Below are 72089 nucleotides of genomic sequence, written 5' to 3'. Positions count from 1 at the left end.
ATTCACATGCTAGCCCATTCAACTTCACTCTTATATTTAATACCCATTCGAAGTCATTAGTGATGCTACATCAATTGTTCAATGCCACCAAGTTGCTATTCATCGTCTTCCATAATCAACTACAATTCGGGTGATTACTTAGTTGATCACTTCTAACTTTTGCTAACAAATAATTCCGTAGGTTTATTGTATTCATCAATTTCATCACCAAGATTACTATTCATCTACTCTCTCATTTTCTCAAAAGTATTATTCATGCCATGAACTAGAATTTTATAATACAACCTTTCAACCATTAAAATTTATAATAAATGCTTCAAATATTTCTAACTACTCATAATAAACGAGTTTGAAGCATTAGAATTACCTCTAGTAGATCAATCTTGAAAAATCACAACTTTGGTGATTTTTGTGTTCATGAGGATTTGATGATGAAATCTAGTACTTGAATGCAAGAATGATATTAGAACTCGCGTATATTGAGTAAGAATTAACCCAAAATATTCTTAACAACTTACCTTAGTTGGTTGGACTTGATTTGAGCTTAAAATCGCTTATTGACTTCAAGAATCCTAACCCCAAACAAAGCTCAAAATACCCCCTCTCCCCAACATTTTACTTACAGGCCCAAAATTCTAGGTTTCGAATGCTGCCCCGGATGCTTCGCGTCCCAAGTTCACTCCTCCTCCAAGCTCGGATGCGGACCCAGACTCTATGGTAGTACTTCACTACCAGTCTTTGGTAATTTGATCATAACGTCTTGTAGGAATGTCCAAATGATGAACGGTTTGAAGCATTTGAAACTAGACTCGAAGATCTTTTATATATATATATATATATGAAGTTATGTGGTGGACAACCTATTAAACGAAAATTCTTCGAGTCTAGCTAATATATATATACAACACACGCCAGAGACAACATCCTTTGACCAAATAGATAGCTAATAATTATTGATTTTTAAATAGAGAAATAGAAAGAAAACAAGAACCGATAATATCACTTTCTCTTGTTCTAAGGACTCATTCTTTTGGTTGAGTCTTTTGAAAGCTTCAGTCATTAATGAACAATGGTCACATAAAATTATTTTGTCTGTGTCTTTTTGGATATTGTATTGAGGAGTTTTTTCTAGGTTTTGTCTTAGTGACGGAGAAATATAGTAATTTGGACCTAGTATGCCTCTTGCATAGTCTAATGCTTCAGTGAAATCATTAAAACCTTTAAACATATTTTTTTTAAATATTTTATATATATATATATATATATATATATATATATATATATATATATGTGTGTGTGTGTGTGTGTGTGATTACCCAAAAGGTCATCTTATATTTTAGAACTCGAATGCACTCTTAAGCCTTAAAAATCTTATTTTTTACCCTTCTCGATTTACGTGTGCAGTCCGGGCAGGTTTTCGGAAAGCTTTTATGTTGAAAACTAATGAAAATAAGAATTTTTACCTTAAAAGTTGATTTCTGTCAATATTTTTTATAAATGGGCATGAATCCATGCTTTGACAGTCCCGGTAGGTCCGTATCGAATTATGGGACCTAGGCGTATGCCCGAAATCAAATTTGGAGGTCCCTAGCCTGAGTTATAAATTTTTGATGAAAATTAAAAGTTTGGAAACTATTTGTTTTTAAGAATTGATTGATATTTGGCATTGTTAGTATCGGGTCCGTATTTTGGTTCCGGAGCCCGGTACAGGTTCATTATGATATTTAAGACATGTCTGTGAATTTTGGTGAGAAATGGATTTGATTTGACGTGATTCAGACGTCCAGTTGAGAAATTAGAAGTTTTAAAGTGTTCTTGAGAATTTTATTTGAATTGGTGCTAAATTTAGAGTTTTAGGTGTTATTTTGGCGATTTGATCGCGCGAGCAAGTTCGTATGATATTTTTAGACTTGTGTGCATGTTTGGTTTGGAGCCCCGAGGGCTCAGGTGAGTTTCGGATAGGCCAAGGGATATTTTGTACTTTGGAAATCTGGTTTTTCTTCAGAATCATTGTTCTGGCATGACCTTCTTTGCGTTCGCGAAGGTACTCTCGCGAACGCGAAGAGTAAACTAGGCAGCTGAGGATTTCTTCTTCGCGAATGCGAAGGCTTGGTCGCGAACGCGAAGCGATAGAGGACGTTACCCTTCGCGAACGCGACAAGCCCATCGCGAACGCGTAGCGTTAGGCACTGGGGAGGGGAGTCAGCCTTTTCTTCATCGCGAACGCGAGCAATATCTCATGAACGTGAAGACCAGGGAAGGGTAGCCTATACAAATGTGAGCACTGCCTGGCGAATGCGAAGGCTTGGCAGCCCATACACTTCGCGAACGTGACAGTGCTCTCGCGAACGCGATGAACATTGTCGCCCAGCACTTAACAGAACACAAAAATGGGATTTTAGCCAAAAACTCATTTTTCTCAAAAACCAAATGGTGAAAGGCGATTTTTCAAGAGCTATTTCTTCCCCAAATTGTTGGTAAGTGATTGTAAACAATTTTCTTTCAATTACCCATTACATTTCTTGAATTTTCAACCAAAACTCTAGAGTTTTCATGGTAGAATTAGGGGTTAGGGTAGAAACTAGGGATTTCAAAAATTTGGGGATTTAGACCTCAATTTGAAGTCGAATTCCAAAACTAATTACATATTCGGGCTCGGGGGTGAATAGGTAAAAGGATTTTGGTCCGAACCTCGGGTTTTGACCAAGCGGGCCCGGGGTCGAGTTTTCGACTTTTTGGAGGAAAATTAGGGAAATTTAATTTATGCAATATAATTGATTCCTTTAGCAATATTTGATATTATTGAGTCATTTTTTAATGGATACGAGTGATTTGGAGGTGAATTCCAAAGGAAAAGCTGTGATTGAGAATTAAATGGCCTTCGAAGCGAGGTAAGTGTTATGTCTAACCTTGACATGAGGGAATTAGGAACCTTAGATTATTTGCTAAGTGAAATTCATGTGAGCGGTGTATATGTTAGGTGACGAGTACCTATGCACCGCCAATTTACCTGTTTTTCCATGTTTCTCTGTTTTTCTGATATTGTCTCATTCCTATCCCAATTTGCTACGTGTTATACTAGTGTTGTTCAAATTATCGTTCTTATCATGTTTATGGATTTTTCTGGTGATAACTGAGTTTTTATTTCAAAGTTGAGGTTGATATTATGGAACCAAATGTTGAAGTAAGGTTTGTACTTGTTATTCTATCTCCCTGTTGTTATTTATGCATTGCATTATGGTAAGGGAGAGTGTTAATGCACGAAGGCTGATGCCGTGCCATATTGTGACTTGTGAGTGTTAATGCACGAAGGCTGATGCCGTGCCATATTGTGAGTATTAATGCACGAAGGGTGATGTTGTGCCATATTGTGAGTGTTAATGCACGAAGGGTGATGTCGTGCCATATTGTGAGTGTTAATGCACGAAGGGTGATGCCGTGCCATATTGTAAGTGTTAATGCACGAAGAGTGATGTCGTGTCGTTTCTATTAATTTTATGGTGAGATTAAGAGTAAAAGCACGAAGGGTAATGTCGTGCATTTTTTCTTACTGTATTCACTATTCCTGTTGATGCATGGTATATTGACTGCTCCGGTGATCATTCTGTTGTAGTTCTTTATCTTGTATTCCCCTCAGTATGTTTCCCCTCCCGACATTTCCTGTTTAGTTCTTCATTCATGTTATTTGCGTATACACTGTTAAATTGTACAGGTTGATTTGTAGGTGCCTTGCCTTAGTCCCGTCACTACTTCGTCGATGTTAGACTCGACACTTACCAATACATGGGGTCGGTTGTACTGATGCCGCACTCTGCACTTTCTATGCAGATTTTGATACCGGCTCAGGTTGATCGAGATTTGCTATTGGTCCGCTGTCCGGAGACTCAAGGTAGATTTGTCGGCATTCATAGACCTTGAAGTCCTCGTCTATCTTTTTATGTCATACTGTTTTTCTTTCATTCAAACAGTTGTATTTCTTTCATACTATTACTTGTAGTAAATTCTAGAATGCTCGTGAATTGTGACTCCAAATCCGAGTGGTAGTAAATAATACAGTGTTACGATATTCCGCACTTATTATATTTTATCTTAGTTAGTTATTGTTATTTAGTGAATGGAAATAAGTAATTGGTTTAATAATTTTCTAACGTTGGCTTGCCTAGCAAGTGAAATGTTAGGCGCCATCACGGTCCCGTCGATGGGAAATTTTGGGTCGTGACATTTGGTATCAGAGAACTAGGTTACATAGGTCTCACGATTCACGAGCAAGCTTAGTAGAGTCTGGAGGATCGGTATGGTGACGTCTGTGCTTATCTTCCAGAGGCTATGAAGTTTAGGAACAAGTTTCACTTCTACTCTTCTTTGTCGTGCGATTTTGCTTTGTCAATACTGATTGAACTCTTCTACTCTTATTCTCTCGCAGATGGCAAGAACATGTACCGCTTCCTCAGCTGAGCAGCAGCCAGAGGCTCCAGTGATAGCTCCTACGCGGGGCAGAGGTCGAGGCCGAGGCCATGCTAGAGGTCGAGGCCGAGGCCATGCTAGAGGTCGAGGCCGAGGCCATGCTAGAGGCCGAGGCAGGGGCAGGGCTCAGCCTAGGGCCCGAGCAGCAGCCCCAACAGTGGAGCCTCAGATAGAGATTGACGAGGAGGTTCCAGCCTAGACTGTTCTTGTCGGACCAGCTCAGGTACCAGAGGGGTTCATTGCTACCCCAGTACTTTAGGACGCTTTGGTCTGTTTGGTGGGCCTTATGGAGAGTGTGGCCCAGACTGGCGCATTTACCATGGCACCAACAGTCTCTCAGGCTGGAGGAGGAGCCCAGACTCCTACCACTCCCACTCCGAAGCAGATAGCTCCCTAGTATCAGGCTCCAGCAACTCAGCCAATCGGATTAGTTCAGCCGGTTATTGCGGTACAGGTCAGAGATAGGCCAACTATGTCTTCTGAGGCTTTATGGTGATTGGACAGGTTTACCAAGCTCTTCCATGTTCACTTCAGTGGTGCTCCTTCAGAGGACCCCCATGAGTATCTTGACAGCTGTCGCGAGGTTATATGGAACATGGGTATAGTGGAGACCAATGGGGTCTATTTTACTGCATTTCAGATGACTGGTTCCGCCAAGAAATGGTGGAGAGATTACTTGTTGACCAGACCAGCTGGGTCTCCTGCTCTTACTTGGGACCAGTTCTCTCAGCTCTTCATAGAGAAGTTTCTGCCTATCACATTGAGAGAGGAGCGTCGTCGTCAGTTTAAGCGTCTCCAGCAGGACAGTATGACTGTTACTCAGTATGAGACCCGTTTTGTGGATTTGGCCCGTCATGCCATTCTTCTGCTTCCCAACGAGAGAGAGAGGGTGAGGAGGTTTATTGATGGACTTGCTCAGCCTATCAGATTGCAGATGGCTAAGGAGACTGGGAGTGAGATTTCTTTTTAGGCGGCTGCTAATGTCGCCAGACGAGTCGAGACTGTTCTTACTCAGGGAGGTCAGGGGTCTGACAAGAGGCCTCGTCATTCCGGTGAGTTCAACGGTGCCTCATCTAGAGGCATGAGTACTTTTGGTAGAGGCCATCCTCTCAGGTCGTTTCATTCAGCGCTACAAGTATCCCATGGTGCCTCAGGTGGTCGTGGCCCTTAGATGCATTATTCCGACCAGCTAGCCTATAGTGCACCACCAGCTCCTATTAGTGCACCTCCACTCTAGAGTTATCAGGGTGGTTATTCAGGTCGACAGGGTAAGTTTCAGGGTCATCAATCACAATAGCCGAGGTTATGTTATACTTGTGGTGATCCGAGGCACATTACCAATTTTTGCCCTCGGGCAACGGGCAGCTCACAACATCAAAGTTCTCGTGCCATGGTTCCGGCACCAGTTGCTGCACCACCTGCTCAGCCAACCAGAGGCAGGGGTCAGGAAGCCATAGGTAGGGGCCAGACAGTTAGAAGTGGAGGTCTTGCCGTTAGAGGTGGAGACCAGCCAGCTAGAGGCCGTCCCAAGGACGTAGTTCAGGATAGTGGGGCCCAGCCCTAATGTTATGCTTTCCCAGCCAGGCCTAAGGCTAAGTTATCTGACACTGTTATCACAGGTACTGTTTCAGTTTGCAGTAGAGATGCTTCAGTTCTATTTGATCCGGGATCTACTTACTCATATGTGTCATCCTATTTTGCTTCCCATTTGGTTGTGCCATATGATTCTTTGAGTGCTCCTATGTATGTGTCCACACCAGTGGTTGATGCTATTGTTGTAAATCGTGTTTATCATTCGTGTGTGGTCACCATTGGGAGTCTTGAGACTCGTGTAGATCTTCTACTTCTCGACATGGTTGATTTTGATGTCATACTGGGTATAGATTGGTTGTCACCTTATCATGCTATATTAGATTGTCACGCCAAGACGGTGACCTTAGCCTTGCAGGGGTTGCCTTGATTAGAGTGGAGAGGGAATCTTGGCCATTCTGCCAGTAGGGTTATCTCTTATGTGAAGGCTCGGCATATGGTCGAGAAGGGGTGTCTAGCTTATTTGGCTTATGTCCGCGATTCTAGTGCGGGGGTTCCTTCCATAGATTCAGTGTCGGTTGTTCGTATGTTTCCACAGGTATTTCCTGCAGACCTGCCGGGGATGCCACCCGATAGGGATATTAATTTCTGCATTGATTTGGCTCCGGGCACTCAGCCTATTTCTATTCCACCATATCGTATGGCCCCACCAGAGTTGAAAGAATTGAAGGAGCAGTTTCAAGATTTGCTGGATAAGGGCTTTATTAGACCTAGTGTCTCACCCTGGGGTGCACCTGTGTTGTTTGTGAAGAAGAAAGATGGATCGATGAGGATGTGTATAGATTATCGGCAGTTGAACAAAGTCACCATCAAGAACAAGTATCCATTGCCGATGATTGATGATTTATTTGATCAGCTTCAGGGTGCCAAGGTGTTTTCAAAGATTGATTTGAGATCTGGCTACCATCAGTTGAGGATTAGGGCATCTGATGTTCCTAAGACAGCTTTTCAGACTCGGTATAGCCATTATGAGTTTCTAGTGATGTGATTTGGGCTAACAAATGCCTCAGCAACATTCATGGATTTTATGAACTGGGTGTTCAAACCCTACCTGGATTCCTTTGTGGTTGTGTTTATTGATGATATCTTAATCTACTCCCACAGTCGAGAGGAGCATGAGCGGCACCTTCGGATCGTTCTTCAGACTCTGAAAGACAACAATTATATGCTAAGTTCTCAAAATGCGAGTTTTGGTTGAGTTCAGTTGCTTTCTTGGGTCACGTTGTATCAACAAAGGGTATTTAGGTAGATCCTAAGAAGATTGAGGTAGTCCAGAACTGGCCTAGACCCACATCAGCTACATAGATCCGTAGTTTCCTGGGTTTTGCGGGCTATTACCGTCGATTTGTGGAGGGGTTTTCATCCATAGAAGCCCCGTTAACCAGATTGACCCAGAAGGGTGTCCCGTTCAGGTGGTCAGACGAGTGTGAAGCGAGCTTTCAGAAGCTCAAGATAACTTTGACTACGACACTGGTATTGGTGTTACCCACAGGTTTAGGATCTTATACAGTATATTGTGACGCATCTCGTATTGGTCTGGGTGCGGTATTGATGTAGGGTGGCAAGGTTATTGCATATGCTTTATGGTAGCTGAAGGTTCACGAGAAGAATTACCATGTTCATGATCTAGAGCTGGCAGCCATTGTTCACACGCTAAAGATTTGGAGGCACTATCTTTACGGCGTGCCATGTGAAGTATTCATTGATCATCAGAGCTTGCAGTATTTGTTCAAGCAGAAGGAACTCAATTTGAGGCAGAGGAGGTGGCTGGAGCTTTTGAAAGACTATGATATCACCATATTGTATCATCCCGGGAAGGCCAATGTGGTGGCCGATGCTTTGAATAGAAAGTTAGTTAGTATGGGTAGCCTTGCATATATTCTAGTTGGTGAGAGACCGCTTGCATTGGATGTCCAGGCCTTGGCCAACCAGTTCGTGAGGTTAGATATTTCTGAGCCCAGCCGTGTTCTAGATTGTACAATTGCTCGGTCTTCTTTATTTGAGCGCATCAGAGATCGACAGGATGACGATCCTCATTTACTTGTCCTTAGAGACACAGTGCGACACGGTGGTGCCAAGCAGGTTACTGTTGGAGATGATGGAGTTTTGAGGATGTAGGGTCGTATTTGTGTGCCTAATGTGGATGGACTTCGTGAATTGATCCTTATTGAGTCCCACAGTTCCCGGTATTCTATTCATCTGGGCGTTGCCAAGATGTATCAGGACTTGAGGCAGCATTATTGGTAGAGGCGAATGAAGAAGGACATAGTTGCTTATGTAGCTTAGTGCCTAAATTGCTAGCAGGTAAAGTGTGAGCATCAGAGACCTGGTGGTTTATTTCAGAGGTTAGATATTCCTGAGTGGAAGTGGGAGCGTATCACTATAGACTTTGTTTATGGACTCCCACGGACTCAGAGGAAGTTCGATGTAGTTTGGGTCATTGTGGACAGACTGACTAAGTCAGCCCATTTAATTCCTGTGACAGTTACCTATTCCTAGGAGCGGTTGGCAGAAATTTATATTCGTGAAATCGTCCGTCTTCACGGTGTGCCCGTGTCTATCATTTCTGATCGAGGTACGCAATTTACCTCGCACTTTTGGAGGGCAATTCAACGTGAGTTGGGTACGCGGGTTGAGTTAAGCACAACATTTCATCCTCAGATGGCCGGGTAGCTCGAGCGTACTATTCAGATCTTGGAGGATATACTTTGCGCCTGTGTTATTGACTTTGGAGGTTCTTGGGATCAGTTTTTGCTGTTAGCGGAGTTTGCCTACAATAACAGCTACCAGTCGAGCATTCAGATGGCTTCCTATGAGGCATTATATGGTAGATGGTGTAGGTCGCCAGTTGGGTGGTTTGAGCCAGGGGAGGCTCGGTTATTGGGTACAGATTTAGTTCAGGAGGCCTTGGACAAGGTCAAGATTATACAGGATTGACTTCGTACAGCTCAGTCTAGGCAAAAGAGTTATGCCGACCGTAGAGTTCGTGATGTTGCATTCATGGTCGGAGAGAGAGTGTTACTTTGGGTATCACCCACGAAGGGTGTAATGAGGTTCGGAAAGAAGGGCAAGTTGAGCCCTAGGTATATCGGGCCATTTGAGATCCTCGAGAGAGTGGGGGAGGTAACTTATAGACTTGGGTTGCCTCTAGGATTATCCTCAGTTCATCCGGTATTCCATGTGTCTATGCTCCGGAAATATCATAGTGACCCGTCCCACATGTTAGATTTTAGCTTTGTCCAGTTGGACAAGGATTTGACTTACGAGGAGGAGCCGGTGGCAAATCTAGCCCGACAAGTTCGCCAGTTGAGATCCAAGAGTTACCCTTCAGTTCGAGTGCAGTGGAGAGGTCAGCCTATTGAGGAAGCTACTTGGGAGTCTGAGTCCGATATGCGGAGTAGATATCCCCACCTTTTCACCAGCCCAAGTATTTTTTTTATGTCCGTTCGAGGACAAACTGTTGTTTTAGAGGTGGAGAATGTGATGACCCAAAAGGTCATCTTATGTTTTAGAACTCGAATCTCCACTCATAAGCCTTAAAAATCTCATTTTTACCCTCATCGATTTGCGTGCGTAGTCCGGGTAGGTTTCCAGAAAGCTTTTTTGTTGAAAAGTAATGAAAATAAGAATTTTGCCTTAAAAGTTAATTTTAGTTGACTTCGGTCAATATTTTTGGTAAACGGGTCTGGATCCGTGCTTTGACGGTCTAGGTTCGTATCGAATTATGGGACCTGGGCGTATGCCCGGAATCGAATTTGAGGTCCCTAGCTTGAGTTATGAATTTTTGATAAAAATTAAAAGTTTGGAAATTATTTGTTTTTAAGAATTGATTGATATTTGGCATTGTTAGTATCGGGTCCGTATTTTGGTTCCGGAGCCCGGTACAGGTTCATTATGATATTTAAGACATGTCTGTGAAATTTGGTAAGAAATGGAGTTGATTTGACATGATTCGGACGTCTAGTTGAGAAATAAGAAGTTTTAAAGTGTTCTTGAGAATTTCATTTGAATTGGTGCTAAATTTAGAGTTCTAGGTGTTATTTTGGCGATTTGATCGCGCGATCAAGTTCGTATGATATTTTTAGACTTGTGTGCATGTTTGGTTTGGAGCCCCGAGGGTTCGGGTGAGTTTCGGATAGGCCACGGGATGTTTTGGACTTTGGAAATCTGGTTTGTCTGCAGAATCTGTATTCTGGCATGTCCTTCTTTGCGTTCGCGAAGGTACTCTCGCGAACGCGAAGAGTAAATTGGTCAGCTGAGGATTTCTTCTTTGCGAACGCGACAAGCCCATCGCGAACGCGTTAGGCACTGGGGAAGGGGGGCAGCCTTTTTCTTCATCGCGAACGCGAGCAATGTCTTGCGAACGCGAAGACCAGGGAATGGTAGCCTACACGAACGCGAGCACTGCCTCGCGAACGTGAAGGCTTGGATGCCCATACACTTCGCGAACGCGACAGTGCTCTCGCGAACGCGATGAACACTATCGCCCAACACTTAACAGAACCCAAAAATGGGATTTTAGCCAAAAACTTATTTTTCTCAAAAACCAAACGGTGAGAGGCGGCTTTCAAGAGTTATTTCTTCCCCAAATTGTTGGTAAGTGATTATAAATCATTTTCTTTCAATTACCCATTACATTTCTTGAATTTTCAACCTAAAATCTAGAGTTTCCATGGTAGAATTAGGGGTTAGGGTAGAACTACTAGGGATTTCAAAAATTTGGGGATTTAGACCTCATTTTGAGGTCGGATTCCAAAACTAATTACATATTCGGGCTCAGGGGTGAATGGGTAAAATGATTTTGGTCCGAACCTCGGGTTTTGACCAAGCGGGGTCGGGGTCAATTTTTGACTTTTTGGAGGAAAATTTGAGAAATTTAATTTATGCAATATAATTGATTCTTTTAGCAATATTTGATATTATTGAGTCATTTTTGAATAGATACGAGTGGTTTGGAGGTGAATTTCAAAGGAAAAGCTGTGATTGAGAATTAAGTGGCCTTCGGAGCGAGGTAAGTGTTGTGTCTAACCCTGACTTGAGGGAATTAGGAACCTTAGATTATTTGCTAAGTGAAATTCATGTGAGCGGCATATATGTAAGCTGGCGAGTACCTATGCACCGCCAATTTACCTGTTTTTTCATGTTTCTCTATTTTTCTGATATTGTCTCATTCCTATGCCAAATTGCTACGTGTTATACTAGTGTTGTTCAAATTATCGTTCTTATCATATTTACGGATTTTTCTGGTGATAACTGAGTTTTTATTTCAAAGTTGAGGTTGATATTATGGAACCAAATATTGAAGTGAGGTTTGTACTTGTTATTCTATCTCTATGTTATTATTTATGCATTGCATTATGGTAAGGGTGAGTGTTAATGTACGAAGGGTGATGCCATGCCATATTGTGAGTGTTAATACACGAAGGGTGATGCTGTGCCATATTGTGAGTATTAATGCACGAAGGGTGATGCCGTTCCATATTGTGAGTGTTAATGCACGAAGGGTGATGTCGTGCCATATTGTTAGTGTTAATACACGAAAGGTTTCCATGATATGAGAGTAAAGCACGAAGGGTGATGTCGTATCATTTCTATTAATTTTATGGTGAGATTGAGAGTAAAAGCACGAAGGGTGATGCCGTACATTTTTCCTTAATGTATTCACTATTCCTCTTGATTCATGGTATATCTGCTCCGGTGATCATTCTATTGTAGTTCTTTATCTTGTATTCCCCTCAGTATGTTTCCCCTTCCGACATTTCCTGTTTAGTTCTTCATTCCTGTTATTTACGTATACACTGTTAAATTGTACATGTTGATTTGTAGGTGCCTTGCCTTAGCCTCGTCACTACTTCGTCAAGGTTAGGCTCGACACTTATCAGTACATGGGGTCGATTGTATTGATGCTGCACTCTGCACTTTTTGTGCAGATTTTGATACCGGCTCAGGTTGATCAAGATTTGCTATTGGTCCGATGTCCGAAAACTCAAGGTAGATCTGTCGGCTTTCACATACCTTGAAGTCCCCGTCTATCTTTTTATGTCCTACTATTTTTCTTTCATTAAGACAGTTGCATTTCTTTCAAACTATGACTTGTAGTAAATTCTAGAATGCTTGTGAATTGTGACTCCAGATCCAGGTGGTAGTAATTAATACAGTGTTACGATATTCCGCACTTATTATATTTCATCTTAGTTAGTTATTGTTTTTTACTGAATGAAAATAAGAAATTGGTTTAATGATTTTCTAACGTTGGCTTGCCTAGCAAGTGAAATGTTAGGCGCCATCACGGTCCCGTCGGTGGGAAATTTCGGGCGCTTGTTATTATATCCAATTAATATCCATCATATTAATAGTCCTCGACGACACAAAAAATAATATAATTAGCATACATCAACTTTCTTAATAGTGCTTAGACATTTAGAACATTTTTCGGGTGCTACAATTACCATCCAATAGAATACCATTAATGAAATAATGTTTACCTAGGATGAAGGACTAAAATTAAAACCTAATCTTTTTCTTTTCATTTCAAACTTGATCTTTATCATAAAAAAAATTATATTCCGAAGTCCCCCAAATTTTATGTTAAATATTATAAGAAACACTTCATTTAATAATATTTAATTATTTTTTAATATAGGAGATTAAAATTAATTAAAGATTTACTTATTAATTTATTTTCTTATTAAATTTTACTTTATTTAAGTCTTACACTTAAATTATAAAAAGATAGATGAAGGAAAAATAAAAAGATTTAAGAAAGAAGAGGTACGGGTTCTTGAACAATAACAGAGATAGTTCACTTTTTAAAAATATACAAGACTACTGCACCAATAAAATTATTCAATATTATACTTTTAACTTTCAAAAGTTTTAAATGCGCAATTACAATTATGCGGAATGTTGAGCAGAAATCAATAATATGCACAAAAATAACAAGATAATTTATGAGATCTTTAAATTTTTATACATTAAGCAAAATATGAGTGTGTTCATTAGCTAGCTTTCAATTGTAGATTCTCTTACTAGCTTGCTTATTTTCTTTTTAGGTAAAACGGCTTCATAACCATTTAAACTTGCACCTGATTTTCATCCCGATAAATAAATTTTCAGCTTTCCCATTTAAGCACCTCTACTTGTATATTTGAGAATTAAAAAATCTGTTTGACCGTTGACCATACACATGTGGCATATGTTAGTCAGTAAGCTGCTTTGCGTGTATTTCACGTTAGCCTGAAGCGTGAAACTCCTTTTTTCAATGCCCAATGGTAATAAGGGCATTTATTTAAAGACTATCTTCTTCATTATTTGCAAAAAATCCTAGACCTCCATTGTTGAAGCACTCTATTGGCAACCGTTAACAATTGTTTTCTTTTTCTTTTTGTTTTGATGGATATATCATTCTTTGGATTTTCATATTGTTGCAGACAACTTGTTTAGTCTCACGTCAAAAAGAGGGGGGAAATAGTTGGCGGGAAATGTGTTTTCGTGCTTTCCACGTGTATGATTTTAATTGGTCTTTTGCTGACTGGATTGCCACATTTTTGTGAATTTGTAGCACGCCCTATGTTCTGACTTGCAGAGGGGTTTATTAATTCTCAAATATACAAGTAAAGGTGTTTAAATAGGAAAGATGAAAGTTTAATTATCGGGGTGAAAATCAGGTGCAAGTTTAAGTGGCTACAAGGCCTTTTTGCCTTTTTTTTAATGTCTTTTTTGTTTTGTTTATTATTGTACTTTGATTTGTATTTATTTAAAGTTTGTAGATTAATAGTTGTCAGCTTATATGTTGTAAATTATATCCTTCAAGATTATTTAGATTTTCAAGGCTTGCGGTGAAACTGAAATTATGAAATTACAAACCTGGAACAAATATTAGGTTGAGTTATTGATAATCGAGGACTTCTGATATAATTTCTTCAATTATTAAATTAGTTATACACAACCAATATTCACGACCATCTTTAGGAACTTACACTTTTATTGTATAACTCAATACTAATTTTAAATAAATTTATACTCATTGAGACAGGATTCACGCGCATCGCGCTTACCCTAAGACCAGTAAGATAGAATAACTAAAAGACAACTAGATTACAAATAAAAGGATTTTATGAAATTTGATCAAGAGAATAATATTTTGCTGAAATTTTTTATACACATCTTTGATTAAAAAAGAAATAAACTCAGTTCACTCTAAGGGGTCGTTTGGTATGACGGATAAGCAAAAATAATCTGGAATAAAATAACCAAGGATAACTTATTACTGCAGAGTGTGCCGTATTAATCCCAGAATAAAACAGTAAAAGTAACAATCGCAATATTACTACAACATACCAAGTAGTCAATAAAAAAAATACAATAAGAATAAATAATCTTTGCATAACCAATTCCAATATAACTAATCATAACATAACTTTTTTTCAAACTAAACGACACTTAAAGTTTGTTCTCTCAATCAATAATACTAGTGCAAATATTCTTTTATTCCTTTTCTGTACGGTCATAATTTTTCCCCTTTTTTGCTTAATAAATTTGCTAAAAGCTTATTCCCTATATACATCTTATAATTATAACGTCACTTTAAAACGCCGTCGTTTGTTTACCAATCATCTTCAAGTTTCAAAATCTTCCTCTCAGAAATTTGAGTTCTGTAATGGCGGAGAAGCCACAACCAGTAGAAGTTTTATATTGTGCAGTTTGCGGGTTACCCGCTGAGTACTGTGAATTCGGATCCGAATTTGAGAAATGCAAACCCTGGTTGATCCAAAATGCACCCGATCTCTATCCGGATCTCCTTAAAGGTTAAAACAAAACCCTAACCGTAGCATTCTTGTAAATATAGGAAAATGAGCATTTTCTTTTTGCGATCATATATACATGATAATCGTGTTTACGTTAATTTTGTGCTGCTTTATTTATTTATTTATATGTTTGTTTGTTTGCTTGCTTGTTTTTATGATTTGTTTATTTTTTGCAGACTCAAATGGAAAAGAAGCTGATAAAGTCTCTGATCAGCTCCAGTCGACTTCAATCTCAGAAGGTGAAGTTCTTTTTGCTATATCACTCTCGTGTTAGTTTGGAGTACGCGTGTCAAAAATATTTATTTTCATGTAAATTCAATCACGGGTTTCTTTACTTTAGTGAAATAAAAGCACCATAATTTTCTCTAATCAGGTAGATGTTTGTTTTTATAACCTTAAGTAATGTTGAAAACAACATCTGTATACTGAAAGTAGAGAACCTACAAAACTATATGATTCTCTGTGAAAAATGCCCGATGTTGTATACAAATTGGGACCTCATTGGGGGGACCAAAAGGAAACTAAAATTAAGAGGTTACTTCCAATGTATAATGTCATTCCCTATCCCATCAAAAGCTCTTACATTTTCTCTTTCTATATAATCAGGGCACAAATGGGCAACATCTCATGTCGTGAGTCTTCCCTTCTATCTTCTGTAAGCACAACTGAATAGAGCCTCCTTTACCTGCTTGGTGTTGTCCATTTCGTGCTGAACCATCTCAAAACCTCCACAGATGTATAACTAGTTGGAAGTACAAAAGGAGATGATCCACACCATCGGTTGAGTTTTTGCACATTTAGCATTAGCTAACAAATGCGATCCTTCTATTCCTCAAGCTTTTAGCTATCAGAATCACTCCCCTTGTTGCCTACCAAGTGAAAAAGCACACACTTCTTGGTGCCCTCAGTATCCATACCGATAGGTGAGGGCTTAGCTCAATCCCAAAAGGCAGCTCATGAGGTGAGGATTGCCCAAGACCATATAAAGAGGTCTTTCCATACCTTCATGGTCTTTGTGAGACTCGACAACCCCCGTGTGCCCAAGACTGGACTATTAGAGTGTGAACAATATAAGATAGAGGGTCAGCATCATTAAATGAATTGACATGGGCCTGACTTTATCTCTAATACCATGATAAATGGTCTTGGCCCTAACTCAACACCAAAAGCTAGCTCATGAGTTAAAGATTGTCTAAGATCATATAAAGAAGTCTTCCCCTCCCTTAGTGGCTGATGTGGGACTCAACAAACCAGAGTCCTCCTTGGTTAAAAGCTTATTGGAATTGTAATAAGATTACTGCCAACATGCCACTGCTTCCATCCCTACCTCCATAAATCTTGGTTCTCAAGCTATGTTTATAATGCATTTCAATCAGGCTTTGGAGGTGTGGCACCTCCCTGTCTTGAAGGTTCCCCCTAAACCTTAGGTCCCAAAGAGCACTACCCTTTGTATTATTCGTGCCTGTTGGACTATCATCTCCTTTTGGCACGAGAATTTGTAGATATTTGGAAATGTGAGCCTCAAACTGTTATCTCTATACCATGTGCCTCCAAAAGCCGCTACAGTCGAAGCAAGATTCCTGTACTCTGCCTCAGCAGAACTTATGGAAACTGTTGATTGTTTCTTAGATTTCCATGAAATGAAGGAGTCACCAAATTTCACTAAATATCCTGTTATAGATCTTCTGTTGTTGGGACATACTGCCCAATCAGCATCACAGAAGGATGATAGAGATCCAGAACATTCAGCCTTCATTAACACCCCTAGACCTGGACAGTGTTTAACATACCTCACAACTCTGAGGGCAGCTTCCATGTGAGATGACTTAGGACTGCGTATGAACTGACTTAAGGTTTGGATTGCAAATGAGATGTCAGGTCTGGTGATTGTCAAATACAGTAACCTATCTGATAGCCCTTGCGATTTCTAAAATGTGTCAGTGTCTTCTCTCTACTACCCCATTCTGTTGGGGTGTGTAAGGACATGAACTTTGATGTAGGATCCCATGTAACTGAAACAGTTCTCTACAATGATTATTGAAAAATTCACTTCCATTATCTGATCAAAACATCTTGACAGACTTTCCAAATTGAGTTTTAATCATAGCAAGGAAGTTTTTAAGTCTGAAAACTACATAAGATTTCAATCTCAATAGAAAAGTCCAAGTCCATCTAGTGTAATCATCCACTAATGTAAGAAAGAGCTTTATTCGATTATAGGTAGCAACCTTGTAGAGTCCCCAAACATCCATGTGAATTAGTTGAAAAGCTTCAACACTTCTTGTAGTACTTAGTGGAAATGACATTCTAGTTTGTCTTGCCAAGGTGCAGATCTCACACCTATGAGCATTATTAAAGTCTACTATTTCTGAAACATTATAATTTTCTAAGAACTGGCAGAGGTACATGTCCCATTCTCTTGTGCCATATATCTGGATCCCCTTGTTTGATAATTGCAAAATCTTTGCAAGAATGCAATCTGTTGTGTGACTCCACTGAGGTCATGGTGTACAACCCATCTTCCTCCCTACCAATCTTCTTCCCCCCGCCAGACAAGAGGTCCTGAAATACACAAAATGTAGGGAAAAAGGAAGCAAAACAGTTCAGGTCTTTTGTTACCTTGGAGACAGACAAAAGATTGAACTTGAAGGTAGGAACACATAGAACATTCTTAATAGTGTCACCTCCTGACAATTGACAGTCCCCTATGTGAGTAATTTTGGCAGAATCTCCTGTTGGTAGTTGAACTTGTCCTGCATTTTCTGTTTGTGTTCCATGGTGCAACAATTCTTTATTTCCTATCATATGGTTTGTAGCTCCTGTGACTACAATCCACTTAGGAATGCTAATATTGTTATAAAGAGAAGTACCTGCTATTGCTGCCACAGTGCCACTTGATTCACTAATTGAGCTTTTGTTCAACAGTTGTAGGATCTGAGAATATTGTTCATTTGTGAACATGTGTGTTGGAACTCCTTTGTTTGCTTCCAGTGAGACGTTGCTTTCTATCTGCGTTGCATTAGCTTTTCTCTTAGGATTAAAATCAGATGGATAGCCCACTATTTTATAGCAATTATCCTTCGAATGACCTGGTTTGTTACAGAATTCACACTTCATCAACTTGTAGCAGCCTGCCTTTGTATGCCCCTTCTGGTGACAATACTCACATTCTATGCTGAAATTCTTCCTTGGCTTGTTCCCTGACTGTGTGGTAAACATAGCAGTAGGTTCAACCTGTCCTGTATGTGTGTTGAAATGGTTGCCTGAGATTATTCTTCTGCTTTCATCTTGAACTATCATAGCATAAGCTTGGTTAATGGAAGGGATATTAGGCATCATCAAAATTTGACTTCTAGCTTGCTCAAAACTATCGTTCAACCCCATTAAGAACTGTAATAATCTCTGAAATTTCAGCTGTTCAACATAATCCTTAACAGTAGGTGGTGGTAATATAGCATCATATTCAGCCCAAAGGCAGTTAATTTTGTAAAATAGACAGAAACAGACGATATCCCATGTAGAAGTAAAAATTTCTCTGTGCAAGTAATAAAGCCTCGAAGCATTTACTTTGTCAAACCGTTCCTTAAGTTGTGCCCAAACAGTTTGAGCATTCTCTGAGAATAGAACACCAGTAAGGAGGTGTGAATTAACATTGCTCATCAACCACGAAGTAGCAATAGCATTACAACGATCCCACTTATGAGCTAATCCTGGTCCAAAATCACTTTTCGAGGTAGTACCGTCTACCAAACAGAGTTTATTCTTTCCTAGAAGAGCTACTTTCATAGCTCGACTCCACAACGTATAATTCTCCATTCCAGTTAATAACAAACCAATCGATAACGAACCTGGTCCATCAGATGGATGTAAGTAGAGTGGGTGATTATAGTCTAGAATGAAGTTCCCGCTATTCACAGTTCTAGTCGGTGCTATTGCTGCGGTGGTTCTATCTCCGGAATTGTCACCAATCGCCATGGAAAATTGCAGAAATCTACTCACAATTACACAATTGAAGCAAAATTAGGGTTCCGATCACAGACCGTCGTTACCGATTTTGAAAGAAATTGAAGAAATTGAGTAAAATTGAAGCTGATTCTCTCGATTTACTTTGACCTTGCAAAGAAATCCCTAGAATCGCTTAGTAATTGGTTGTGATACCATGTTAAATTTGTGGAACGAGATAGAATTTAGGAGAGAACAATCGCAGCTAAGAACAGAGAAGAGAGAATTGGGGAAGAAAATGAATCTTCATTTCTGTTCTTTTCAACTATATAGTAACGTGTCCTCTTTATACAAGTATAACCACTCTAACTAACTTCTAACTATGGTTGGCTAAACTATGGTTAAGTTATGTTACGCCACTAACCACATCACTTATACTACTACTCTCAACACTCTAACCCCCACCTATTGTTATGTATTTCTACACTATCACCTTTCTCCGTAGTATGTGCTCTTCTATCCCATATCTCCACTCCTACTTTCCTAATAGAGCCTTGTTATAACAAGGAAATCTTTCACCTGACCTCTTTCAATCTCTTTAACGAATCCATTGATACCGTTTGACTTTCTTGTCAACAGCACTATGTACGAAATACCTATCTAACAGTGTTATTAAAAGCGCACGCTTCTCGCTTAAAGCGCAGAAGCGAGGCGAGGGGTCTGCGCCTTTCTGCCCTAAAGCGCGGCATTGGTAAATAAGCGCACGCTTCACCCTAAAAAGCGAGAAGCGAGGTGATGAAAAAAGCGCAGAAAAGCTCGCTTAAGCGAGGTCCAGCGGCTGCCTAGGGTTTTCTTAAAAAGAATTTGCAAATACACTTGCGCACACTTCTTCCAAACATCTGCTTCTCTGCTGCAAGCGACGACTGCAACCTTCAACTTTTTCTCTTCTGCTCTTCAGTTAAGTTTCTCTTCTGCTCTTCTGCTCTTCTGCTCTTCTTCTCCTCTTCTCCTTCAGTTCTTTCTTCTCTTCTCTTCCTCTTCTGATTTTCTCTGCTTCACTGTTCACTGTTCGACTCCTCTCCTCTTTTCTCTTCTTCTTTTCTATTTTTTTCAGTTCTTATTTATCTGTTCTACCCTGTTTTATGCCTGTGCTCTGTTTTTTTTTAATTTCTGCTGTTCACTCACTTCACTGTTCATTGCTCGACTTCTCTCCTCTGTTCTTTTCTTCTTTTCTATATATTTTTTTCAGTTCTTATTTCTCTGTTCACCCCTGTTTTCTAATTTATGCTTGTGCTGTTTTTTTTTTTTTTTTAAATTTCTGCTGTTCACTGTTCACTGCTCTATTTTCAGCTGTTCACTGTTATGCCATGTTTTAACACTTCCTTTTGTGATTTGGTTTTGCATTTGCTTAATATGTTATGACTTTTGAGGATTATTGACTATCTAGTTTTAGTAGTTATTATTTACTTCTTAATATAAGAATTGAAACATTTGCCTAATATGTTATTTTTATTGAGTTCTTGGTCATTTATCTATGCCTATTTAATTTTTATTTATGTGTTATATTGCGCTTCACATGAAAAAAGCGCGCGCTTCGCTTCACGCTTCTCGCTTCGGTGAAGCGAGGCCTCCTCGCTTTTTTCCGCTTCTCGCTCTCCAAAACACTGCTATCTAATATCTTTTGGATGGGAATCCTGTACTGTCTAATACCGCATCCGGGCGCTGATGTGGCGAGTCTAACTTATTTATCCACACTTATCCATTATGCGTGAAACCTTGTTTATACTTCTCATACCCAAGCGGAAATGTGGTGGAACCATTTACCAATTTAACGGTAAAACTCAAATGTCAAATATTGTCTTCCTAGACGAACACGTCCCAACAAATTCATCAATATGAGATTCATCGTAATTTGATTTCTACTTTAATAATGGCCGTCAATCTACATTCACTGGCCTCCATTACCTGGACTAGTTATGCTCTGCCAACATTGGTAAAGTGAGGGTGTCGGGAAAAGACAATCGTGAGTGGGTTGTACTCCTTATGTTGCTACATGGAGGCCACTTCACCAACCCCTTTCAGTTTCTTCTTGCTACACTTTGCTAAGGCATTGCATTACCTTAATGGCCATGAATGGTGAGAGGAGCACTTTTGTCTGACCTCTCTATCAAATGCTGAGGAAGTGAAGATTGAAGATCACCATAGTGTGTAGCTCATTTGTGCTAATTCTTAAAGGAGTAATAACGAAACAATATAAAAGAGATGTTGAACTCCTTTTTTCTCGTCTCAACTTTTCATTTCAGTTCTTTAATTTCTTCGGTGGACAAGTGTTAAAGAACTCTGGGTTTGATTTTGAAATCCATTCATCTGATTCCTCAGAAATACAATCCTGTTTTTAACCTTCTCAGTCGTCCCCTTTCGATATGCTTTTCTGGGTTTTTGTGTTCTTGGAAGAATAAATTCTGGTATAATGTGATATGTCTGCTGGATTTGATGTTTTAAACTCTGTCCTCCCTTCCCTGTGGGGCTAATAGTTGTAGTAAAATTTTGAACGAAGAGCTCTAAGTTTTTTGGATTTCATTTTATCTTGTTCCAGTTTGCATGTACAAATTGAATTCTGTTCTTAAACTTTTTATTACCTTTGTTGGGTCAGGTTCTTCAACATCCAAGCAAGAAGAAGTCAAGCGTCTTCCTGGTGGAAAGATAAAAAAGAAAGTATGAAGTTCCAACCATTTTTCTTTGTCTAATGTATGCTAATCCCTCTTTCAAAAATGGTATGGCTCTGTGCCATCCATGTGATATTATAAGCACTGAGCAAATTCAGTTCAGTGATGCTCTTGTAATCCTTTGAATTCCTGTGCCCGTAAAACTTTTCATTGTTGTTCCAGGTTTTAGTTTGAGCAACATATAAATGATATTGGGCCGGTCTAACTGAATTTCACCTTTTCTCGTTGCGCTATTAAGTTGCAAATCTTGCTTTTATCCTCTATTTTCAAATTTGGATGGATGTTACTGCCTTTAACCCATTTTATGTGACACAATTTTCTATTTAATCTGTCCCAAAAAGAAATATGCCTTTTTCTTTTTGAAAACTTTTTAATCTTAACATCCCCATTTTAATCTTGATGGCATGAGTTATTAGGACTCTCTTGATATAAAACTTTATCTTTACAAGGACAGAACAAATGAAAAGACATGTGGAACTCTCACCATCACTCGGTTAAAATGATAAATTTGGGACTTTGCGTATTTTTAGCTTACATGTCAAAAGTCTCCTTTAATTTCTTAAACTCCATGCCCAGGTAAAAACCTTACATAAAATGGGACAAAAGGAGTATTTCACCTAGTTGAACTTACTTGAAGCTGTAATGTTTCGGAAAGGGTTTTCCCTGCAATATGAATGTGCAAGCTTGCTTAGTAGTTTCTCCTTAGCAAAAGAGGCAGTAAACAGAAACTACAAAAATAAAAAGAGCGTAATCCATTAATTTTACCAACTAGCCTTCTCAAAGAAAAAACATAAATAATAATTTTACCAACCAGGGAAAAAAATCATTGGATTGGTCTTAACTTCTAACTTACAATGTCTTTTGTCTTTGGGAATTTTATATTGTTGCATTAATCAATTTCAGTTGAAGGTCCAATGTTTAGTATCTCATTGCATCGATGAATCTCAAATGCCTGATCTGTGAAATGATTGAAATAATTAGAATAACTCTTTTAATCTCCTTTGTTCTGCAAATCACGGGTTTGCTCCTTTTGACCAATGTAATTAAACCTGACCTAGACGAATCTGGGAGGTTGTCGTATGGCCTGTTTTCTGCAACCCTTTCTGTTAAGATGCTTGCAGTTCATATCTGGTTTCATGATTGTGGATGCAATATAGATATTGCAAAGAAAATTGCTTTCTGTGACTATGTGAGGCTGTGGAGGAAATAAAGGTTTCTTATTGGGGAAAAAAAAACAAATGGTCCATGACCTTGAGAATGATCATCCTTCATAGGATGTCTATTTGGAGGAACTCTATAAAATGGTTCTTCAAAGAAAGTTCTATGTCAGACACTTTAGAACAACTAGGGAAACTCACTAAAATGTATTTGGAAAGCTCTCTAGTGAATTTGGTTGAAATGACTCCATCTTATTGTGTTAAACTGAGCATGAAAATCCCAGGTCATTTAGCAGGAACTAGTTTCCATTCTGGCATGGCAAAACAGCAAGTGAGGCATGTCTACTAGCACATTTCAACTACCAATTATTCCTTTATGTTATTAGCTATTATATAAATCTGGTGCATTCTTCTCTTTCCCTCTCTCTCCGTCAGGAGATCTGGCCTAGCAATGACAACTGAAACTATCACCTCGCCTAATGCTAACCTTAGTCCTCACTATATTTGAGAAACTTTCTATAAAATGTCTGATCTCTCATTTTCAGGCAATATGGAGTTTTATTCATTGGTTTAGCTGTGGTGTCATGATCTCAAAAGATCATCCTGTGATAATGGGACTTGTAAGCAAACTTTATAAGTAGATAAACTTAGTTATTTTGTAGGAGAGGCAGGAGATTGTTATCGAAAAGGTCACAAGAAACAGACGGAAAAGTATCACTACCATCAAGGGCCTCGATCTCTTTGGTGCGCAATATCTATAGTTTAATATGTATTATCTTGCTCAGTCTTTCTTTCAATCTTTTTCCTTCTTCCAAGTTGCTAAAGCATTTAGCTTGGCTTTATTTTGGACAATTTTAGGTGTTAAACTAAGTGATGCTTCAAAAAAGCTTGGTAAAAAGTTTGCTACTGGAGCTTCTGTGGTTAAGGTGTGTTGAAGTTGTGGTTTCTAATTTTCTCCAAAATGAGTTAGATGTATGCCTGACGTGGATTGATGCTTCAGGGCCCAACTGAAAAGGAGCAGATTGATGTTCAAGGGGACATATCATATGACATTGTGGACTTTATTACAGAAACCTGGCGAGATGTATGTTTTTTACCTTCTGATTATTGTCTTTATATGTGTCTCAGGCTGGTACTTTACCTGTCCAACAGAAACTTATGGCTGCTGTTGCAGCTGCATTATCTACCATAATTATAAATGTCGACCTCTACGATAATAAATGTCGTCCTGTTTTTTCTGACTAATAAGAAGAAACTAAGTTTACATTAGCATGTACTCTTTTGGTCATAGAAGTACTTCACTAATCAAATGAATCAAATACATGCACCTCTGTGGTATGCAAATAGGAGTTTCATTCAACTAAAGAAGTTTGTAAAAGCATCTTGGTCGCTACTAGGGGTGGCAAACGGGCGGGTCGGGTTGGATATGGGACGAGTCAAAACGGGTAATGAAAAATGGATAAATTATCCGACCCAACCCATATTTAATACGGATAAAAAAGGGGTTAACCGGCGGATAATACGGCGGATAATATGAGTAACCATGTTGTCCATGGCTTCTTGAATATGATCACTTTTGGGAGAATTCCTAGTTTCCCAAACTTGAGGAACCCCCAATTGGAGGCTTTACAAATGTAAAAGTTAAACCCATTAGTTATCCACTGGTTATCCATTTTCTAAATGGATATTATGGTTTTTATCCATATCTGACTCGTTTTTAAAAATTTCATTATCCAATCCATTTTTTAGGAACCGAAGATGTTTTGATGGAATATCAAGTCCGAATTACATTCTCAAGGCTAGTTGTCTTTTATTTTTATATAGCTGGAGTAATCTCTTTCCTGTAAACTCCACTGATAAGTTTTTGGACTTTGTTAGCTCCTTGTCTTTAGTATAGGCCACATTGTAATTGAGCTAACAAACTCACTTTTGCATTTGCTATCTTTTGTACTAATTGCATCTACTTGATGACATTAATGATATCCCTTACTTCATCAAAAAATATTGTTTTCTTTTAACCATTTTGTCACCCCTAGTCGCTACTATTTATGATCTGACAAAATTGGGACCAATGCTGAAGAGGAATTTTTTAGCTTTAATTTAACAAAATTAGAAATTAGAAATTTAATTGATTTTTTCTTCAATTGCCCAATTTCGTAAAATGCCAGCTGAAGTTCCTTCACTTTGCGGCTCTCAGGTTCCAGCATCTGCAGTATTCTTCGTAGAAGATGGGAAAAAGGTTCCAGCTGTGTAAAACTTGGGAGGTGGGACATTCCTGTTTGCAGGCATTCGTAGAACTGTGATAGTCAAAATTTGGGGTGAGAATATGTATCAGCTCTATAGAGGCGGCTACCATTTGCCCTCTCCTTTTTTTCTCCCTCCAACAGCTAATAAAAAGCAAGCTGCATTTTGCTGTTAGATGTGGTTTTATATGCAGTATTTTTGCTTGTACAGTTACTGCGATGCTTATATATTGTTTATGGATCCTGTATGATGAATGACATTGAATTAGTGCTTAAGGCAATGGTTTCTGTGCATTGGTATTTCTCACAGTTGTTCACTGGCAGTTTAGATACTAACTACTTCATAGAAAATAAGGTGAAAAGATGCCCCTCTGGTTAGCAGGGGCAATGTCCGTGCACATACTACTTTCTCAGATCTTACTTTTGGGATTCTACTGGATTTGTTGTTGTTGGTTTTGTATGACAAATAAGGCATAGAGACCATCCATAATTTTTTTTTAAATTTTTTTAAAAAGTATTATAACATTCCAGAGCACAGTGACCCTGTTTTCAGCGGATATATGTACAAGATATATTAAGTTTTGAACGCATAATCTCTAAAGTGAAGCGTTCGGTCTTTAAAATCTTAAAGGTTGAATCCAATTAAGTTTAAATTCTAAATTCACTTACACTGATATAAATAATAAAGATTTATATAATAGACTTTAACTTACTCGAAATTGAGACATAATTATTATTTTAACTTACCGGAGAATAGCCAAGATAATGGCTTTTAACTTTATGCACTTTTCTCCAATCTTTTTTTAGGCTTAGTCCCACCTATTTTATGTTTTACATGCTTAATTAAACTTTCTTCCCTTTCCGAAATATGGATCTGCCTTTTAGATTGCCCAAACTTCAAATATACTACAGCAACATGTTTCATAAAAGCCATCTTTGTCCCTAGAAAGTAACACATTCTTACTTCTAAGCAAGAGAATTGCACCCAATTCCTAACCCCACCATAATAAAACAAGATTAGAGTAATCGAGTATATTACTTTCAAGGATTTAAATTATATACAAAAGTAATATAATATTTTCTTATATTATCAGTGTAGTTTAACGTGTAACAGCAGACAAGTTAACATTTTTATTAGATTACTAATTAATATTTATTACAGAAATTTACTTGTAATTATCTTATAAATAACCTGATTGTGTAAAATATTTTTTTTCACCGACAATACATAAAACTTTGCTTTAATAGTTCTCTTGTATTACGATTTCCTTGAGATTGCAATCTTCATAATGAGATTACCTTGATAAAGCAAAAATAATTGAACTCTTTAATCCAAGATAATTATGATCCCAAGCCAAGCATGCGTGCAAACGGAGACTTAAGAGATGGGAACATAATAATTTTGGCTAAATTTGCACATGTTATAACCTATATATAGCATGATCATTGACTAATTAGCCTCATAATTGCAATCGTGTATATTATTTTTTCTCTTTTAGAAATAAAACAATTTTGTCTGATATTAATGATTTCTCAAGCTTTGTGGTTGCCATCAGCAGGGATTTGCAAAGAGATTTTGAAAGACAAAAGTAATTGAAGATGCATCTTACATAGCCTCATTTGAGAAGGGCCATAATTAGAGCTAGATATACCATTATAACTAAGGGATTTTTCCTGTGGCTATATATGCAAAAGTAGGTCTTCACTTTTGGTGGTATTAGACAGCTATACTAATGACATAAATATATTAATTAATATCAAGATAGCCTCTTTTGTGACACGAACTATGTTTTAAATGGTATAAAATGCTGACTCCCCCCCCCTTCTTTTTATCCTTTAACATGTTGACCTCATCATCATACAACAACGAGACGTCCTTAATCACCCCAGTGTATGTTACAGGAACATTTTTAGCCTCTAAATATCTATAAAGGACCTTCCTAGGTACTTTATCGTACGCTTTCTCTAGGTCAATAAATACCATATGCAAATCTTTCTTCTTATCCCTGTACTGTTCCACCTACCTCCTAACAAGATAGATGTCTTCCGTAATCGAATGTCTCGTCATGAAACCGAACTGATTCTCGGATATAGATACGGTATTCCTTACCCTCGCTTTCACCTCCCTCTCCCAAACTTTTATAGTATGACTAAGCAACTTGATATCCCTATAGCTTTTACAATTTTTGATATCACCTTTATTCTTATACAACATAATCATCGTACTAGTTAAGTTTTTCTTATTTGTTCAAACTTTAGTGGACGGAGTTATTCAATACGTATGGTGAATAAAAGATAGGGATCTTTATACAAATAGCCGGTCATATTCATTGTTTACTTTTTTTTAGCCATATACATAGATTATACATTGATTATACACAACTATACATATAAAATATATAAATTATGTATGTATATACCTCCATCAGCTATTTTTAATTTAAGTGATTAGATAGGCGGCTATTTGGGTTAATTGTTCTAAAAGAGATAATAGGCAAGGGGTGAATTATAGAAAAAAAATAGCGAGGTAATTTTTTTTTTTATTTGCCTAAGCCTTAATGGATAGAGTTATCACGTATATATACTTGTAGGGAAGATAATAGAAAACTATGACTAGGCAGCAGCAGATCCAAGATTTAAATTTAATGGGTTCATTTTCTACGATTTTTAGCATTGCACTCATTATACTATTAGCATATATCATGGGTTCAAATCTAATACTTGTTGAAATTTTGATAGTTTTTTACATATAAATTCATACTCCATGTCGAAAGTTATGAGTTAAGTTGAATCTGTAGCCGAAAGGCTACATCCGCCTCTATGCCTAAGTTTTGATATACAAAATTACCTGATATATATACCGGTGGAAAGTAATAAATAACCGATTACATAATTAACAAAAATATAAATTAGTCTAGACATTACCATTACCAAAAAAAAGAAAAAAGAAAAAAAGGTGTAAAAATGAGTAAAAGAGAGCACCACATATAAACTGTAAAGCTGAGTTGGAATTCTGGATAAGGAAGCAAAGAATCTATGTATTAAGAAGACATAGGGACCCAAGTATATCTTCATGGTACAATCTCATGAATGACCCATTTGTCATATTGTTTGATATTGCAAGATCTTTACCCTTTTTGGCTATTTGACAAACATTTTCTCTTTTGGGAGTGTGGCCCCCTAATTCCATCCAAAATTTTGGAAACTGTCATGCATTATGAATATGTTCACAAAAGCATTACAAAATATTCCGCGTTCATGTAAAGTCTGAAAAAACGCATCAGGCTATCCTTTATTGCATTCTGAATATAAGTAGTACATACTTGTTTTTCTTTTTAAATGTGTAATAAAGAAGATTTTTAGTATTTTCGTTTTAATTTAACTAACGGTGTATTTAACTAACGGTGTATGATTGTGTACTAAATTTGAGAAAGAACAATTTTTTTTTGAAAGCTGTCATCTTAAACGAATCATCTCATCAAGGATAAAATAAAAAACTTAAAATATGTTCTTTTTTAGAATAAACTAAAAAAGAAACTTATATACTGTACATAAAATGCAACTAAGTAAATAATATTTATTATAACTATTGACGTTTCACTTATTCTCTCTTAGATGCCACCAAAGGTAGTTCATCTCTATATGTATAGTTGTTGGGCAATTATGACAAGAAATCTAACACACATCTCATCAATATGATAAAACTTTGTGACGAGAATTCGTACACCATTGTTCACTGATGCTCTTACTAGTTATAATATATATTATTTTTTTGATTTCCCGCTCAATGTTTGCTATTCGCGAGGGGTAAAGCATTTTCTAATTAAAGCGGATTTACACTTAGGACTCGAATTTGAAATCTCTCGTTAAAAATGAAGGAGTACTTAACACTTTACCGCGAACACCATGACGCTAGTTGGTAGTTATAATAATTGAAATGACACTGCGATTAGCATAGCATATATTGTTGTGTACTTGTACTAGCATACTCACAGATCCATCATTTTCACACCTTTTTTGCTATCTTTGTCAGCCCAGCTCATTTTCCAGCTTCATACGAATAATTTCTCAAAGGACAATATAATAAGATTTTGTTCTACAGTCTATCTCCACGGGTTCTAGTCGTACTATATTTTGGAGGGCCATATTTACATGCAAATTACGTGCGCTTTTCATCCAAACAAAAATGAATCAAACTCTTATTGGCGAGTGAAATTCTTTTTGGAGAAAAATTATCAGTTTAAATGTAAGTCTATTTGCAGTTATCCCATGAAATTAGTCGGTATGCACGCAAGTTGGCCTAAATACTACAGTTATAAAATAAATGTAAGCCCATTTGGCTAATTAACGGACTAAAAGCAGTTGATAAGCACGTAGGCGAACTCAGGATTTGAAGGTAGTGGGTCACATGAGGGATTTGTCCAACCAATGCGCCCATCAAACTTTTAAGAGAAAACTACACTCTATAGCCCTTCAAAATTTTAATAGCTTATATTTTTGCCCATTGACAGAAAATGGCCCCCCGGTCCAAACATATTACATCTAATAGCCTGAAATATTTATTTTGTATATTTTTTTGTATAGTGACAGTATATTTTGTATATTTGTTGTATAATGACAGTCTATTTTGTATAATGACAGTCTATTTTGTATAGTGACAGTCTATTTAGTATATATTTTATATAGTGACAGTCTATTTTGTATATTTTTTGTATAGTGACAGTCTATTGTATATAAATTGTACAATGACAGTCTATTTTGTATAGTGACAGTCTATTTTGTATATATTTTGTATAGTGACAGTCTATTTAGTATATATTTTATATAATGACAGTCTATTTTTGTATATATTTTATATAGTGGCAATTTATTTTGTATATATTTTGTATAGTGAAGACTATGAGATAAAAAATTAAAAAGCAAAATACTTCAAAAATAATACTAAAATCTATTTTTGGAAGGACGAAGGCAGCACCTGCAGCAGAAATGGGCACTACAATTCACGTTTGAATTTTCAAAATTCCAACTCCCAAAATCCACCAAACAATTCCAGTCCTCTTTCTCCCTTCTTTCCCCCTCTTACTTCGATCGCGTACCCATTTTCCTTTCCCTTTCTCCCAAACCCTAATTTCAAACCTCCCAAATCTCTATACATATATCAATTCAATTCAACCCCCCCCCCACACACACATATATATATATATATATATATAGAGAGAGAGAGAGAGAGCGAGGTTGAAAGAGAAAGGGAGGAAAATAGAGAGAGAGAGAGAGAGAGAAAGAGAAAGAGAAAAGAGTTGATGGTGGCGATTATAGAAGGAGAGGAAGGGTTGAAAAAATTGTTGGATAAATCTAAAGTTTTTAAGATTTTTAGATACCCAATTTCGGGTATTAAAGACCCAGAAAGAGAATTCACTGGTAAGAACAAAGCATCCAATTTCTTAAGCTTCCCTATCTCCGACGGAATGTTGCCGGAAAGTTTACAGTTAGCAGCATCGAAACGTACGAGCTCAGACAAGTTCCCTATCTCCGGTGAGATTCCTCCGGAGAATCTGCTGTAGTATCCGACATGTCTGCAGCTCGACACTCTATTTCCGTAATAGTTGGATCGGTGGCTAGTCTTTTAATTAATTTTGGGCTATAAAATGCATACATCAATTTTGTGGCTAGCGGATGATATTAGTTTCTAGCGGCCGGCCATAAATGAAGTTTGCTCAACTTTTAATCTTAAGAGTTCCAAACAAAATATATGACCTTTTAATATATATATATATATATATATATATATATATACCGAGATTAACGAGGTCTGATAATCCTTGTACTCAGAACATAGGTCCGCCTTTGTATCTATTAAAATGACTAAATGCCTTAAGACTTATTACAAAAAAAATATAAACATATAAATATATATTTACATGTTTGGGATTAAGGTATAATTATTATTATTATATAAAAGTATATCTACGTCATTACATGGCAGAGGATAAATAACTTAAACGAAGTGGAGAGAGAGAGTTAACGGTGTTACTTAACGACAAGTATTTCAAAGGATTACAGAAAAATATTATGAATAAATTAAATAGTAAAAGACTTAGTCTTGAACTCAAATTTATGTTTTGCTAAATTAGCAGATCTGAGATGAAGAACCCTAGCTAAGACAATGTGATTTGAGAGAAGAAGTGAAATGGAGAAGAGGAAATTATTTGTACTCGCATACTCAATGAAACAATACACTATACATTGCTATTTATACAACTTAACTAAGATTAACAAACTAACCGACCTAACGAACTACTAACCACCTCACTGATAAATAGACTAAAATGCCTATGTTCTATGTACAACTAAGTGACCCATTTCTCTACACTCCCCTCAAGCTAGGTGGTACAAATACATCAAACACACCTAACTTAGAACTTAAGTTTTCATGCTGAACTATGTTCAAGCCTTTTGTCAACAAATATGCCACATGCTCTCTTGTTCCTACATATTTGGTATTAACTAATCCCAACAGAATTTTTTCCCTTATGAAATGGCAATTTATGTCAATATGTTTGGTCCTTTCGTGAAACACAGGGTTAACAACTATTTGCATTGATGTCTTACTATCACAGTAGATATCAACAGGTAACTGAACTTCAAATCCAATCTCTTTTATTAATTCAGCTAACCAAACTAGCACTACAACTGCAGCTGCTAAATTTCTATATTCTGCTTCTACTGAACTTCTTTAGACATTTGCTTATTTTTTGGACTTTCAGGATAATAAGGAATCTCCTAGCTTTATTAGAAAGCCTGTTACAGACTTCCTAGAGTGCCGACAAGCAGCTCAGTCTGCATCGCAATAGGCTTATATTGTGCCTTTGTTATTACTTGATAGTAGCACTCCTTGGCCAGAATGGTTTTTCACATATCTGACTATTCTCATAGCTGCCTCCATGTGGGATCATTTTGATTGTTGTAGAAACTGATTCAAGGTTTGTACACTGAATGTTAGATTAGGTCTTTTTACTGTTAGGTACAACATCTTCCCATTTAGTCTTTAGTAAGCTCCTGGATCAGTCAACAACTCATCTTCTGTACTTTCTTGAGTCTTCAGATGATCATCATACTCCTTTGTAGCCAATTTTGCATTCATCTCTAAAGGTGTTATAGCTGGCTTAACTGCTCCAAGTCCAAGTTCTGAGATGAGTTCTAATGCATATTTTCTCTCATGCATTAGAATTCCTTTCTCAGACCTGGCAAATTCTATACCCAAAAAATACTTGAGTTGTCCTAAGTCCTTCATCTTGAAGGTTTGTTGCAAAGCTGTCTTTGTTTTTTCTATCAATTGTAAGCTAGTACCAATTACTAGCATATCATCTACATACACAAGCACAATAATAATGCCTCATTCTGGTAGCTTCTTGACAAATAAAGAGCGATCATATTAACTGAGAAAAGCCAAATGTACACAATGCTTCAGTAAGCTTCTCATTCCACTGTCTTTAAGCTTGCTTAAGCCCATATAAGGATTGGATGAGCCTAAACACTACATGTGACTCCCCCTGGGTCTTAAATCTTAGTGAAAACTCTATATAAATCTCATCAAATAGACCACCTTGCAAAATAACATTATACACATACATTTGATGGATGTGCTATCTCTTAGCAGCATCAACAGATAATATTGTCCTTATAATTACCATCTTGACTTCAGGAGAAAAGGACTCCTTGTAGTCAATTCCTTCTTTCTGAGAGTATCCTTTAACCACTAGCCTGGCCTTGAACCTCTCCAACTTTCCTGAAGCCTTATATTTAACTTTATATACCCACTTACATCCCAATAGAAATCTTGCCTTTAGGAAGTTATACTACCTCTCATGTATTGTTACTCTCCAGTGCCTCAATCTCTAATTGCATGGCCTCCACCCATCTAGGATATTTAGGATAAACACCACTGTAAGTTACATAGTTGGCTATGTTATAAGGAACACTCTGATGAATATTAAGATAAACTAAGTCTTTTAGCCAAATAGGTGGATTCCTATCTCTTGTAGATCTTCTAATGCCAGCAGGTTGTAGAGAGTGATGCCATGAAGTTGTGTTTGTGCAAGTGCTTGCTACTGAATAGGACTATGATCTAATGGACATGCTTTTTCTTCAAGATCATCTGCCATAGGAAGTTATGTATCTTCAATGGGAAGCATTTCTGCTTCTTGATTTGTATAGGGCTCTAGTTCTTCATGGTTGACCTCTATGTTGTGCCCATAGTTGATTCCAGTTTGAGATGTGAGATATGAATTATAGGTTGAGGTATCAGGTTGTAAGAAAATAGGAGAATGAGAGTTGTGTTGTTTGGAGCATATGAATGGAAAGTATATAGCACCGAAATTGTTTTAGCACAACACAAACATCTGATTTAAGATTTAAAAGAAACAACCAAGTCATTCTTGAGAAGTCATCTACCATAGTTAGAAAGTGTTTATTTCCATCAAAGGTTGAGACTCTATATGGTCCTCATACATCAACATATACTAGTTCAAAACATTGAATAATTTTGATATTGCTACTAGTGAATGGAAGTCTAGTGTGTTTAGCAAGTGAACACATATGACACTTATTTATGGTAGATATACAATTATCTAGTTTTAATGAAAATAACTTTTGAAGTACTCCAATTGACACATGCCCAACCTCGTATGCCACAAATCAACATCTACTCCTTTTTGTGCTGCATTCTGCAGATTCTTTACTTCAGTTTCTTTAACAATCATGCTCCTTGTTTGAAGTATCATAGCTACATGTTGTGCTAGAATGTAAAGATCTCATGTTTCTTTACCAATCACTTTCACTATCCCACTATAAAGATCCTAGAAAATACAGAAATTAGGGGGGAAAATGACACAACACTATAGAGCCTTAGTTATTTTTGACACTAATAGCAGATTATATTTGAACCGAGGAATGTATAGCACATTTTCAATTGTGCTCCATGCTAAGAGTATACTAGTACCAATATGTGTGACATTAGCTACTTCTCCATCAGGTAGGTGAACTTTCTTAGAGTTACTAGGTTTGACTTCTTCTGCCTTAGACAACAGACTAGGATCAGATAGCATGTGATTGGTTCTCCTGTATCAATGATCCAACCATGATCATTATTATCCACTAAACATGCACTATTGATACCTGCCGTGTTTGCTGAAGGAATGGTCCCAATAGCTTTGTTTAGCATTTGCAATATTTGATCATAGTGTTCCTTAGTAAATGAATAAGCAGGAGTTTGAGGTGTTTGCTTCCCTTGTCCACTCTTATGAGGTCCTGGAGTCTGCATCATCAATTGTGATTGAGACTGCATCTGTGAGCTTTGTCCTTGTTCAGTCTGCATCATGAATTGGGGCTATGTCTGGCAGTTTTGATTTGTTTCCTCAGTAAAACCACTGTAAGCAGAGGAATTATCTGCTCCCCATTTCTTCTTGGATTTAAATCCTTGTGGATAACCAATGATCTTGTAGAAATTCTCTTTTCTATGACCTTTCTTCCTACGATACTCACAAAACTCACCATAGCCTTTCTTTGGTCTTGGATAACTATTAGGGTAAAAATTACCAGGCTGCACATTAGAACTACTAGTTTGAAAATTATTGTTTTGAAAGCTCCCATACCTAGAGTTGAGTAGCGCAGTAGGTTCAAAATTCTCAGATGTGATAGCAACAGTTGTGACTAAGTTTTCTGCTATAGCAGCTACTGGCTTTTGGTCCTCATCTCTCATGATCATAGAGTATGCTTGATTCACTGAGGGTGAGGGATCTGACTCCTTGCTTGAGAGTATGACTCATTTAAGCCCATTAGAAAATGATACAACTTTTGCCTTCTCATATGCACTACATAGTCTCTAGATTTAACACAATCACAACCAGGTGCAGGTACTAGAGTCTCGTACTCATCCCACATATCCTTTAATTTTGTATAATACGCAGAAACTGAAGAAGTACCTTGATACATAGTTGCAATCTCCTTATGCAGTTTGTAAGGCCTAGATCCATCCACCTTGTTGAATCTTTCCCGAAGATCTTCCCACATTGCATGTGCACTCGATCCAAACACAACTCCTCCAATAAGTTGAGGAGTTACAACATTCATCAATCAGGAGAGTACAATAGCGTTACATCTCTCCCACTGTTCCCAGAGATTATCACGAAAATTCTCCTTTTTCCACGTTCCTTCCACAATACCTAGCTTGTTTCTTCCTCTTAGAGCAATCCTCATTGAACGATCCCAAAGAGTATAGTTTTCAGTACATGTTAATTGAAACGAAATGAGATGAGCTCCATTCGTATCTGCTAGTCCTTGGTACAACGGGTGATTGTGAGGTAAATCGACCGAAAATCCATTTCAGCAGTTCTACCTGTTCTAGTGACAAAGGTGTCAGCAACAACAATATCTCCCATGGCTTCTTAGCCGTGCTTCAGTAACAGTTACTTATGTTAAAAATGGTGACAATTTCTATGGCAATTTTTCAATCACAAATCTACCAGCTCAACACACGCAACTTCAGCTTGAATCGATGAGGACTAGAATCGCTATACCATACTGAATTAGGAGATCTAATATGAAGTTAGCTGAGACAATGTGATTTGAGAGAAAAAGTGAAATGGAGAAGAGAAAAATATTTGTATTCACATATTCAATGAAACGGTATACTATACATTTCTATTTATACAACTTAACTAAGCTTAACAAATTAACCCGCCTAACAGACTACTAACCACTTCACTGATAAATAGACTAAAATGCCCCTCCTCTATGTACAACTAAGTGACCCCTTTCTCTACATGTTTCTCTACTGCAAAGTATATTAAAATTACCAATCCAACACTTAAATAATTGTACCCACCATATCTATGCAACTTGTGTGAAGTGAAAGCTATGCAAACTGTGGTTGTCTCTTTTCTTTTTCGTCATTTAGTCTCTTAACAAATGCCCAAAATTCCAAGCTTCCTTAACTATGTTCCAGCTTTGGGGGATGCCAGCTATTTAAAGTCCTATTTGCACTAGTGGAGCCATCTTTGTCTAACGTGTGTCACGTGACACTTCTTGGAAAATTACCTACATTGTATAGTTATATAAAATTATTTTCATGTATATATAATATACATTAAATTCCTTTAGCTTTTCCCGTGTATTTATCTTTTCATATTTTGAACACTTTTAGTAAAATTCTGATTCCACCATTTCCTATATGCAACACTATATGTTATCTATTTTCCTGCTGGATTTTTTGTCTATTCCATTCTTATGATAATAATACTCTAGATTGATCTTTTCCTAAAGAGTACGTATAAAAGATTGTTGAGGATTTGGTTTTGGTGATCAATTCAACGATACGATACACTTGATGATATGTTGGATACAAGGAATAAATATTTTAAATTAGCACTTTTTAATGGCCAAACTTAAATTAATATATATGCATGGTTTTGTTAAATGAAAATGAAGAAGACCCAATATATTAATTATCCATACCTATAAAGAAATCCCTTTGTTTTAGTTCCTTATGAGACTATTTGTTTGCTGTTTCATCAGACGATCATAATATGTCAAGCATTTGTTCTCCTCCGCACAGAGCAGAGCTCGAATTTTGATTTTATGAGTTTTGAATTTTAAAATAAGAATGTTAAAAGCTACTAATTGGATTCTAAATTTACTATTTGTATATATTTAATATTTTTTTTAAATACAAATAATATATTTGAACAAAAACTACTGAGTTCGATCGAATTCATATTCAGGCTTCTAGCTTCGCCACGACCTCCACACCAAAAAGACGTGGGAATGCGTATAATATTTGTTTTTTCCTCTCTCTCTCTCTTTATCCTTTTTCGATTCTCATATAATTATATATCATATTACTTAAGGATATGAGGGGATGAATGAGTTCCCATCATTAACCAGATGTATCGAAATGAAGTTTTGAAAATAAAAAAAACTCCGAGTAGAAAGCGTGGACCCTTATAATCGACCCTATATATTACGAATTCAGATTAGTCGAGATCAATAAATGTTGATACTTGGGATTGCACTATGTATATATACCATTGTGGAGGGCAATAGTGATTGATTGTACTTTTTGGGGTTCACTAAAATTCTCATGCAATATATGCATAGTCATAATTGCACAGTAAGACGAATTTAAGACAGGCTGGTAGAGTAGAAACAGTGGGGTATATTTATGATTTTGATCATTTTGAGATATGAGACCACTCTCATGATAATAGTCCTATCCCCATGTAGATTTGCAGTATCTTTGAGGACTTCACATTCCTCCTTTTGCATGGTATTTTGTCTGTGAGTACTTGAAAAACGGATTTATGCTTTGAAGTTTATGAGTTCCTGTAAGTCAGTGGTGTAGCTACCTTATGCCAAGGGTGGTCAAGCGCACACCCATCGTCGAAAAATTATACTATATATATAAGTTAAATACTACTTTATATGGTTATATATTATATTTTGAACACCCTTAACACAATTGAGTGAGGTAGTTTAGCGGTTCAAAGTAACGTGTTATTCACGGGTTCAGAGTTCTGCTCATTTTGTTTGTCAAAACTAAACGGAGACCACCATGTGTGATTTATTCGATTCTTTTTCAACCTAATAAAATAAGTCTTAAAACTTAAAATTTGTGTAGAAATAAACAACTAATCTTAAAAGTAATTTTTTAACTATAATTTCTTAAATAAATAATATAATTTAAAAGTCAAGTTCTACAAAAGTTTCTTCAATAAAAGCTCTCTACAAACTACAAGTTCTCTGGACTCTCTCTTTTCTTTGGTTTTATGCTTACTTTTATTAGTAAAATTTCTAATGTTATACTTTTGTTATTTTAATTTTGATTTATAAAACTATAGTTCTATTAAAAGTTATTTTATTGTTTAGTTAAATGTTGCGTAGTTTTATTTAAAAAATTTGATACAATTCATCGACAAAAAAAATATTGACTAGTTTAAAGTTTGAACACTCTTGGCGAAATTCCTGACTACACCACTGCTATAAGGCTCTCAAGTTAATATAATAATATTTAGATTTATAATCAAATATCTATATAAATTTAATAGACTCTTCATATATATATACAAGGTTCACGTAAATTGCAACTAACATCATAGATTCACCCTTGTGTCTCTCGATCTATTAGCCCAGTTCGAGCCCTAAATCGCTCGGTAGCGAATTCAGAATTTACACATCTTTCATTCTTAATTGAGAGTGGAATTCCAAAATATATAGTATCTAACTTTGTCTATAATTATTTTACGCACGCGCGCGCGCGCGCGCACACATATATATATATATATATATGTATTGATTTCGAAATACTGAGTTTGGAAACTATCCCATAGTTTAATTAACACTATAGTTTAATTTGTACCATCTTGGACTGTAACTATCCCAACTATCCCAAATAAGACAACACATTTCAACTATAATTAAGTAAATAATTATACACAGTACACACGCATATTTTGGAAAATGTTGAGACGGAAAACGTCTTGTCTAAAAATCTAAAACCTTTCACTTTCTAATGGAATCAATGAAGAAAGATTTGATTTTCTGATTTATTGATTTGCAATTGGTCTATCAATTAGAAAATTCAAATTTTGGAAGATTAAGATAAGACTAAGGAGTAGCCACAAAATTCACTTTTCTTGATCCCGTGACACAATATGCTATGGGTGCAGATGGGAATTTCCAAAAAGGGTTAAAAGGAAAAGAAATGAGAATTAAGGAAATATTCTAAACACACTTCCACCTTTCTAACAGTAATATTAAATCTTATATTCAGAGAGAGAGATCAGTGTGTGAAAGATGCAGAACTGTTGCAAAATATTATGGGATATTTTCAATTTTAGTCCGCGTCAGAAACTATTTACATTCGATAGCTAAAAAAGTGTATAAAATTTATATAATTTTTGTTTATAACATACAAAATATATATATATATATATATATATATATATATATACACACACAAAAAAAAAAAAATATACATAAAATATACATTTTCGGCTATTATTTTGAGAGCGGCTATATAGTGTCATTTTCCCACATTATTGGATAGGGTCCACTCATAAGGTGTTCTGGATGACCCATAAGTCCATTAATAAGTCTTCCTCCTAAATCCTACTTATAACCTATAAATACACAACTATGAGTGTATAGAAAAGAGGTTTCTCTAACGTTTCTAATGAACAACAAATGGCGGCTAGGGTTTGATTCTCTGCATCTTAGAGAAAGATAATTGGGTTGTATAGAAACAGAGAGTTCATCCGCCACGTGAGGATTCTCAACGACTAGTCATTCGAGTCGAGTTGCTGGAGATCCGCTTTTATTAACATGAAATGACTGTAACATGTGTGCAACATGGCTTTGTATGACTTGAGACAACACAAAAATGATTAGGCCAGCTCGTCCACTTTATGGTGGAAAAAAAACTTCGAAAAATTATTTTATCTTGTTTGATCGGAGAGAAAAATATTTTCCTAAGCCAAATGAAGACATTATTGTATCCTTTGTAGCAGTAATATGTAATAAGCAATTATGTCACGTCGCAATTTTTTTTTTATTTAAAGAAAATTTGCTTTGACTAATCAACTTAATTTTCATTATCCATTAATATGTGTATCAGACATACTCGTGTTTCGCATTATATTATTCTTTCTTTACGTAATGTTCTTGTTTCAAATTAATATGGAAGACGATCTTAATTAAGAATAACCTGCAAAATCTGTCAAACAAGCTAATTAAGTTAGATGAATTGGTCATTATATAATATACTAAGTAAATTTTGGACGGATTGAATAATATATGACTAGTTATTAAGTCAATTAATATTAACGCATCCCTCTTACGACTCCCTCAAGGTATCTTAACCCAAATAAACTTTTTACATATTTTGATCCAAGTAAACTTTACGAATTTTTATACAAATAGCCGATCGAATTTACTATCTAATTTTTTCATCCGATATACATAGATATATTATATATTGATTATATACGATTATACACATATCATACATGAATTACATATATATTATACATCTATCGGCTACTTTTAGTTTAAGCTATTGGGTGGATGGCTTATTTAGGTTAATTCTTCTAAACTTTTAGGTATGTTAAGTCATAAACTTTATATACTTTATTGACTTAATTAGTTTAACAATCTCAAATTTAATCAAATTGCCTGTTTGACACCCCTAGACCTAGTTCTAACATGTACAATATAATGTTAGTACACACAAAACTTCTCTCACACCAGAAAAAACCCTATAATAATCAGTATTCAGACAGATGTGAAAGGGACAATGCTGCTTTAATTTGTACTAGCTACTATAGATTTTTTGTGAAATTTGTTGAAACACATTTCAATGATTCCAAAATAACTCAATTTGTACAAGACCGTGAAATTAAATTGCTTAGTATATTTTTAATGAAATAAGTATATACTTGAAGTTGCACCTAGAATATAAGTTAGGACCACGAAATGCATGAAAGACTATGTGTGGAGCCTTCGAGATCTTTACGTCAAATAGTCAAAGATTATAAGTTGAAATGGTAGTTTTGTTTTGGCTATATATTGAAAATAATGTAGTATATTCAAAACTAAATCTTTGCTTTGGACCTCACACAATAAATTAGGAATATTACACTTAACTACCCTATGCATTAACTTATTACAACTACATAAAAGTGCATCTACAACAATCGAGCAACGTCTCTCGTGTCTCCGTCAACTTATTTAATTTCTCCTAACTAGATATAATAAAGTGGAAGAGAGCATTGGAACAACGATAAAGTTATTTTCGCGTGATCTGTAAGTTACAGGTTCGAGTCGTGGAAGCAATCACTAATGCTTGCACTAAGGTAGATTGTCTACGTCACACCCTTTGGGATGCGACCTTTCTCTAAACCCTGCGTGAATGCGATATATCATATGCACCAGACTGCCTCAATATCAGAAAGATCTCTCTCAAAAGTCTGGCTACGACTAGTAGCGAATGTAGGAATTTCATCAGGGGAATTCAAAAGTAAATTATCTTGTACGTATGCGCATATATAGCATAAATTTTGCATAAATTTTCGTATAAGATTTAATCGAACTCCATCAACGATATGTAGCTATGCGATTGGCCGCAATTGCCTAACGAGTCATTACTTAAAAAGGATACTTCTCGTTGTCCATCGTTCCTTAATTAAATTTTCCAAGCATGCAATACTTATAGAATACAAATAATAAAATTAATTTTGACCATAAATATCGTAGTTCTCAAATTTCGTGGTTCTCTCTATAGTGTGTGTGTGTGTGTGAGATTGGCATATTGTATGGCATATATAATCTTGTGTTTGTCCTAACAAATAGAAATACCACGCCACTCATGAAGCCAATTATAATTTTTAGTGATTGCCTCACATTTTTCTGTCTTATTCGTGTAGCACTGTAGCTACGCCAAAACATTTTCAGAACCATTTCAATTTCCATATCACATGGAATTGTATGTTTATTTTGTTTGCATCAATCATTTTTCTTTTTTGGTTGTTGGGACACGAGAGATATACAACTCTATGATATCAATAATGAATTGTGATTGGAATGGTAAATGTTGATTCATTCAAGCAGATGTTTCAGGTTCGAGTCTTGGGTATAAAATCGCCTTTGTTACGGTGCATTTTACCTCCCAATCAGAGACCAACCTATGTTTGGAGTAGAGGAGTCACCGAACCCTGTTAATTAACTTAGCAAAATATCTGGATATATATGTTTATATATATGTTTAAAATAATCATATATATTTTACTTGAAATCTTAAGATCAAAAGTCAGATGGAGGTACTAGTCGAGCAGTCTGCTCATGTGGTCACGTTCAAATCCTAGGTCTGCCTCTAATCCGAATGTGAAACTTTTAGTCTTGAATTCAGATTTAATCGAACTCAATACAAGTATTAGATGTCAATACAAGTATTAGATGTCACATAGTCAGACAAGACGGTAAATAAGGATGTCAAAATATGCAAGAACCAACCAAACATGAGACTTTAAATATATGTGAACCCACTTTTACAATAGTTATTGACTTCTCTATGTCCGGAAATCTTATCGCGTAAAACCTAACTGGCATCTTCTTTGAAACAGCCAAGCTAAGATAATTTCTCCGAATTGTTAAGATCCTATTTGGATTCAAACGTGTTTGGTAGGATGAAAGTTATTTTCGATAAAAAATATTTTTTGATGTCTAATTGATGAGTTAAAATATATTCTCCGAGATAATTATAATAGTAAACTTTAATAAAATAAGAATATTAGAATGAGAGCGTCTTGATGAAATTGCTGGGCATAGTGTTTAATTGTTTTGGGACAAATAATATAAAATTAAAAGTTAAGATAATTATAAGAAAAAGTAATTTTCTTACATAATTAAATGAGAGAAGTATTCCCCTTTTAATAGAAAAAATTTATGATCAATGAATACCAGAAAAATGACTTTCGTGGTACCAAATATTGGCCGAACCCATAAGTAATTGGACTAACGAGTTATTAATTTTACTACTAAAAAACATGAATTAGCGACGGACAAATTCTATAATTAAACAAAAAAATCTGACGTTAATCCAATTTAGTGACGGATTAGCGATAGATTATCAAAAATTCTATTAGCTACGAGTGATTTAGCAACATATTAGCGATAAAGTTCGTAACTAATTTTTTTTTTTTTTTTGGTAGTGTTTGCTTGCTACAATTCTTCTACTAGACTAGATTTGGTGTTACTTACTATGAATTTGTCTTATAATAGTGTGAAATAAATCGAGAACATGCATGCACAAAATCAAAGAAACTTAGAAGGAAAAAAGAAGAATAGAAAGGGAAATTAATGTAAAAGATACGGTCAAGTTGAAAGTGATGAAATCTATATTGAAATGGACAAGGCAGAGTTGTGGTAATTTGGAATTTGACTTTTCAGATTGAATGTTACCAATAATACCTACAAATAAGATCTTAGAATGAGGGGGAAAGAATCATATTGATGTTTCCTCTTACTTTCCAGTAAATTTCCCTTCTCAGTGTCAGCTGCTAATTTGCAGAATATTTTCCAAATGTATAATGCCTATCAATTTTTTTATCCAATTAAACCAAAGATATATGAAGATTGCATTAGATATTGAATGGATAGTTTGAGAAATATGTACTTTTAATGTGGACCTAATTTTGACTTTTGTTTCTTAGTATTGGAAGCAAAGACCACATAAACTCGAGACCCTTAGGGGTCGTTTGGTAGAGGGTACAAGAATAATACACAATATTGTGTATTAGTAATGTTGATATTAGTTATGCTTGCTTTAGTTATACTGGTACTAGTTATGGTGACATATTACTTATCCATTGTTTGGTTTGATGTATTAAAGCATTGCACAATTTCTAAAAGAATTGTTTGTTTACAAAAAAAACCTCATAATCAGTCCATCACTTTATCTTTTTAAAAGAAACATATGTTGAGGAATGTTTGTATATGAAAAAGGTTTTAAAAAAATATTTGATTTGTCTATCTATATTGTAGTATAGAACTTAATATTTATTTATAAAAAAGAAAATATGCTAAGTATTTATTTATTTACTAGGGATATAATTTTATTTCTCACTTTCTTGGATTATTTCAAACTTGCATTAAATAATAGCATATTTTAGACAAGTATAAATTTTGAAGGACATTTTTGTCTTTAACTAAGTTGAGCATTATTAATATCATGGTTTCTTATGCATTAGTTATGCATAGGATAATACCAAATATGGTATATAACTAATGCTTGCATAACTACTACTGCATAAGTCCAAAAAGTGTACCAAATAAAGTATTACTAATACACAAAGCTAATGCATGCATTATTTTACCTAATGCATCTTACCAAACGACCCCTTATACTGAACAAAGTTATTGTTGTGAATTGAGGAAGAAGAAGATTGAGAGTACAAACATGATAGAGCGAGGATGAAAATGATTTCATTAAAAGTGTCATTTCTAAATACACGATGTCCCCCTTTATACTTAGCTAATAGTAACTACTACTAACTGATTTGTAACAACTTTTAACTAACTTATTAGATAATTATTAATATACCCTTATATCATTTAACATTTTCCTCAAGGTAGGTGGTGTAAAGATATCAAAAACACCTAACTTGAAACTCAAATATGCATGTTGAACTTTACTCAATCCTTTGTGAGCAAATATGCAGGTTGATCATTGGTAGGTATATACTTTGTGCACACTAGTCCTTGTTGAATTTTTTCTCTTATGAAGTGACAATCGATTTCTATATACTTGGTTCTTTCGTGATAGACCAGGTTGACAGCTATTTGAATGGCTACTTTGCTCTCAGTGAAAATGTCTACTAGTAATTTAACTTTTGCATCAATTTCTTTCAACATTCTAGTAGCCATGTCAATTATACCACTGTTGCAGCTAAGCTTCTGTATTCTGCTTCTGGAGAACTTCTTGATATAGTGGTCTGCTTTTTGGACTTCTAAGATACTAGAGAATTGCCCACTTTTATCAAAAACCCTGTAACATATCTCTTAGTGACTAGGCAAGCTGATAGTGTTGATATGTTGACTTGATAGCAGGATACCTTGTCGTGGATTGTTCTTCACATATTTTACAATTCTTAAGGCAACTTCCATATGAGATTTCTTTGGTTGCTGAAGGAATTGACTTAGATGTTGAACTCTATATGCTATATCTGGTCTAGTAACAGTTAAGTACAAGAGTTTACTTATTAACCTTTGATAAGTTGTCTGATCAACTGTATAATTTCCTTTGTAGTATGCTCATCATATTGTTTAGTTGTGAGCTTAACACTAGTAACAATTGGTGTAGTCGATGGTTTAGCTGCAGTTAATCTAACTTCTATTATAAGTTATAAAGTATACTTTTATTGATGCATAACAGTGTCTTTGCTGGATCTAGTAAACTCCAGTCCCAAAAAATACCTTAACTCTCCCAAATCCTTCATTTTGAAGATGTTTTGTAGGTAAGACTTAGTGTCTTGAATCATCATTGTTTCATGTAATTAACATATCATCAACATAGATCAGCACCAAAATATACCTTCATCTGTCTTTCTTATATATAAAGAATGATCAAATTGGCTTTGTTTGAACTGTAATTTTAGAAGAGCTTTAGATAGTTTTAAGTTCCATTGCCTTAGAGCTTGTTTTAGCCCATACAAAAATTTAGTAAGTCTGCATACTTTCTTCTCCCCCTGACTTCTAAATCCTTGAGATAAATCCATGTAGATCTCATCAAGTAGATCACCTTGTAGAAATGCATTGTATACATTCATTTGGTGTATATGACATTGCTTGTCTGCTGCCAGTGCTAATATGGTTCTAACAGTTACTATTTTCACCACTGGTGAAAAGGTTCCTTGATAATCGATACCCTCTTGTTGGCTATATCCTTTGGCAATAAGTCTAGCCTTAAACCTCTATATCGCTCCTGGTGCCTTGTACTTAATTTTATATATTCACTTGCATCCTATAGGTTTATTTCCCTCAAGTAATGTGACTAATGTCCAGGTACTATTACCTTCTAGTGCTTTTATTTCTTTTTCCATAACTTGTATCAATCTTGGATGTTTGCTTGCTCCAGTATATGTAGTGGGTTCAGTAGTTTATGAGAAGGCAACAGTACAAGCTTGATAGTTAGGAGATAAATGATCATATCTTATGTATTTATTTAGGGCATAAGGTACGTCTTGATGAATATTCAAGGACAAAAAGTCCTTCAGCCATACATGTGGTTGTTTGTCTTTGTTAGACTTCCTGACTGTAGGTTGTTCAGTGTTTGCTTGATTTCTGGTATGAGCTCTAGTAGATACATTTTGATTTGTTGAACTGGCTGAGGATTATAGGCTTCTTCTGTAGTATCAATTGTTGTAGATGGATTACCTGTATTGACATTAATATAGTCTGTATTATGTGTGTTAGTTTACTGATATGAGATAGTCTCAAAGAGGATTTCTAAATTGTCTATATATGAGCCTACAGTTGGTGTAGTGTCTACAAACACATGTGTTGAAGAGGAAGTTATTCTTCCAAATGGAAAGATGTCTTATTTGAATATAACATCTTTGTTGACAAAGAAGGATCTATTATCAAGATCATATAATACATAACCTTTGTGAACTTCTGAATATCTCATATGCACAAATACTTTTGATCTAGACATTAGCTTATCATGTTCCTAAATTACTTTTGCAAAACACATGCATCCTAGCACCCTTAAGTGACTTAGAGACGGTTTTCTATTATGTAGTCTTTCATAAGGAGATATGTTTGCAATTATTGAGTTAGGTAACCTGTTAATTATATAGATTGTAGTAAGAATACAGTGACCCTAGAATTTTATAGGGATATGAGCTTGCAGTCTTATAGCTCTTGTTACTTCTAAAATATGTATGTGCTTTCTTTCAACTATCCCATTCTGTTGAGGGGTGTAAGCACATGTTCTTTGATGTATCATCCCAAGGTTCTTGAACAATTGTTCGCAAAGAGAATTTACAAACTCTGTGTCATTGTCTGTTCTAATAATCTTGATGGCCTTATTAAATTGAGTCTTGACAAAGCTGAAGAAATATTGTAAACACTAATGTACATCTGATTTCTGTTTGAGTAGAAACACCCGTGTTATTCTATTATAATCATCTATAATTGTTAGAAAGTACTTGTTTCCATTAAAAGTAGCTACTCTATAAGGACCCCATAGATCTACATGAATCATATCAAAACAGCATACACTTATGATATCACTAGAAGGAAACTGCAATCTAGTTTGTTTAGCACAAGGAAAAATTATGCATTTATCTACTTTATCTTTGATATTCTATAAACTAATAGGCAGTATTTTCTTAAGTACTAAAACAGACACATGTCCAAATCTTTTATGCCATAACTCTACATTGATTTGAATTACTTCACTTGTAGTCAATCCCTTTGCAGCATACACAACATTATGATTATACCTTGCCAATTGAGCTAATATTATGTACTATCTTTCTTCTTTACCAATCTTCCACACCTTCTCAGTGAAGTGATCCTGGAAAACACAAAAGTCAGAGAACAATGTTGTTGCACACTGAAGTTCTTTAGTCATTTTTGAAACTGAAAGAACATTATACTTAAACTGAGGCACATGAAATACATTAGTTATAGTGCTTTTGTCAGAAATTGAGTTTGCCCCTATGTGTGTGACTAGAGACACATCACCATTGGGTGACAAGACCGTCTTAGAATTGACTGTTTAAACTATTGTAGACTTATTCATAAAGTTAGTATCAAAAACCATATGGTTGGTTGCACCAGTGTCTATAATCTATTCATGTAAACCATTTGAAACAAATAATATTGTATCAATAACTGTTACATTTTCAGTTGAATCTGTATTGTTGGTGATTGTTGTGGTTCCTCCTTTGTTCAACAGCTGAATAATCTGATCATATTGGTCTTTTGTGAATGTATAGTTTCCCAGTTGACTTGCAACAACTTCCAATCCTTGATTATAGGATACTTAATTTTCACAAGCAGACTGGTTTATGAAATTAGTATTCACCATATGTAATTGTAGGTGCTGCAAGATTCTGATTCTGATTGTTATCATTCTTAGTCAGAACATTAGAATTTTGAGCAGCATTATACCTTTTTCTTCTTCTTTCTGAAATCTTGAGGATGCCCCACAAGTTTATAACTGTATGGCCTTTCAATTTGTAGTATTCACATTGAACAATAAAGATCTTATTGAACTTTTGATTTTGTCCACCTCCACCATTTCTGGTATACATAGAAATTTCAAAGCTCCCTACTGGATTAGCTCTAAGAATTTCTGAATTAGCTGCTATAGATTTTTGATTTTCATCACTAACTATCAAGGCATAAGTCTGATTCACAATAGGTAGAGGTGTATTCATTAAGATTTGACTTCTTGTTTGTGAATAAGAGTCGTTTAACCCCATTAAAAATTGGTACAACCTCAACTTTTATATATAGTTAACAAAATCTCTTAATTTGGGACAATCATATCTAGGCGCGGGACTAAAGCTTCAAATTCCTCCCAGAGATCTTTAAGATTTGAAAAGTAAACTGAGACAGATGCAGAGCCTTGAGTTAATGTAGCTATTGTTTTATACAAATTAAAGTTTCTTGAGTCGTCAACTTTATTAAATCTCTCGGCTAAGTCTTCACAAACTGTTTGTGCACTAGAGGTGTACATAATTCCTCCAAGAAGACCTTTGGCGACTGAATTCATTAGCCAAGATAGAACAATGACATTTACTCTTTCTCGGTGATTTCCCATAGAATTTGGGAATCTACCTTTACTGCATATACCATCGATCATACCTAACGTGTTCCTACCCATCAAAGCTACACGCATAGACCTATTCCAAAAGGCGTAATTTTCAATACCAGTTAGCTAAAATGAAATGATTTGAATTTCGCTAACATCCGCATACGAGAGGAACATCAGATAATTATAATCGATTCTTATCACTTGATTCGTCTGATTTCCAGAATTGAGACCAGAATTGAGATTTGGAATTTCTTCAATTGACCCCATTTTCGTTTTCTTGTTTATTTCTCAAGAATTGAACACCTAGATGTGAAGGTTGAAGAAGAACATAATTTTACCAAGAGAATTTCATAGAAGAATAATTGCGGGAAATTTTTTTAGATCAAGAGCTTTGATTTCCCGAGCAAAGCTCTGATACCATGTTGTGAATTGAGAAAGAAAAAGATAGAGAGTACATATATGATAGAGAGAGGATGAACATGATTTCATTAAAAGTGTCATTTCTAAATACACGATGGCCTCATTTATTGTATTCTGTCATGCGAATTTGTTGATTCCGGAAACTAAATTTCTATTATTCTATTCTCTCACAGATGGTGAGGACACATACTACCGGATCAGCCGACCAGCTACTAGTAAGGCCCGCGAGAGGCCGAGGCCGAGGTAAAGGTCGAGGTATAGCTCATGCAACATTTGGAGCAGCACTTGTAGTACCACCAGTTGCTCTAGCTCAGGAGAAAATTCCTGATACAGTTGAGCCGGCGGGACCAACTCAAGAACCAGCTACATCTATTATGATTCCATGCCTTCATGAGGCTCTGGCCCGTATATTGACAGTTTGTACTGATCTTGCTCAACTGGTTTCGGCTTAATACACACCTAACACTTCTCAGGACAGGGGAGGTACTCATACCACTGTTTTCCGTACTCCAGACGAGGTAGTACAGGGACTTCAGATACCGGGGAAACTACCAGCCCATTCGACTGCAGCTACTCAGGCCCCGGTAGTTCCTGTTATGGCAAACGATGAGCAGAGGAGACTTGAGAGATTTGAGAGGCTTCGACCTCCACCATTTAGCGGTACTGAGTCAGAGGATGCTCAAGGTTTTCTGTATAGTTGTCAGCGGATGCTTCGGACAACGGGTATTCTCGGGACCAGTGGGGTCTCATTCACTACTTTTTAGTTTTCTGGGCTGCCTTTATATGGTGGATGGATTATAAGAGGCGTAGTCCAGTCGGTGCAGCACCCCTTACCTGGCAACAATTCTCCGGTCTATTCCTAGAGAAATTCGTGCCTCATTCCCACAGAGAGGAGTTGCGTAGGCAGTTCGAGAAGCTTCGTTAGGGTGATATGTCTGTGACGCACTATGAGATGAGATTTTTAGAGTTGGCACGTCATGCTATATGGTTGATTCCCACAGATAGAGAAAAGATCAGGAGGTTCATAGATGGCATCACTTTTCAGCTACGATTACTCATGACTAAAGAGAGACTGTCTGATGCTACTTTCGACGAGGTAGTCGACATTGCTCGTCAGTTTGAGATGGTTCGCAGTCTGGAACATGTTGAGAGGGAGGCTAAGAGGCCTCATGGTTTAGGTCATTTCAACGGTATTCCTTCATGTGGTCAGTTTTACCGCGGTAGGGGTCGTTCTTTCATACACGCTCAGGCGACTCGTCCAGCTCATCGTGGTGCATCAGCTAGCCACAGTTCATACAGTGCTCACTCAGGCTAGTCTTTATTTAGTGCACTACCAGTGTAGAGTTCTCATCTTGCCTCGTCTGCTCAGGCTTCTACAAGTAATTCCTCGGGTTATCAGGAGGAGCAATTCAGTCAGAGGAGGGGTTGTTTCTAGTACGGAGAATTGGGTCATTTCAAGAGAGATTGTACTAGGTTGTTGAGTGGGATCTATAGCAGAGCTCTCAACCAATGGCACCAGCACCAGAAGTTACACCACCCACCCAGCTCGGGGTGGGGGTCAGGAAGCTAGGGGTCACCCAAGAAGGGGAGGCCGATTAAGTGGTCAGGCCAGATTCTATACTTTTCCAACTAGGCCAGATGTTGTTGCTTCAAATACAGTGATCACATGTATTGTTTCAGTGTGCCACGGGGAGGCTTCTATATTATTTTACCCTAGATCCACTTATTCATATATATCATCGTATTTTTCTCATTATTTGGACATGCCATGTGAGTCTGTAGTTTCACATGTTTGTGTGTCTACACTGGTAGGCAATATTAGTATTGTGGACCGTGTGTATCGGTCGTGTGTGGTAACTATTGGGGAACCAGAGACTAGAGTTGATCTCTTATTACTTAATATGGTTAATTTTGATGTAATATTGGGTATGGATTGGTTATCTCCATGTCATGTTATTCTATACTGTCACGCAAAAATCGTGACGTTAACGATGTCGGGGTTGCCAAAGGTTGATTTGAGAGGTTCTCTAGATTTTGTTCCTAGCAGGGTAATTTCTTATTTAAAGGCCCAACGTATGGTTGGAAAAGGGATGTTTGTCATATTTGTCCTTTGTGATAGATGTTGATGCAAATACTCTTATTATTGATTCGGTAACGGTCGTGCGAGACTTTCCGGATGTATTTCCTGCAGACCTGTCGGGTATGTCACCCGAGAGGGATATTGATTTCGGTATTGACTCGGTGCAGGGCACTTAGTCTATTTCTATTCCTTCGTATCGTATGGCACCAGCTGAATTAAAAGAATTGAAAGAGCAACTTCAAGAACTTCTTGAAAATGGGTTTATTAGGCCTAGTGTGTCACATTGGGGTTCATCAGTTCTGTTTGTGAAAAAGAAAGATGGTATTATGCGAATGTGCATCGATTATAGGCAGTTGAACAAAGTTACAATCTAGAATAAATATCCTTTGTCGCGCATTGATGACTTATTTGACCAGCTTCATGGAGCGGGGGTGTTCTCCAAAATTGATTTGAGATCTGGGTATCACCAGTTGAAAAATTGGGATTAGGATATTCTAAAGACGGCGTTCAGAACTCGTTATGGCCACTATGAATTTCTTGTGATGTCTTTTAGGCTAACCAATGCTCCAACATCATTTATGCACTTGATGAATAGTGTATTTCATCCATATCTTGATTTATTTGATATCCTGGTGTACTCACGTAGCCAATAAGAGCATGCACAACACTTGGGTATTGTATTACAAAGATTGAGAGAGAAGAGACTTTATGCTAAATTCTCTAAGTGTGAGTTCTGGCTTAATTCGGTGGCATTATTGGGACATATAGTGTCAAATGAAGGAATTAAGGTGGATCCTAAGAAAATAGAGGTAGTTCAGAGTTGGCCCAGGCCATCTTCAATTACTGAGATTCAGAGTTTTCTCAACTTGGCCAGTTATTATTGTCGCTTCGTGGATGGCTTCTCGTCTATTGCATCGCCTATGACTAAAGGTGCTCCGTTCAGGTGGCCGGATGAGTGTAAAGAGAGCTTTCAGATACTCAAGACAGCTTTGACTACAACTCCAGTATTGGTGTTGCCTACAGGTTTAGAGTTTTATACTATGTATTATGATGTGTAGCGTATTGGTCTCGGCGCAGTGCATATGCAAGACGGTAGGGTGATTGCCTATGCGTCCAGACAGTTAAAGGTACATGAGAAGAATTATCTAGTCCACGACCTTGAATTAGTAGCTATTGTTCATGCCTTGAAGATTTGGCGACACTATTTGTACGGTGTCCATTATGATGTTTATATCGATCACCGGAGTCTACATAATATGTTCAAACAGAAAGATCTTAATTCGCGGCAGCGAAAGTGGTTAGAGTTACTTAAGGATTATGATATCACCATTCTCTATCATCCCGGAAAGTCCAATGTAGTGGTCGATGCCTTGAGTCGTAAGGCGGAGAATTTGGGCAGCTTAGCATACTTACCAGTAACAAAGAGGCCTTTAGCCTTGGATGTTCAGTCCTTGGCCAACCAGTTTGTTATATTGGATATTTTCGAGCCGAATCCAAGTTTTGGCTTTTGTGGGTTCTCGATCTTCTTTATATGAACGCATCAGAGAGCGCTAGTATGATGATCCACATATGCTTGTCATTAAGGACACGGTTAAGCACGGTAATGCCAAGAAAGTCACTATTGGAGATAACAGTGTATTACGGATGCAGGGCACACTATGTGTGCCTAATGTAGATGGTTTGCGTGAGTTGATTCTCCAGGAAGCTCACAGTTTATGGTACTCCATTCTTCCAGGTGTCGCAAAAATGTATCAGGATTTGGGGCAACACTATTGGTGGAGACGAATGAAGAAAGATATAGTTAGATTTGTAGCTCGGTGTTTAAATTGTCAACAGGTAAAGTACGAGCATCAGAAACCAAGAGGATTACTTCAGAGGCTTGAAATTCTAAAGTGGAAATGGGAGCGTATTACCATGGACTTCGTAGTTGGGCTTCCATGGACTTTGAGGAAGTTTGATGCGGTTTGGGTGATTGTAAATCGATTGACTAAGTCCGCGCATTTTATTCCAGTTAGTACCAATTATTCTTCGAAGCGGTTGCCTGAGATTTATATCCGCGAGATTGTTCGCCTACATTGTGTGCCAGTGTCTATCATTTAAGATTGGGGCACGTAGTTTACATCACCATTTTGGAGAGCAGTGCAGTGAGAATTGGGAACACAAGTTCAGTTGAGTACAACATTTTATCCTCAAACGGACGGACAGTCCGAGCGCACTATTTATATATTAGAGGATATGATACGCGCTTGTGTTATTGATTTTGGGGGTTCTTGGGATCAATTTATGCCACTCACGGAGTTTGCTTATAATAATAGCTACCAGTCAAGTATTTAGATGGATCTGTATGAGGCTTTGTATGGGAGACAGTTCCGGTGCCCGGTGGGTTGGTTTGAGCAGGGTGAGGTTAGGCTATTGGGTACTGACTTGGTTCAGGATGCTTTAGAGAGGGTCAAAGTGATTCAGGAACGGCTTCGCAAGACACAATCTAGACAGAAGAGTTATGCCGACAGGAAGGTTCGTGATGTTGTTTACATGGTTGGGGAGAAGGTTCTGCTCAAGATTTTACCCATGAAGGGTGTGTTGAGGTTCGGAAAGAAGGGCAAGTTGAGCCCTCGGTATATTGGGCCTTTTGAGATACTTAAGAAGATTGGGGAGATAGGTTATGAACTTTCTTTTCCACCTAGTCTATCAGGTGTTCATCCAATGTTCCATGAATCCATGCTCTGAAAGTATGTCGGGGATCCGTCTCATATTTTGGATTTCAGTACAGTGCAACTGGACGGTAATTTGACTTATGATGTGGAGTCGGTGGCTATTTTAGACCAGCAGGTTTGAAAACTAAGGTCAAAGAACATAGCATCAGTGAAGGTACAATGGAGAGGCCATCCAGTCGGAGAAGCTACTTGGGAGATTGAGTAGGAGATGTGGTGCAAATATCGACACCTATTTGAGACTCCATGTATGATTCTAAACCCATTCGAGTACGAACGTTTATTTAAGAGGGGGAGAATGTAACGACTTGGCCGGTCGTTTTGAGTATTATAATCATGTTCCTCTCATTTACTACTCAATTTATTCTTTATATTTGTTTTATGACTTACAGGGTTAGTTGGTTCGGGTCCGGAAGGAATTCGGAGTGAAACGAGACACTTAGTCTCATAATTAAAAACTTAAGTTGGAAAAGTCGATCGAATATTGACTTATGTGTAAACAACCTCGGAATTTAATTCTGATGATTCAAATAGCTCCGTACGGTAATTTTGGACTTAGGTGCATGTCCGGAAAATTATTTGGAGGTCGGTAGAGGAATTAGGCTTGAAATGGCGAAAGTTGAATTTTTCAGAAAGTTTGACCGGAGGGTTGATATCGGGGTCGGAATCCAGTTTTGAAAATTTTCATAGCTCTATTATGTCATTTATGACTTTTGTGCAAAATTTGAGGTCAATGGAACGTGATTTGATAGGTTCCGACGTCGTTTGTAGAAATTGGAAGTTTCAAAGTTCATTAGGCTTGAATCTATGTGTGATTCATGGTTTTAGCATCGTTTTATGTGATTTGAGGTTTCAAATAAGTTCATATGATGTTTTAGGACTTGTTGGTATATTTGATTGAGGTCCCGAGGGCCTCGGGTGAGTTTTGGATGATTAACGGATCAAAAGTTGGACTAAAACAGCTGCTGCAATTTCCTACTGCAAATCGAGCCCAGAAATCGAGGGCCATGATCGAAGGTCAGGATCGAGGGCCATGATCGAAGCCAAGATCGAGGGTCAGAATCGAGATCCAAGATCGGGGTAGGACCGAGGGATGCCTCGACAGAATTATAAAGTAGGGGACGCCGTCTCATTCGTCATTTTTGTCAAATTGGAGCTTGAGGAGAGTCGATTTTTGATAGATATTTTAGGAAAAATATTTTGGTAAGTGATTCTAACTCGGATTTGGTCAATATACACTAATATATCATTGTTTTCACCATTTAATTAGTGTTTTGAGATTGATATTTGGGAAAATTTTAGAAATCTCATAGAAATGAATTTTTGAGATTTCGGTGTCGATTCAGAGTCGGATTTAAGTGAATTTAGTATGGTTAAACTTGTAATTGGATGGGGTTGTCGGATTTTATGAGTTTAGTCGGATTTCGAGACGTGAGCCCCATGGCGATTTTTGAGCTAAATTTTGGATTTTTATGGAAAATTAGCATTTTCTTATGGAATTAATTCCAATAAATAGTATTGACTGAATCGAATTATTTGTGGCTAGATTCGAGGCATTTGGAGGCCAATTCATGAGGCAAAGGCGTAGCGGAATAAGAATTTCACGGTTTGAGGTAAGTAATAGTTTTAAATCTGGTCTTGAGGGTATGAAACCCCAGATTTTGTGTCATGTAATTATTTTGAAGGTGACGTACATGCTAGGTGACGGGCGTACGGGCGTGCACCGAGGGGATTGTGACTTGGTCCGTCCTGTGAAACTATAAAGTTGAATAACTTGTTGTTAGCTATATGCTCTCTATGTGTTAAAGAAAGTTAACTGTAAATCATGCTTAGGCTATGTGATAGTACTGTTGGGACCCGTAGAGGTTGCGTACTTGTTGAATTATTTGCTAATTATTGTCTTGTACTGAGTCATGATTTTACTTGTGTATCATATCTCAGTCTTTCTTGATTTCTTTTGATACACTATGTTATCTTTGTTTGGACTGTTTATTGTGATTTTCGAGAGCCCTAGAGACTAAAGAGGTTGATGACTGAGTAAGGCTGAGGGCCTGTCGGTGAGGTATGGATATTATAGCACGTGAGTTATCCGTGCAGCACGTGAGTTGTCTGTGCAACACGTAAGTTGTCCGTACGGATTATAGCGCTTAGGCTATAGGAGCCCCTCCGGAGTCTGTACACTCCCAGTGAGCGCGGGTACCCATTGAGTGTGAGTGTTAAAGACTGAGAGCCGAGTGGTTGAGCTGTTGTGACAAATTGAGTGATTGTTACCCTAAGAGGTTGTACTTGTTTTTCATTTGTTGTTGCACTTAGTTGCTATCTATTATTGTTGTGAAATTCTCTGAAAGATTTTATATCTGGATTACATGAATTGATCTGTATAAAACTGATTTGACTTAAACTGCTAGATTTGGAAGCATGTCTATTCTTTGCTGGAATTACTGAAAGTGATCTATAACTGTGTATCTCGTCACTATCTTCAGTTCCTTATTTATTATTGTTACTTGTTGAGTTGGTTGTACGCATACTATACCCTACACTTCGTGTGCAGATCCAAGTGTTCCCGTGCATAGCGGGTGTTGATTCTTTCGCACGGTTGACTTTTCGGAGATTTAGAGGTAGATGCCATGTTTCGCAGACCTTGCTTATCTTTTCATATCTCTTTGTTTACTGTATTTGGTCTCAGACTATTATAGACCATATTTTCCAGACTTGTATTCATAATAGATGCCCCATGTACTCAGTGACACCGGGTTTTAGGAGTGTTTATATATGTATTTGTAAATTTTCTTTCGCTGAGTTTAATCATTTTGTTTTTAAACATAAAAGATATGGGAGTTTATTGAGATTGTCTTCTTGCCTAATATTGAGATAGGCGTCATCACGACAGGTGAGATTTTGGGTCGTGACAATTTATAATAGGGATTGAGGCTCAACCCATTCTTATTTGCCTAGATGATGGATGAGTTTACGTGTCACATTAGATTGGATGTACTTTGATGCATGTTATTTGCATATGACATAGATCTGATTAACGAGACTCAACCCGGGTTAACACTAGATTGGAGATTTGGAGGCAAACCCTAGATTCTAAAAGTTTCAGGCTGAGCATGATTAAAACAGAATACTAGGAGTAAGTTTAGTGACGCCACTCAAGAGGTTGGCATTGAAGTGAAGCTGGATACACAAATTATCCCCAAGAGAGAAAGTTTCAAGTATCTTGGGTCTATAATCCAAGGTAATAGGAAGATTGATGAAGATATCACCCATCGTGTTGGAGCGGATAGATAGAATGGAGGCTCGCATCTGTGTAATAAGAATGTACTACAAAGACTTTTAAAGGTAAATTCTACGTAGTGGTGACCAACTAGGTTATATGGGGCGGAGTATTGGCCAGTCAAGACCTCTCATGTTCAGAAGATGAAAATAGCGAAAATATGTATACTAAGATAGATGTGTCTGCATACTATGAGAGATAGGATTAGAAAAGAAGATATTCGAGATAAGGAGGGAGTGACTTGTATAGTGGAGTACGAGATGAGGGAAGCGAGGCTGAGATGGTTTCGGGCATGTAAAGAGGAGATACACAGATGCCCTAGCAAAAAGGTGTGAGAGTAGTAGAGGCAAGCCGAAGAAATATTGGTGAGAGGTGATTAGACATGACATGACACATCTTCATATATCCGAGGACGTGAACTTCGATATTGAAGGTGTGGAGGTCGAGGATTATGGTAGTAGGTTAGTGAGTAACCGAGTTTTTTTTTCGTTCAAACCTGTATTTCCCTTTCTTATCTGTAGTACTGGCGTTATTCTTGTATTTCCTAGTCGTACTCTTTTACTACTTATCGTTTTGTTTGCTTCAATTATATTACTTTTCTATTTGGTGTTATTGTTCTTCTTTTTGTAGTTCTATGCCATTACTGCTCTGATTATGCTTTCCTCGAGCCGAGAGTCTATCGGAAATAACTTTTGTGTCTTCACAAGGTAGGAGTAAAGTTTGCATACATACTATATTTTCTAGACCCCACTTATAAAAATACACTGAGTATGTTGTTGTTATTGTTAGTTTTACACAGCTTCAGACCGATGCAATATATATAGATATATATGGCTAGAAAATTACAAAATGTCAACTAATATTAAGTTTTTAACCGATAATTCCAAAAGCACAAATTTTTTAATAATAAAAATATAAATATTGACTCCATCAAATTTAAATTCTAAAGTCGCCTCCGAATACAATATTGTGTGACAATAACGAAGCCCATAGGAAAAAGAAGAACCGGTGGGTGGCATTAGGGAATCTTGGTTTGATCATGTAATGACAATACTACAACACATGAAAGAGGTGAACTTTGAACTAATTCTAATCCTTCATCCCATGAGAAAGTTATGACGTTTAGAAACATATGGCAAAAGAGCAATAATCCCAAAAAGTCTTGTCCTTTCGTATCTTTCATAGAATTTTGTCTCCCCCATAGTAATATTTTTCAAAGATCTTCTGAATCTTTGTACTATGCCCTCCAAGATTTATAACTCTCATTTGCATGCAAATATTATCCCAACCCCCACCTCCACCCCACCAACCCACGCACTCTATATATACCCTCATATCCCAACTCCAAAATCATCTACTTCTTTTCCTCTTACTTCTTTTCCCATATTACAATGTCTAAGCTTCTTTCTCCTAGTTATAACTTCATTATTTTCTTCATTATTAGTCGTTTAGTGTCTATCATAGGAAAGTTAAAGCCATGGAATAATCCTTCAATTCCTTGTGAAATTCTTTCCCTTGATATAGCTTCTAAACTTAGTACAAATTCAGATTCCATTAGGGAAACTTCCACAGATTTTGGGAAAATTGTTCAAGAAAACCCAGCTGCTGTTCTTTATCCTTCTTCTATTAATGATATAGTTGAGTTAATTAAATTTTCCTATGGTCTTTCTATCCCTTTTCATATAGCAGCAAGAGGTCATGGCCATTCCATTAGGGGACAAGCCATGACACAAAATGGTGTTGTTGTGGAAATGAATTCTCTGAATAATAATAATAATAATAATAATAATAATAATAATAATAACAACAACGGAAATGGTGGAATTAGGGTTTCTTGGGATTCTTCTTTAGGGTTTTACGCTGATGTAGGAGGCGAACAGTTATGGATTGATGTTCTTCGAGCTACCCTCGAGCATGGCCTTTCGCCTGTCACGTGGACTGATTACTTGTACCTCACTGTTGGTGGTACTCTCTCTAATGCAGGAATTAGTGGCCAAACTTTCCGACATGGTCCTCAAATTAGTAACGTCCATGAAATGGACATTATTACAGGTACATTTTCCTGTATTCAAATTATAAAGGGACGTAATAAATGTGTGTTTAATTCTTACTGTAAAGTAAAATATTTTTTGTTTTTGGGGGTATTATATTTTCATGGAAAGTATTGTGTAAGTACATAAAAAGATGTGGGGAGATAGTCACTATCAAAACTCAGTTTATAAGGTTGGAAACATGTCATTTGGGGCCTAACCAAATAAGATTCTTTTAGAAAAAAGTTTTATACAGATATAGACATAGTTTTATTCTTTTTAACATGTAAAAGGATGTGTCTAGTATTCATTTGATAGGTTGTGATGTCTACTTTTCCACCTGGAAGATCTTGTAGGTAAGATTCACCTTATATTAAAATAAGATAGAAAAATCTATACTTAATTGCAAGTGGCAGGTCTAGTTTATAATTTCCTTAAATCACACAAATGTTAGTGATAATATAATTAATTAAATGATTGTTTACTATATAATTTTTCTTCTCATGTTTTGGTTCAGGTAAAGGGGAATTTGTGACTTGCTCCAAACACAAGAATTCAGAACTGTTCTTTGCAGTTTTAGGAGGTTTGGGACAGTTTGGAATAATAACCAGGGCAAGAATTGTCTTAGATAAAGCACCAACAAGAGTAAGTACTGTATACATATTTAAAGATTTTCTAACTGGATTTTAGTTTTACACCGACAACATAGGCATTTTCTAGAATAAATGTGCAACTCGAAAAAGTAAGGAAAAAAAATACTAAATGAGTCAATCCGTGTTCCTTTGGATAAGTAACTCATCATTCAACCAGGCGCACAATTCAACATTTTTAGAGCGTGAGGGCCAATAGATAATATTAGATCAATTTCACGTAATATATACATCAAATACCTAATTTGTCGGAAAGACCATAGGTTCACGTACACCCTTAAAACGGCCTAAATTCTCCCTTGACTGACAACTAGAATCTTTTTACATTATCAATATTTTTTAACCCACGATAGCATATTAAATATAATTTTTACTATGTTATTTATTAGTGTTTACGATAACGATTTGCCTGTAATTATCTTATAAGTGACACGATTTTGTTTTTATTTTTCTTATAGGTGAAATGGGTGAGAATGCTATATGCAGATTTCTCAAAATTCACAAAAGACCAAGAACATTTGATTTCAATTGATGGCCTGGATTATGTTGAAGGATCACTGATGATGGAACAAAGATCTCTAAATAACTGGAGATCTTCATTTTTCTCACCTTCTAATCAGACCAAAATAGCTTCCTTATTATCCCAAAATGGCATTATATATTGCCTAGAAATGGTCAAGTACTATGATGATCAGACTGCTAGTACTGTTGATGAGGTACCAATTAATTACTATTGAAATTATATTAAAGGAAAAAAAGTCTTTAATTTCAATGTGATTTTTGAACATTGTGCGTACTATCCTATCTTTACAATGATTTAACTTATATACATCAATACTGCAAAATTATTTAATATTATTAGTGTATTTCAATTGATTATAGCATGTTATTTTACTGCATTTACCATGTTACCAAAGTAGATTTAATTACTCTAGATATAGTTTCCTGTCATTGCATGTCACGTTTACCAAATAATGCAAAAAAAAAGAAGCTATATTTTATCAGTTCATATAAGTATAACTCTTTCTACAACCTCATAATTATTCAGAAACACCAAGAAACATTAGATAGAAGGGGAGCTTGGAGCAACGGTTAAGTTGTTGCCGTATGACTTATAGGTCACGAGTTCGAGCCGTGGAAGCAACCACTTTGCTTGCATTAGAATAGGCTGTCTATATCACAACCTTAAGGGTGCATCCCTTCCCGATATCCTGCGTAAATGCAAGATACTTTGTGCACCGGATTGCCTGTCCAAAAAAGATTAGACAATTTTCTTACCAATGTAGTAAAACTAATTGTGGATAAATCATACAATATATAATTACTCTAAGTTTTTTATGCAGGAATTGAAGAAGTTGGTAAAAGGTTTGAACTTTTTGCCTGGATTTATATTCAAGAAAGATGTCACATTTGTGGACTTTCTGAATAGAGTTAGAAGAGGAGAGTTAGAGCTAAAATCAAAAGGACAATGGGATGTTCCACATCCATGGCTCAATCTCTTTGTACCAAAATCCAATATCATGGATTTCAATGCTGGTGTTTTTGTGGACATTATTCTCAGACAAAACAAGACAACAGGACCTATCCTTGTCTACCCAACAAGCAGGAAAAAGTATTTCCAAGAACTTTCTTTAATACTTTCTCCGTCCATTTTATGTGAAGGCGTTAGACCTAAAAGGATAGTCCGGTATACAAAGCATTTTGCGTTCACGCAAGATTGGGTGAAGGGACACACCCCAAGTGGTGTGATGTATTTGTGGCTGATAGATCACACGGAGATAACTTTACCGTTACTCATATACTCTCCTTTATTTGACTGGATCAAATTATAAGAAAGAAAAAAAGTCTTCAATATGTTATAGCAGTGTAATGAAACTAAAAAGAAACAGTATATCACAAAAAATGGGAGAGGGAGTATCATTTCTTAAAAGGACTAATTAGCTTATATTCACTTATACACTATCGGTATAATTTTGACATGTTATACATAAAATGGTTACGTTTTATTTTATCAGTTTACTAATTCTACTTATTATGAGTAGTTGTAATTACCTTTTAAATAATTTGATCGCGTAAAATTAATTTACACTTAATTTTTTTTTTAATGCAGATGGGATGACAGGATGTCTGCAGTGATACCAGAAGAGGAGACATTTTACTGTGTGGGGCTATTACATTCAAGTGGATTTAATGACTGGAAAAGTTTGGATGATCAAAATGAAGAAATCTTGAATTACTGTGATAAAGCTGGCTTAAAGATAAAGCAATATCTTCCACATTATAAAACAAAGGAGGATTGGATAAAACATTTTGGCAAAAAGTGGAATATTTTTCAACAAAGAAAAAGTCAGTTTGATCCAAAGATGATTCTATCACCAGGACAAAGAATTTTTAATTAGTTTTTTTTTACTAATAAGTGGTAGGATAAACATGGGGCATGTACTTAGTGTATTGAGTTAGAAAGATTATAATATAGTCAAGTTCTTGATTGTTTTAGTTGATGTATGATACCAATATCTTAAGTTTTGGTGGACGTAATTACTCAATATTTGTATTGGTAGGAATATTGAAAGTGGCGGGCACATGATACGGTTGCTCAACCAATCGGACTTTTGATTTAAGGGTTCTAAATAAAATATATGATTATTTTCGACATATAAATACATATATATCAAAAACAAATCCGAAGTAAATGGAGTCCGGTGATCCCTCAACTCAACACATAGGTTCGTCTCTGGGTGGAAGGTCGCAGGTACGTGTACGCACAAGTTAAGCGGGATACCATTATTAAAATAAATAAATAATGCCTTTAATTATCTTTTGGTTTTACTAAGTCTTTCAAAATTAATGCAAGGTTAAGCAAAGTGGGAAAATTTCTCTAAAGTACCATCCTACAATCCCTAACCCCCCAAAAGAAAAAGATAAAGAGAAAAAGGTAACATAGTTAAATGGACACTTTTCTAAAGTGGATGATGAAATAGAACTTTCACACGAGGCAACTATGATGAATATAAAGCTTTTATTATTATTCTTCTAAACTTTATGGTTGTCCATTAATTTTCTTGTTTTTATTAATATATATATTGAGAAGCTGTGGAAAAAGTAAAATATAAAACAAAAAGCGATAGAGAGAACTAAAGCATATGGTAACCGGGCAGGACGTATTAAAACACAACTTATTATTTTAAATTAAGAGTGAAATAGCCCAGAGGCAACTTAAATTAAAATCAATTTTTTTTATTGTTTTAAATTCGTCAAGTTTAACTAAATAACAGTGAAAAAAAAAGATTAGGGTCAAATAGTTTTGTGTTTTTTTTAAAAAAGCGGGACAGGATGAGTCTATACAAAATGAGACAGAAATAAGTAAAAGATAGAGATAGATGTCAAGCCAGACAAGACTAGTTAAAACTTTAGTGTTAACGGAAAAATCCCTGTTAGAGAAAGTTTTTCCTCTGTTTAATAGGTTTTACGCGATATAAGTTCGAATTAATCGGAGTCATATAGTAGATATCAAACATCGAATGAAAAATAAACCGTCCCGTTTGCCATCGTAATTAAAGATGATGAGTTAGATTAAGTTTAATTGTTGTGTAATAAGAAATGACTAAATAATGTGAGTTTAGATAAATGATTATGTTGGGAATAAGCAGGCAGAATGTTGGATTGTTATGAAAGGAAAAAGGCTGCTACTAAATTAACAGTTAAAGTAAGTGCGTGTAAGTAAGAAGTAGCCATATCTTATCTTTGCCTTTTTACCTTTGTGGCTGCCTGTCTTTATTCTCTCTTACTTTCTAGATTCGCAGATTCTCCACCTCTCTCTCTGTTTGACTTTTTCTTTTTTTTCCTTTTTATGATTTTTTTCACTATGTGTTCGATATTTGCATTGGTATCTCGTTACTTTAAATTTGTAACGCGTAAGGCTCATTATAGGGCAGAGCGTTCCTTATTGGGATTTTTTTATTCATCTCGAACTCGAAGCCTCTATTAAAGGTTATTGCATAATTCTCCATGCACTTGCTTGAATTTTTCAGTTACAGACATGATTCATGAACTTTGCAAGCAACTAGTACTTGTAATTGGTATGGAGAATATAATCATTTGGTTCATTAACAACATACCCAGTATTTTTCTGAGGTTCATGAAAAGCAAAAGGAGAAAAAAAGACAAATTAAAGTTTTATTATTTGCAGCATTTTTTTTTTTATTAACTCTCCCGAGGTGCGGGAAGCAAAGGAAGAAAAAACGATTCTATCGTTTGCAATTTTTCCATTTTCTTTAAATATTTTTTTACTTTTTGCCCTTTTTCTTTCCACTGGTCTAATTTTGAAAAGTAGCCAAAACACCACAAAAGTGGCTATTTGTGCAAATCAGCAAGAGAACGCACCAAATATACATTCTTGAATCGTTTGTGCCATAGAAGAGAGGCACTGCGGATGAAGTTCACAACTAAGTATAAAACGTCCATCAAGTAACAAGCCAGCACTATTCCAGTTCTTTTATCTATATATATATATTCCAACACGGTTTTTGGTACCCGCACATTAGACTTAATTCGGATTCGCGAGCGCTCCCTAACAAAGGCAACTTCATAGACATCGCTCGAACCTGAGATATCTGATTAAGGATGAAGAAGCACTATCCTAGTAGTTCCTCACACCACAAGAGCAACTTAATCAGAAGCTAAGTGAATCTTTGCTTAAGATGGAAACAAGTGTATTATTACAAGTACCATACCACAGTACTATTACACAAACCAAATATTTAGTAATATGTCTTTAGATATAAAGGCACAGCCTTTACTTGAACAAAAATTAGAACCATACATATATATCAATCGACATAATTGCAAAGAGGTGCTGCTCGACGGATTACTCAGACCTGATTTATGGCAAGAAGAGGTGCAACACGCCGTATTGCTCTGACTTGTTGATGGCAAGTCTCATCGAAATTCTCTTTTTCAGAATGTGGTTCCTTCGAACATGACAGTTGCTTCAGGCTCTTCTGGGCAATTGGCTTATGCCGTCACTTTTTCTTGCTTCATAAGTTGTATAAATTCCCCAAATACTGCCCAGGTAAAGAAAGGATACAATGAGAATTTTGACATAATTATGGCTTGACTCAAGTAGCTGCACTCATATTCAAGCAAATCTTGGTTTACTCTATAAATTTTTCGACTCATTTATCATTCTATTTGTCTCAAAAGTTCCGATGGAAACTGAAATATGAGAGACCTATCATGTACACAAGACCAGCTGGGAATACTTTAATTGACTTAGCCAGCAGTTTTTTTAATGAAGATTGACCTAGACAGCAGAATCCTAACTTAGGATTATCAAAATAAAGTACTTCAGAATTTTCTTTTGTAGAATTAGTGGCGGCAAAATAGTTAAAAGAAAACGGTTATCCACCCATATTATCCAATAAAAATTGGGTTGGATAATGAACGGGTCAAATATGGATAAGAACCATATTATCCACTTAGAAAATTGATAACCAATGGATAACGAATGGGTTTAACTTTTACATTTGTAAAGCCTCAAATTGGAGGTTCCTCAAGTTTAGGAGACTAGGATTTCTCCCAAAAGTGATCATATTCAAGAAGCCATGAATAATATGGATATCCATATTATCCGCCGGTTAACCCGTTTTTTATCCATATTAAATATGGGTCGAGTTGGATAGTTTATCCGTTTTGCATTACCCATTTTCGACCCGCCCATATGTGACTGACCCGCTCGTTTGCCACCCCTATGTAGAATGATTGGCCATGTGACATCATTATTTTCCGGATTGTACTTATGGTCTTCGTAAATCCTCATACCGGCCATCCTTGTTCCTAGTGGTTGGGGAGTTCTCTCCAAACTATTAGGTCAAGGGTTCAAGGCTAAAGACAACCACTGAACAAATTGCCGAGGTTTATAAGTTTATTGTATACAAGCAGATCAAGTCAGGATATGTTTACCAGGATCTGAATCATGAGGCCCTGGAGATGCTTCGGGATGGTATTGAAGTGACATCAGCTTCATTTTAAAGGAGGCAAGACCAGCACAACTTCCATCATTTAAATTTACATGAGTCACTTCTACACCTTCTGGAAGAGACTCAGGGTCAACAGCATAGTTGTGATTCTGCAGCATACGGAAAGTCATCAAGACTTTAAAAATGTTAAAAATCAGATGTACTAACAGCTCTAATTTAAACTAAAAAATTAGACTCTCATCACTATGTGTCGAAGGTAGTACTTAAAAAGGGAAGTAAACATTGATGAACTGAGGAGTAATTGTATGGAAAATTTGGAAATTTACACAAAGCAGTATTCAGCTAGAGTTTGCTGTTTAACATACCTGAGCACTGATCTCGACGCAGCCATTTCGAAGGTTTCGAACTGGATGATTTCCTCCATGATGACCAAATTTCATTTTGAATGTCTTACCCCCCAATGCTTGACCAAGTAACTGGTGACCCATACAAATGCCAAAAACAGGAACTTTTCCAATAAGTTCTTTTACTGCTTCAACTGCATAGGGAACTGCAGAGGGATCTCCTGGCCCATTGCTGAAGAGAACCCCATCAGGTTTCATTTTTAGAGTTTCAGACGCTGGCCATGTTGAAGGAACAACAGTGATTTTACAGCCATAGGATGCTAAGCGCCGAAGTATATTATGCTTGATTCCAAAATCATATGCAACAACCTTCATCCACCAGATGGACAAAATATTAGTTTCCATAGTGAATATTTCTTTTTTCAGAATCTAATAAACTAACAATACTGACATTAAAAGTTTCTTCATTTCTTCCATTATCATTAAAATCCCAATCTGAGGCTGTTCTATCAACCCATTCATAAGGAGATTTGCATGAAACACCACTGATTAAATCCACACCTGCATAACGTAATATGTTAATAATAAAATTCTTTCCATTCAAAATAAATAAATTTTCAAAATCAGGAAGAAATAAGGACAGTAACATACCCACTATGTCCCATGTACGAGACATTTTGAGAAGTTCTTCATCACTTTTTGAATTTTCCGTGCTCAGGACTCCAATGAGGCTTCCGTCTTGTCTCAATCTTCGCGTAATTGCGCGAGTGTCTACATCATCTGTTACATGGTAGTAAAGCTAAATGATCAGAGAATTTGAATTCCACAGTTTGACATGGAAGTGAGAAGTAGTCTTGTATAGGACGTAGAGGACTTACATATACCCATGATGTTCCTTTTAGCCAAATAGTCATCAAGTGTCTCTTTGCATCTCCAATTTGAGGTGCTGAGAAATACACAACAGAAAACAATAAACATCATATGTTTGACGGCTGATTTGAAAAGCAGGGCATAGAGACCAAACCTGATACTTAAACTTCTAATGACTAATCCTGCAAGAAAGCACTGCATCGATTCTTCATCGCCTGCCCAGAGAAATTCCAAAACAGTCACAAAAGATTATTCAACCCAAATAACAATTAGCCATGAAACAAACTCTACACGCACCAAAATTGACGCCAGTATTCCCGATATGAGGGTTAGTCATCAAGACAAACTGGCCCGCATAACTGGGATCTGTAAGGATCTCCTGATACCTGTAATATCAAGAAATACAAATAGCTAGTAAAATATAGACCCAAAAGAATTTGAAAAAGAAAAAAAGACATAAAGAAGAAGAAAGAAAAGAAAGTAGAGAGCAAATAAATCATAACTTTATCTGTATGCTCTGAATAACTCTATGAGGTACATCAAGCATTCAAAGTATATGTAGCAAAGGTACACATAATATGCTTGGGATTTGCTATGTCAACTTTCCATCCTTTCAGTGTTATTTCCTTTTTGGAGGCACTTAGAGACTCCTTTCATTTTCCAAACAGACAAAACTTTGAGGTCTAAGATTCACCGTTTAAATTCCTTCAAATTCAGCCAATATATTCATTTAAAAGATCATCATCCCCACGAGATAGGAGAACGATCAGCAAAGAAATGGAAGCTGATCCTGATGTTCAACTCCAACCCCTCCTGCACCGGCCCCCAACACTGCTAATTTCTCTTCCAGTTGTTCTATCCTTCAATTACACATTTACAAGCAAGGAAGTTCCTTTGCAGCATCAGAAAACAAATGTGATAGTTGTCAAAGACCGCATGCTTGGATGAAATTCCATATTGAAATAACAGATTTTGGCTGCGGTCATACACCATATTTCTCAGACTTCATTCTCTGTCTCACTTTTCAGTTGACTAGTTTTATAAATCCTATGGCTCTACTAGAAATCTGACTGTCTAACACCTCGTTTTTTTTTAAGATGCTCAATTGATTCATCAGAGCATATTGGCAAGAAACATTTTCCTCTCAAGTGTAGAAGATATATTCTTAAAGATATGCACGCAACTTAGTCTCCTTATTGGCTATTGAGGTGAGTCTGCAAAGTCCATACTTGCTATTCGAAAAGAATGTCATAATGACCGTTTACGGTTTACCTTCTTTCTTTAGTTCATTATGAGCTTACCATAAGGCTCAAAGCTCCACTAGGATTTTGGTCTGTGCTGAGACACTACATTCAATTGATTGGAAATAAATGTTCTTCAAAGGCAAGCAAGGAATACAGTAAGGACTAGCCCAAAAACCATCATTGTTAGAAAAAGAGGATATAGAAGGGGATGTTTCTTCTTATGGAGATAGGCCTTGACGTATCATTATCTAGGGAGGAATTTGTCAAATACTTTTAGTTTGCCTCTCGAAAAAATCTTCTTGTATTTCTGGAGGAATCTGGATGAGTCAGAGAGGGAATGAAGAGGTAGTGAAACTATTTAAAGAAGGCACAAATCCAAAGAGTAGCTGAATCCCAATTCCACAAGATAAAACATCCACTCACGCTTGAGACTTTTTTTCCTGGAAGGGGGTGCGCTAGGGAATTGCTTGATGAAAAGCTAAATTCCATTTAACAGTTCTACGCAAAGTTGAGTTAAGCGGTAACTTCACTGAAATCAGTTTATATGACCCAATTTCAAAATTTAAACAAATATGCAGGAATAATAATGAAACAAGCCTATTGTAATTCTCTAATAGTTCATTCTGAATGTTCCATGCACCACATAAGATGGATAAGACCGATAGCTAAAAAAAATACAGTACATAACTTACCCATTTAAGAACATAATGTATTCATAAATTAGCAAGAAAAAGAATTTGTGTTACCCAGTTAAGGATGTATTAAAAACAACTTCTCCAACTTGGGTTCCAGAAGCACCAAATGATTTGGCCTTCCAAATTGAACCATCTTCGAGAACAAGTCTAGCATCTGCTACCTTCCATGGTCTTTCAACAAGACCTGCAACTCATCCAGGAAAATATTGATTCATTCAGAGTTCTAGTATTCTCTATAATTTCAAACAAATCTAAAATAAGGAGAATAAAAGGTCCTTGAGCTCATAAAATCAATTGACAACAATATATACAAAAAACAAACTTAATAGTACTGAGTCTAAAAAATGGAACGATAAGAGACTCAAACCAGATGTCAAGACAGGACTAGAATGTCCCACCTTATGGAGTAACTAAACAAAGCAGATGCCAAAATCCAGAAAAATACAACAATATCTCACTTCACATATTTTCGTCAGACTAGCTTAGATAATATAATGGAGTACAAAGCAAACTAAAGCCCCATGAAACTGATAAGCAAACTAAAGCCCCATGAAACTGATAAGCAAACTAAAGCCCCATGAAACTGATAAGCAAACTAAAGCCCCATTAAACTGATAAGCAAACCAGCCAACTTTCTCTACCATTTAAGTTGATTTAAAGGCCAACAGCTTCTAATGCTGGACGCTGAGCTCACCAACATGGGCTTGTAACCAAGTGGTGACTATGAAAGAATTTCAACGCCCAGTTGAAATAACTTAAAACTCCTATAATTTCTACTCAGATTTGCAAAAATATCACATATTTGAAGAAACAAGCTCTTTTCAAATATTAAAACCATGCGTACCCTAATCAATGGTCACTAATTGAGTTTTTGGCCAAAAAAATCCCTATTTTCTGGACCAGTGCTTAAGTTCATCCTTATATAAATAGACATAAGCAAATGCAAATTATATACATGACATGCAAATTATCCTCATTGCTCTTCACATTTTTTGCTAGCTTTCCGTCATCATCCCCTTTATCTCAATCCTTCTCTTTATTCCCATTGTCATCTTTTGAAAAGGAAAAAAAACAGAGGAAATAGCAGTTGATAATTGACATAAAGATAGAATAAAGACAAACCAGAGGGTGTACCATCAGAGGAGAGGGTTTTAGAAGAACATCTAACAGTGAAAACCCTAAAATTTGCAGATTTTTTATTAGAAAACAACGCGCTGGTTATTGTCGTGGTTGACAATGGATTCTGACTCGTAATGGCAAAATCCATAGCGCTTTCTGTAACAATACAATTCTTCTTCCTTATTGCTGCTTCTGGATTTGGGAAATTGAAAATATTAAAACGGAGCCCTAGTTGTTAATGTGGGCTTTTTACTAATTGCGCGTGAAAATCGAATGGAGGCCTACGTGTAACATTTGCACCAGGTAGCCTATTTTAAGGGTACTATTTAAAATCTATTCAAAATTTCAAAATATTTAACATTTAGCCAAATAAGACAAACTTCGTACCTGCCCTTTTAGTTCAGATGTGTGTTTGAAGAAGAGGGCAAGCTATTACTACTGTTGCTTCTTTCAATTCCAATGTCCTAACTTCACTATTTGTATTACTTATAGCATTTAGGGGTCATCTGGTAGGTTGTATTAGGAAAAATTATACATGTATTAGCTTTGATATTATTTATTTTTTGTTTGGTAGTATTTTTCAAAATATATATTATTAATACTTGTATTAGTTGTACACCCTATTCAATATTATTCTTGACATTAGCAATATCATAATTTTTAATACATAGATAAGCATATATAAAGATAAAACTTCCCTTTCAAAACCTTTATTACACTAAATCAAACAGTCGATAATAAATAATCTCAGCATAACTAATCCCAACATTAACAATCCCAACATTACTAATACCCTTTTCCAAATGACCCGTAGTTGTATTAGAACTAGTGTTAGAACCCGCGCGATGTGCGGATAATTTGACAGAATATTAATTTTATAAAATTATATAATCTAATATATCATATTATTTTAATAAAAATTGTTTATTATTTTATGTAGTTTACAAAAATATAACAAAATCGATACAAAATCAAATGATACACATCATATAGTAATCAAATAAATTATTTATTCCTTGTTTAGTCTTTATTAAATTAGCAAGTACTTGGTACGATACATTTACCAATGTTTCTTTTTATTAACTTGTCAATTGACTTGATATTTTGATATTACTTCTCTTTTAATATAACATAAATATATTTTTTCTTATTTCGAAAATATTTTTTTAATACTTATGTTACATTGTTCAAAATTCTTCAACTGTCTGAATTTATCAATAATTTTCTTGAGTGTTATGTATTAATTAATTAATTCAAAATATAAATTTTATAAAATTATCTTTATCCCCCTCTTTTCGTACATTCTTTTCTACTATAATATTTGATTAGTTTTCTCATTTTGTATTTCACTGAAAATTTAAATAACGTAATTGTTTACTAAATTATAATTTTGAATTCATCAAAAAGTAAAAAGAGATAAACCTTTTATTATTTTTATTAAAAATATACTAATATTTTTAATAATTAATCATCTGTGTTTTATATTATCTTATGTATAATATCCTGATAGTTTCTTTATATTTTTGTATTTTTCATTATGAAATTATGAGGTCTATTTATTAATTAAAATTTTCTACATGAGAAATTTGATTAGTATATAAATATTATAAAATTATATCTATCCCCTTCCTTTCGTATATTCTTTTCTATTGTAATATTTGCTTAGTTTTCTCATTTTGTATTCCACTGAAAGTTTAAATAATGTAAAAATAATTTACTAAATTATAATTTTGAATTCGTCAAAAATTATAAAGAGATAAACATTTTATTATTTTAATAAAAAATATACTAATATTCTTAATAATTAATCATTTATGTTTTATATTATCTTATGTATAATTTCCTAATAGTTTTTTTATATTTTTGTAATTTTCATTATGAAATTATGAGTTCTATTTATTAACTAAAATTTCCTACATGAGAAATTTAATTAGTATATAAATATGATAAAATTATCTTTATCCCCCTCTTTTCGTATATTCTTTTCTATGATGATATTTGATTGGATTTCTCATTTTGTATTTCACTTAAAATTTAAATAATGTAATTTTTGTTACTAAATTATAATTTTGAATTCATCAAAAAGTATAAAGAGATGAACCTTTTATTATTTTTATAAAAAATATACTAATATTTTTAATAATTAATAATTTATGTTTTATATATAATACATTATCTTATGTATAATATCCTAATAGTTTCGTTATATTTTTGTATTTCTTATTAAGGAATTATGAGTTTTATTTATTAACTAAAATTTCCTACATGAGAAATTTAATTAGTATATAAATGTTTACTCTATCGCATATTTTTTAAATATTCTTCCTTTATGACTGTTTGATTATTATGATTCTAGTTAAGTGTA

At 36.0% G+C, this 72089-nt stretch overlaps 5 protein-coding genes across 6 annotated transcripts; 2 read left to right on the top strand and 3 right to left on the bottom strand.

Moving 5' to 3' along the window:
• Positions 1–14662: 14662 nt before the first annotated feature.
• LOC104103845 (translation machinery-associated protein 22-like) lies at positions 14663–25223 on the top strand. Its single transcript, XM_009611783.4, has 7 exons — positions 14663–14861; positions 15038–15100; positions 21457–21518; positions 23349–23430; positions 23545–23612; positions 23687–23770; positions 24884–25223. The coding sequence occupies exons 1-7, from the start codon at positions 14714–14716 to the stop codon at positions 24938–24940; spliced, it is 564 nt and encodes a 187-aa protein (XP_009610078.1). The 5' UTR covers positions 14663–14713; the 3' UTR covers positions 24941–25223.
• A 9483-nt stretch (positions 25224–34706) lies between these two features.
• Positions 34707–35057, bottom strand: LOC138893568 (uncharacterized). Its single transcript, XM_070178196.1, has one exon. It carries the CDS (start codon positions 35055–35057, stop codon positions 34707–34709), a length of 351 nt encoding a protein of 116 aa, XP_070034297.1.
• Positions 35058–48018: 12961 nt separating this feature from the next.
• LOC138893567 (uncharacterized) lies at positions 48019–48573 on the bottom strand. The gene is made up of 2 exons (XM_070178195.1): positions 48470–48573; positions 48019–48394 (listed from the first exon to the last, which is right to left on the bottom strand). Exons 1-2 carry the CDS (start codon positions 48571–48573, stop codon positions 48019–48021), a joined length of 480 nt encoding a protein of 159 aa, XP_070034296.1.
• Positions 48574–58165: 9592 nt separating this feature from the next.
• On the top strand, positions 58166–61970 carry LOC104103846 (cytokinin dehydrogenase 3). Its single transcript, XM_009611784.4, has 5 exons — positions 58166–58846; positions 59342–59469; positions 59933–60190; positions 60818–61086; positions 61585–61970. The coding sequence occupies exons 1-5, from the start codon at positions 58186–58188 to the stop codon at positions 61871–61873; spliced, it is 1605 nt and encodes a 534-aa protein (XP_009610079.1). The 5' UTR covers positions 58166–58185; the 3' UTR covers positions 61874–61970.
• Positions 61971–64142: 2172 nt separating this feature from the next.
• Positions 64143–69930, bottom strand: LOC104103847 (carbamoyl phosphate synthase small chain, chloroplastic). Of its 2 annotated transcripts, none has more exons than XM_009611785.4 (10): positions 69728–69930; positions 68657–68789; positions 66964–67052; positions 66821–66881; positions 66675–66742; positions 66448–66576; positions 66248–66357; positions 65818–66165; positions 65436–65601; positions 64143–64537 (listed from the first exon to the last, which is right to left on the bottom strand). In XM_009611785.4, the coding sequence occupies exons 1-10, from the start codon at positions 69870–69872 to the stop codon at positions 64488–64490; spliced, it is 1299 nt and encodes a 432-aa protein (XP_009610080.1). In that variant the 5' UTR covers positions 69873–69930; the 3' UTR covers positions 64143–64487. The 2 variants fall into 2 exon arrangements, with proteins under 2 accessions (XP_009610080.1, XP_009610081.1); XM_009611786.4 differs by having other exon boundaries at positions 69740–69930.
• Positions 69931–72089: the final 2159 nt, after the last annotated feature.

The sequence above is a fragment of the Nicotiana tomentosiformis genome, chromosome 6 (genome assembly GCF_000390325.3).
Source record: "Nicotiana tomentosiformis chromosome 6, ASM39032v3, whole genome shotgun sequence".
NCBI classification, from domain to species: Eukaryota; Viridiplantae; Streptophyta; class Magnoliopsida; order Solanales; family Solanaceae; genus Nicotiana; species Nicotiana tomentosiformis.
Note: the sequence above shows the minus strand (reverse complement) of the source record. Positions and strands in the feature narration are given on the sequence as shown.

Excerpts from the sequence above, each read along its gene's own strand:
- LOC138893567 (XM_070178195.1), bottom strand. The coding sequence starts at position 48,573 with ATGGGGTCAATTGAAGAAATTCCAAATCTCAATTCTGGTCTCAATTCT. Across the intron at positions 48,395-48,469 it reads AATTATCTGATGTTCCTCTC|GTCTATGCGTGTAGCTTTGA; the intron begins GTATGCGGATGT and ends CTTTTGGAATAG.
- LOC138893568 (XM_070178196.1), bottom strand. The coding sequence starts at position 35,057 with ATGAATGTTGTAACTCCTCAACTTATTGGAGGAGTTGTGTTTGGATCG.
- LOC104103846 (XM_009611784.4), top strand. The coding sequence starts at position 58,186 with ATGTCTAAGCTTCTTTCTCCTAGTTATAACTTCATTATTTTCTTCATT. Across the intron at positions 58,847-59,341 it reads TGAAATGGACATTATTACAG|GTAAAGGGGAATTTGTGACT; the intron begins GTACATTTTCCT and ends GTTTTGGTTCAG. Across the intron at positions 59,470-59,932 it reads TAGATAAAGCACCAACAAGA|GTGAAATGGGTGAGAATGCT; the intron begins GTAAGTACTGTA and ends TTTTTCTTATAG.
- LOC104103847 (XM_009611785.4), bottom strand. The coding sequence starts at position 69,872 with ATGGATTTTGCCATTACGAGTCAGAATCCATTGTCAACCACGACAATA. Across the intron at positions 66,743-66,820 it reads ATTAGAAGTTTAAGTATCAG|CACCTCAAATTGGAGATGCA; the intron begins GTTTGGTCTCTA and ends TGTATTTCTCAG. Across the intron at positions 64,538-65,435 it reads GCCTCATGATTCAGATCCTG|TATTTGGGGAATTTATACAA; the intron begins GTAAACATATCC and ends TTACCTGGGCAG.
- LOC104103845 (XM_009611783.4), top strand. The coding sequence starts at position 14,714 with ATGGCGGAGAAGCCACAACCAGTAGAAGTTTTATATTGTGCAGTTTGC. Across the intron at positions 23,613-23,686 it reads CTGGAGCTTCTGTGGTTAAG|GGCCCAACTGAAAAGGAGCA; the intron begins GTGTGTTGAAGT and ends TTGATGCTTCAG. Across the intron at positions 23,771-24,883 it reads TTACAGAAACCTGGCGAGAT|GTTCCAGCATCTGCAGTATT; the intron begins GTATGTTTTTTA and ends TGCGGCTCTCAG.